This window comes from Somniosus microcephalus, chromosome 23 (assembly GCF_052327205.1).
Source record: "Somniosus microcephalus isolate GS21.2 chromosome 23, FLI_Smic_1.0, whole genome shotgun sequence".
NCBI classification, from domain to species: Eukaryota; Metazoa; Chordata; class Chondrichthyes; order Squaliformes; family Somniosidae; genus Somniosus; species Somniosus microcephalus.
The window spans coordinates 7,375,805-7,446,801 of NC_141009.1; the positions used below are offsets into that span (position 1 = coordinate 7,375,805).

Consider the following 70,997-nt stretch of genomic DNA (forward strand, 5'->3'; position numbering starts at 1 on the left):
GCAGTCCGTGTGGTGAAGGTGCTCCCACAGCGCTGTTTGGGAGGGAGTGCCAGGATTTTGACCCAGCGACGATGAAGGAACGGCGATATATTTCCAAGTCTGGATGGTGTGTGACTTGGAGGGGAACTTGGAGGTGGTGGTGTTCCCATGCGCCTGCTGCCCTTGTCCTTCTGGGTGGACGAGGTCGCGGGTTTGAGAGGTGCTGCCGAAGAAGCCTTGGCGAGTTGCTGCAGTGCATCTTGTAGATGGTCCGCACTGCAGCCATGGTGCGCCGGTGGTGGAGGGAGTGAATGTTTAAGGTGGTGGATGGGGTGCCAATCAAGTGGGCTGCTTCTTCCTGGATGGTGTCAAGCTTCTTGAGTCGTGCTGGAGCTGCACTCATCCCGGCAAGTGGAGAGTATTCCATCACAATCCTGACTTGTGCCTTGTAGATGGTGGAAAGGCTTTGGGGAGTCGGGAGGTGAGACACTCGCCACAGAATACCCAGCCTCTGACCTGCTCTTGTTGCCACATTGGCCCAGAAATTCGGGTCGGGGGCTTCCCGCGGGTGCAAGCCCCTGACCTGCACTTACCTTGCGCGCCGGCCGTGGAGCTGTGGGCCCCCATGGAATTCCGATCCTGGGTCTGCTCCAGCTGCCGGTGCACAGTGCTTGTGTGTCCCAGGGGCGCAGTTAGTTCGATGCATCCCCTGGGATCACGTGGGCCATGGGGAGCCAATCGTAGCAGGGAATGCTCCATTCATAAGCTTGACAGGAAGTGCTGTCAAAACTTATAAATACTACGGGCCCAAAACATCACTAAATTTTCAAATAAATTTAAAAAAAACATCACATTTTTAAAATAAACTATAAATTACATGAAATAACTATTTTAAACAATAATGTATATTTTTAAAAAAAATTATTTTATTTTCTAACGGGGCTAAAAATAAACATACCTTTCTTTAAAGTATTTAAAAATAATAAACCTGTGGAAAAAATGTTTTAATTTTAATTAATTCACCACTTACCTTGTAAAAAGCAGGCCTTGCGACTGCTTTTTAAATGTGTAACTTATGGAGACTTACCCTCCCGGGAAAACCTGGAAAAAAAACGCAAGTTCGATGCGCACGCGCAGCCTCTCCCACGCACGCGTTCAACCTCTGAACCCCTGCTTTCAGGGGAACGGAAGTGCCGGTTTCCCGCGCGTACTCACCCGTGGAGACCCGAATTTCTGCCCCATTATTTATGTGGCTGGTCAGTTAAGTTTCTGGTCAATGGTGACCAGGATATTGATTACTTGCCACTTATCAGCCCAAGCCTGAATGTTGCCCAGGTCTTGATGTTTACGGGCATGGACTGCTTCATTATCTGAGGAGCAATGAAGGGTTTGGGGCTGGGGTTAGGATTGGTGTTGGGTTTTGGGGTAGGTGCTGGGGGTTGGGGCTGGATCCTGGTCTGTGGTTAGGGTTTAGGCTGGGGATTGGGGTTGGGGTCGGTGTTGAGTTCTGGGCTGGGGATTGGTGTTGACTTCTGGGCTGGGGGTTGGGGTTGAGTTCTGGGCTGGGGATTGGGGTCGGTGTTGAGTTCTGGGCTGGGGATTGGTGTTGAGTTCTGGGCTGGGGCTGGGGATTGGGGTCGGTGTTGAGTTCTGGGCTGGGGATTGGTGTTGAGTTCTGGGCTGGGGGTTGGGGTTGAGTTCTGGGCTGGGGATTGGGGTCGGTGTTGAGTTCTGGGCTGGGGATTGGTGTTGAGTTCTGGGCTGGGGCTGGGGATTGGGGTCGGTGTTGAGTTCTGGGCTGGGGATTGGTGTTGAGTTCTGGGCTGGGGCTGGGGATTGGGGTCGGTGTTGAGTTCTGGGCTGGGGCTGTGCCCGGTACCAGCTGCAGTTTCGCTCTCTTCCCGCAGCGGGCGTGTCTGCCCCGGGACATTGACTCAAGTGAGAGCCGCGGCTCCCTGCGAGAAGTCTGAGAGTCTGGGACCTCCTCACATCACAAGATGCCTTCGAGACAACAGGCTCAGGGTAAGAATCTTTAACTTGCGACCAGTGTCCGGGGAGGGGAAGCGGTCCCTCGACGAGCTCCTGGACTGAATCATCTTTCTCCCATTCACACTTACAGGAGGGAAGATGTTCGGGTTATTGAGAGCGGAGCAGGAGGAGCGGCTACACAGTGTGAACCAGGTGAGGGACAGGGTGAACCAGGTGAGGGACAGGGTGAATAGGGACAGTGTGAACCAGGTGAGGGACAGGGTGAATAGGGACAGTGTGAACCAGGTGAGGGACAGGGTGAATAGGGACAGTGTGAACCAGGTGAGGGACAGTGTGAACAGGGACAGTGTGAACCAGGTGAGGACAGGGTGAACAGGGACAGGGTGAACAGGGACAGGGACAGTGTGAACAGGGACAGTGTGAACCAGGTGAGGGACAGGGTGAACAGGGACAGGGTGAACAGGGACAGGGTGAACAGGGGCAGTGTGAACAGGGACAGTGTGAACCAGGTGAGGACAGGGTGAACAGGGACAGTGTGACCCAGGTGAGGACAGTGTGAACAGGGACAGTGTGAACCAGGTGAGGGACAGGGTGAACGGGGACAGTGTGAACCAGGTGAGGGACAGTGTGAACAGGGGGACAGTGTGAACAGGGACAGTGTGAACAGGGACAGTGTGAACCAGGTGAGGGACAGGGTGAACAGGGGGACAGTGTGAACAGGGACAGTGTGAACCAGGTGAGGACAGGGTGAACAGGGATAGTGTGGACGGGGTGAACAGGGACAGTGTGAACAGGGACAGTGTGAGCCAGGTGAGGACAGGGTGAACAGGGACAGTGTGAACCAGGTGAGGACAGGGTGAACAGGGACAGTGTGAGCCAGGTGAGGACAGGGTGAACAGGGATAGTGTGGACAGGGTGAACAGGGACAGTGTGAACAGGGACAGTGTGAGCCAGGTGAGGACAGGGTGAACAGGGACAGTGTGAGCCAGGTGAGGACAGGGTGAACAGGGATAGTGTGGACAGGGTGAACAGGGACAGTGTGAACAGGGACAGTGTGAACCAGGTGAGGACAGGGTGAACAGGGACAGTGTGAGCCAGGTGAGGACAGGGTGAACAGGGATAGTGTGGACAGGGTGAACAGGGACAGTGTGAACAGGGACAGTGTGAGCCAGGTGAGGACAGGGTGAACAGGGACAGTGTGAGCCAGGTGAGGACAGGGTGAACAGGGACAGGGTGGACAGGGTGAACAGGGACAGGGTGAACAGGGACAGTGTGAGCCAGGTGAGGACAGGGTGAACAGGGACAGGGTGGACAGGGACAGGTTGAACAGGGACAGGTTGAACAGGGACAGGGTGGACAGGGACAGTGTGGACAGGGACAGTGTGGACAGGGACAGGGACAGGGTGAACAGGGACAGGGTGAACAGGGACAGGGTGGACAGGGTGGACAGGGACAGGGTGGACAGGGACAGGGTGAACAGGGACAGGGTGGACAGGGACAGGGTGGACAGGGACAGGGTGGACAGGGTGGACAGGGACAGGGTGGACAGGGTGGACAGGGACAGGGTGGACAGGGACAGGGTGGACAGGGACTGTGTGAGGGATCCCGGGCTCCTCTCCCCTTTGCCTTATGTTGGTCTCTCGGACCTTGTCTCTGCTCGTTATCTTTGTCTGTCTTTTCCAGTCTGTGAGACTCTCCCTCTTTTACTCTCTCCCCTCTGTCACTGTCTCTCTCTTCCTGTGTGTCTTTCTCTCTCTCTCTCTCTCTCTCTCTCTCCTTTTAAGTTTACACTTTCTCTTTCTCTCTCTCTCTTTCTTTGCTTTGTCTTTTACGCTCTCCCTCGCTTTGTCTATTTTTCTTATACTCTTCTCTTTGGGGGAACCAGTGGATGTGGTGTATTTGGATTTTCAGAAGGCATTCGATAAGGTGCCACACAAGAGGTTATTAAACAAAATTAGGGCTCGGGATTGGGGGTAATATATTAGCATGGATTGAGGCTTGGTTAACGGACAGAAAACAGAGAGTAGGAATAAATGGGTCATTTTCGGGTTGGCAGGCTGTAACTGGTGGGGTACCGCAAGGATCAGTGCTTGGGCCTCAGCTATTCACAATCTATATCAATGATTTGGATGAGGGGACCAAATGTAATATGTCCAAGTTTGCTGATGATACAAAGCTAGGTGGGAATGTAAGTTGTGAGGAGGATGCAAGGAGGCTTCAAGGGGATGTAGACAGGCTAATTGAGTGGGCAAGAACATGGCAAATGGAATATAATGTGGAGAAATGTGAAGTTATCCACTTTGGTAGGAAAAATAGAAAAGCAGAGTATTTTTCAAATGGCGAGTGATTGGGAAATGTTGGTGTTCAGAGGGACCTGGGTGTCCTTGTACACGAATCACTGAAAGTTAACATGCAGGTACAGCAAGCAATTAGGAAAGCAAATGGTATGTTGGCCTTTATTAAAAGAGGATTTGAGTAAGAGTAAAGACGTCTTACTGCAATTATATAGGGCCCTGGTGAGACCACACCTGGAGTATTGTGTACAGTTTTGGTCTCCTTCCCTAAGGAAGGATATACTTACCATAGAGGGAGTGCAACGAAGGTTCACCAGACTGGTTCCTGGGATGGGGGGATTGTCCTATGAGGAAAGATTGAGTAGACTAGGTCTATATTCTCCAGAGTTTAGAAACATTGAAACATACAAAATTCTTACAGGGCTTGACAGGGTAGATGCAGGGAGGATGTTTCCCCTGGCTGGAGAGTCTAGAACACGGGGCCACAGTCTCAGAATAAGGGGTCGGCCATTTAGGACTGAGATGAGGAGGAATTTCTTCACTCAGAGGGTGGTGAATCATTAGAATTCTCTACCCCAGAGGACTGTGGAGGCTCAGTCGTTGAGTATATTCAAGGCAGAGATCGATAGATTTTTGGATATTAAGGGAATCAAGGGATATGGGGATAGTGCAGGAAACTGGAGTTGAGGTCGAAGATCAGCCATGATATTATTGAATGGCGGAGCAGGCTCGAGGGGCCGCATGGCCGACTCCTGCTCCTATTTCTTATGTTCTTTCTTTCTCTCCCTGTCTCTCTCTCTTTCTCTTGCTTTTACTTTCTCTCTTTTTCTCTCTTTCTCTTTCTCTACACTTACTTTCTCTCTCTCTTTCTCATTTTTACTTCTCTCTTTCTTACTGTCTCTTTCTTGCTCTCTCTCAATTTCAATTCAATTCAATTCAAATCGCTTGATTGGCATGACAAGTTACATCTTATGTTGCCATTTCTCTCTCTCTCTCTCTCTCTCTCTCTCTGTCCTCCCCCTCTCTCTCTCTCTCTCTCTCTCTCTCTCTCTCTCTGTCCTCCCCCTCTCTCGCTCTCTCTCTGTCCTCTCTCTCGCTCTCTCTCTCTCTCTCTCTCTCTCTCTCTGTCCTCCCCTCCCCTCTATCTCTCTTTAAATATGTTTAAAACGACACTGCTGATTCCCGAGCTCGGTCAGTCAGTGTGAAACACTCCGTCAGATCTTGGTGACCTGGTGAAGTTATGCCACACCCAGCGTTTGTTCTGAACTTGAATTTGCCTTCATTTCGTTCTGTCTAATTGTTTTATCGAAATTAAACTCCAGTGACTATCTGACCCAGAACAGTAAGTCCCACTTTCACCAGCCGCTGTTGGCCAATAAGGAGTTTTGGGCTGGATTCTCGAGGCCAGGGCTGTCTGAGTTTACTGTGTGGATTGAACCCATCACAGCACAAGCCTCAGGTAGCTGTGCAGCTCCCAGTCCTGTCACTGTCTCTCTGCCCCTGGAGCTGGCTTCATTTCCCTGCAGTAGCACCTGTGCCTCTGGGCCAGACATAGATACAACTACTGGGGGAGGGAGGAAGGGGTGGAGGTGAGGGTAAAGGGGGAGGCGGAAAGAAAGAAAGTCTTGCATTTATACAGCGCTTTTCACGACCACTGGATGTCTCAAAGCGCTTTACATAAATGAAGTACTATTTGAAGTGAAGTCTCTGTTGTAATGTGGGAGATGTGGCAGCCAATTTGCACACAGCAAGCTCCCACAAACAGCAACGTGATAATGACCAGGTCATCTGTTTTAGTGACTTTGGTTGAATGATAAATATTGGCCAGGACACTGGGGAGAACTCCCGGGCTCTTCTTTGAAATAGTGCCATGGGATCTTTTACGTCCACCTGAGGGGGCAGACGGGGCCTCGGTTTAATGTCTCATCTGAAAGACGGCACCTCCGACAGTGCGGTCTTCCTCAGTACTGCCCCTCCGACAGTGCGGCGCTCCCTCAGTACCGCCCCTCCGACAGTGCGGCACTCCCTCAGTACTGCCCCTCCGACAGTGCGGCGCTCCCTCAGTACTGCCCGTCCGACAGTGCGGCACTCCCTCAGTACTGCCCCTCCGACAGTGCAGCGCTCCCTCAGTACTGCCCCTCCGACAGTGCAGCGCTCCCTCAGTGCTGCCCCTCCGACAGTGCGGCGCTCCCTCAGTACTGCCCGTCCGACAGTGCGGCACTCCCTCAGTACTGCCCCTCCGACAGTGCGGCACTCCCTCAGTACTGCCCCTCCGACAGTGCGGCACTCCCTCAGTACTGCCCCCCTCCGACAGTGCGGCACTCCCTCAGTACTGCCCGTCCGACAGTGCGGCACTCCCTCAGTACTGCCCCTCCGACAGTGCGGCACTCCCTCAGTGCTGCACTGGGAGTGTCAGCCTAGATTTTTGTGCTCCAGTCTCTGGAGTGGGGACTTGAACCCACAACTTCCATGACTCAGAGGTGAGGGTGCTGCCCACTGAGCCACGGCTGACGCTGTGGAGGGGTGGTGGGGAGGGGGCGTTTCTTACATTACAACAGTGCCTGCTCTCCAAAAGTACCTCATTGTCTGTCGGGAGCTTTGGGACGTACCAAGGTTGTGAAAGGCGCTATATAAATGCAAGTTCTTTGTCCTTTGTTCCTAGCATGTGATTGCTCAATGGATTTATCATTGTACACATCGCTGGAGCTGGCCTGGAGGGTTGTAGTACCAGCTGGGTTAAGTGTGTGCTGTGCAGCACAGGCACTTAGCAATGCAAATATGCTGTGCGAGGGCCAGAAACTGGTGACTGTATCCGAGCTTTGATCTATCCTCAGTGCTGCGATGTTGGGCTCCAGTAAAAAATGTTCCTTTATCCAAAAATGTTTCACAAAACCCTGTTGTGTAGGTGCAGTAGTTTAACCTCTTCACATACCAAAACTGGGCCCGTCTTCTACGCATGTGGCAGCTACGGCCGTTTCGTAGAAACCTACAGCACAGGAGGAGGCCGTTCGGCCCGTCGTGCCTGTGCCGGCTCTTTGAACGAGTAGTCGTGCTTCGCCCCACTCCCCTGCCTTTTGTCCGTAACCCTGTCAGTTCCTCATCCTCCGGTACCCGCCCCACTCCCTCTTACAATTAGTGATGGAATCAGCTTCCACCACCTGTTCAGGTCGCGCGTTCCCGATCCCCGACAACTCTCTGAGTGGAAAAAGTTTTCCTCACCTCCAGTGTTCCATGTCATTTTTTTTTGGGTGCGCGGTGGTCCCTTCAACGGGCTGCGTGGCCCATTCAAATTTTCGCTCATGCGCGGTTTCTCGTGGGACGCCCAGACCGCTGCGTGGCTTACTGGGGAATGTTGCTCGACTCCCCTCCAGATCTTTTGCCAATGATTTTGAATCTCTGACCTCTGGTTATTGACCCACTCGCCCGAGGGAATCGTTCTTCTCTCTTTATTCTATCAAAACCTCTCATCATCTGGAAAACCTCCATTAGGTCACCTCTTAACCTTCTCTGTTCCAAGGAGAACAGTCCGAACTTTTCCAACACCTCCACCTAACTGAAGTCCCTCATCCCGGGTAACATAGAAACATAGAAGATAGGAGCAGGAGTAGGCCATTCGGCCCCTTGAGCCTGCTCTGCCATTCAATGAGATCATGGCTGATCATCCAAACTCAGTACCCTGTCCCTGCTTTCTCCCCATATCCCTTGATCCCTTTAGCCTTAAGAAATATATCCAACTCCTTCTTGAATATATTTAATGAGTTGGCCTCCACTGCCTTCTGTGGTAGAGAATTCCACAGGTTCACCACTCTCTGGGTGAAGAAATTCCTCCTCATCTCAGTCCTGAATGGCTTACCCCTTATCCTTAGACTGTGACCCCTGGTTCTGGACTCCCCCGCCATCGGGGACATCCTTCCTGCATCTAGTCTGTCTAGTCCTGTTAGAATTTTATACGTTTCAATGAGATCCCCTCTCATTCTTCTAAACTCTAGCGAGTATAAGCCTAATCGACCCAATCTCTCTTCATACGTCATTCCTGCCATCCCAGGTATCAGTCTGGTGAATCTTCGCTGCACTCCCTCCATGGCAAGAACATCCTTCCTCAGATAAGGCGACCAAAACTGCACACAATACTCAAGGTGTGGTCTCACCAAGGCCCTGTACAACTGCAGCAAGACATCCTTGCTCCTGTACTCGAACCCTCTCGCTATGAAGGCCAACATACCATTTGCCTTCTTAACCGCCTGCTGCACCTGCATGCTTACCTTCAGCGACTGGTGCACAAGGACACCCAGGTCTCGTTGCACTTCCCCTTTTCCCAATCTATTGCTGTTCAGATAATCTGTCTTCCTGTTTTTGCCACCAAAGTGGATAACCTCACATTTATCCACATTATACTGCATCTGCCATGCATCTGCCCAATCACCCAACCTGTCCAACAACCTGGTAAACCTTCTCTGTACCCTTTCTAAAGACCATTTGCACGGAAACAATTTATAGATAAGGACCTAGAAGTTAGACCACACAGAACCCGTATTCCGGGCGCTACTTGATCTACTGAGGCCCCAATATGGTGGGCAGGAAGCGCGCCCACGTTTCCGGTCGGAAGTGCGGCGTCCGCCATATTGGGGAAGGACAAACAAGAGGCGTCCTTTACTCACACCTAAAGCAGGCGTTGGGCATAAACAAATAAGGGGCCGTTATAATGCCCTGCTTGAGGCTCCCCTCTCTAAGACGGGGTCACCCTGAGGCAGCCAGCACCATCGTAAGCCACCCTCACAGGAAAATCGAGCCTGGGGACCACCTGCAACAGAGAGAGTAAGTGACTTACCTTCCGAAACACGGGCACGCCCAAATCTCTGGCAGTTTTAGAAGGGCAGGAGTGTGACGACGTGTAATGTGCGATACATTCTGCTGCGACGGTGGACAGTTGTGACCTTTTAAGTCTAATCGTTGTGCAAACAGAGCCTCGGGTCAGTCAGAGTTCAATTGTTTGGTGAGGAGTTGTGCGGCTTGTTAAATTGCTCGTAAGTTTCGAGCTGGAGGTCAGAAGCACCCAGCATTAAGTGGCTGACTTTCTCCTTTTTGTAAGATTGTTTTGTGTGTGTGGCGCAGTGCGACAGATATTGCTGCAAGATGTGTTTTGCCACACGTGCCCCGTGTTTCTCTCAAAAAAGATATCTGTAAGAAAAGGGAAAGAGCCAATCCTTTCCACAGGACAGAGACACTTTCCCACCAACAGGAAATACTTTCCAGAGGATTCCTGCAGTCTCATTCTAAAAATAAAATGTATTAAAAGGAAGCCAATTGTCCTCTAATTGACCCGAGGATCAGCCTAAGAGCAATTAGCCTCTAACTGACCCAGGAAGGCATCTTGTGGCCTGAAAGGATTGTACGATGGTACACACAGCTACAATTCAGCAGCAGAATAATGCATTGCATGTTACATGGCCTAATGTTTGCGTCCTTATAAAACACTGCAACCGTGAGCAATGCCACAGGATATCGTCTAGTTCAATGTAATTTCAGCATTTTTGAGCATGATATAGAAACATAGAAGATAGGAGCAGGAGTAGGCCATTCGGCCCCTCGAGCCTGCTCCGCCATTCAATGAGATCATGGCTGATCATCCAAATTCAGTACCCTGTCCCTGCTTTCTCCCCATATCCCTTGATCCCTTTAGCCTTAAGAAATATATCCAACTCCTTCTTGAATATATTTAATGAGTTGGCCTCCACTGCCTTCTGTGGTAGAGAATTCCACAGGTTCACCACTCTCTGGGTGAAGAAATTCCTCCTCATCTCAGTCCTAAATGGCTTACCCCTTATCCTTAGACTGTGACCCCTGGTTCTGGACTCTCCGACCATCGGGAACATCCTTCCTGCATCTAGTCTGTCTAGTCTTGTTAAAATTTTATAAGTTTCAATGAGATCCCCTCTCATTCTTCTAAACTCCAGTGAGTATAAGCCCAATCGACCCAATCTCTCCTCATACGTCATTCCTGCCATTCCAGGTATCAGCCTGGTGAATCTTCGCTGCACTCCCTCCATGGCAAGAACATCCTTCCTCAGATAAGGCGACCAAAACTGCACACAATATTCAAGATGTGGCCTCACCAAGGCCCTGTATAACTGTAGCAAGACATCCTTGCTCCTGTACTCGAACCCTCTCACTACGAAGGCCAACATACCATTTGCCTTCTTAACCGCCTGCTGCACCTGCATGCTTACCTTCAGCGACTGGTGCACAAGGACACCCAAGTCTTGTTGCAATTCCCCTTCTCCCAATCTATTGCCGTTCAGATAATAATCTGCCTTCCTGTTTCTGCCACCAAAGTGGATAACCTCGTATTTATCCATATTATATTGCATCTGCCATGCTTCTGCCCAATCACCCAACCTGTCCAAATCATAGTGAAGTTTCTCGGCATCCTCCTCATCATATATGATGTAAAAAGACTACTGAACACTTGGTTTGAGTATAAAACAAGGCTTTAATCAACTGTTTCACAACCATGAAATTCTAGTTACATCACTAGTTCCTGGTTACATAAACATCCTGAGCAAGCTGGGCCCACGCCTGAATATTTGTACTCCTTGGACGGCGCCACCAGCTGGCCACCCAGTGTTACTTCATGAGTCATTTCTTCATGAATGATAAGATTCATCATCATGACAATATATAATTGCAATACTCTGGTTTTTGCTAGAGTAAATAATGAGAGACTGTTTCCAGTGGCAGGTGAGTGGGTGACCAGAGGACACAGATTTAAGGTGATTGGCAAAAGAACCAGTGGGCCGATGAGGAGAAATGTTTTTTTTAGCAGCGCGTTGTTGTGATCTGGAACGCGCTGCCTGAAAGGGTGGCGGAAGCAGATTCAACTTTCAAAAGGAAATTGGGTATAGACTTGAAAAGGAAAAATTTGCAGGGCTGTGGGGAAAGAGCGGGGGGGGGGGGCAGTGGGACTAATGGGAGAGCTCGACCAAAGAGCCGGCACAGGCACGATGGGCCGAATGGCTTCATTCTGTGCTGTACGATTCTATGAAGCAACAGAAAAGCCTCAAACATCCGTCTTGCTAATGGCCAGCTCAGTGTCTTTAACGAGCAGGGTAGATAAAGGGGAACCAGTGGATGTAGTATATTTGGATTTCCAAAAGGCATTCGATGAGGTACCATATAAAAGGTTGCTATGCAAGATAAGGGCTCATGGGGTTGGGGGTAATATATTAGCATGGATAGAGGATTGGTTAACGGACTGAAAACAGAGAGTAGGGATAGATGGGTCATTTTTAGGTTGGCAGGCTCTAACTAGTGGGGTGCCGCAACGATCAGTGCTTGGGCCTCAACTATTTACAATCTATATTAATGACCTCGATTAAGGGACCGAGTGCAAAGTATCCAGGTTTGCTGATGATACAAAGCTAGGTGGGACAGTGAGGAGGACACAAAGGGCCAGATTTTCAGTGTGCCGTGAGGCGGGCTTTTAGGTGTGCGGGGGGCAAAAATCCCGAATTCGGGGGTCCCGACACCATCCCGCCCAAAACCCACCTCCACGTAAGTTTCAAAGGAGGCGGGCACCCACCCCACACTGGGACCCGCCGACCCGAGGCGGGAAGGGATTAGTGCCAATTAACTGCCTGTTAGAGCAGGCGGGCCGTCGGGTTGAAAGACTTGGAGGGGTCGCGATGTCGGTGTTCAGGTGAGTGATGGGTGCATGAGTGCAAAGGTAAGTGTGTTTAAAGTGTGTAAAGAAGTTTAAATTACCTGTGCTTACCTTAACAGCCTTTCTTCCTCGAGGCGTCGGGAGTCCATCACTCAGCCGGCACTGAAAGCTGAATGGCTGCGATCTGTCAAAAGTGACAGCCTTCAGCTTTCATTGCCGGCGAGATTTCTAACTGAGTCTGTGTAGAAGGACTCAGGTTAGAAGTCAGATTGTCAGTGTTTGACAGCTTCAAACAGCTGTGAAACACGGATATTTCATCTGTCAACACCTCTTGACAGATGAAATTTCAGTCTGTGACGTCACCTGTTGCCGGGTGGCCCTCAATTGGCCTGCTGAGCCCGCTGGGCGGACTCAACAAGGTCAATCAAGGGAAAATCGCGTGGATTGGACGGATCTCGATGGAGGCGGGACTAAAACCTGAAAGTTGTAGTCCCGCCTCCTTCCCGACTTCTGAATGAAAATCCAGCCCAAAGAGTCTGCAAAGGGATATCGACAGGTTAAGTGAGTGGGCAGTGCGGTGGCAGATGGAGTTTAATGTGGGGAAATGTGAGGTTACTCACTTTGGTAGGAAGAATAGAATATTTTTTAAATGGTGAGAAACTTTCAAATGTTGATGTTGAGAGAGATTTGGGTGTCCTCGTGCAAGAAACACAGAGCTAGCATGCAGGTAGAGCAAGCAATAGGAAGGCAAACGGCATGTTGGCCTTTATTGTAAGGGGGTTGGAGTATAAGAGTAAGGAAGTCTTGCTACAATTGTACAGGGCCTTGGTGAGACCACACCTGGAGTACTGGGCACAGATTTGGTCTCCTTCTCTAAGGAAGGATTTACTGCAGCGAAGGTTCAGTGGCTGGGATTGCGGCAACTTGGAGGCGGGATCTACATTTAAACTTTAACCCCTTGCCCAACCCTTTCCTGCCTGTCACGGGGTCGGGCGCGGAGGAGATGCCGGGGTTAAATTGAGGCCCACACGTTTGAACAGTGGAATCCCCCAGCATCAATGTGGGGGGTTTAATAGGTGATTTTAGGGCCAACATGACACTGACGTCACGGAAACCTGTATCCAGTAGCGGTTACTCTGAGTGTCGGATTCGAGCTGGAGTCGGCTGAAATCCACTCCAGCCCAGGGTAGCTTGAGCCTGGAGCCGAGGTGCGTGCCCCCGCCCCCCCGTGTCCTGTCAACACATACCAGGCCCAGCTTGTTCGCCCTGCTGTGAGCGTTCAACCCAACAGAGGCAGCTGTGCTAATCAGCCTCTGCTGAGCCTGGATTATGTCACCGAGCTTCCTGCAGATCTGGCTCTAGTGCAGAGTAAGTGGCCTTTGATCCCCAATTAACCATAAGGACAGGATGTGTCGGCTCCAGGGACTTGAGCTCAGAATCCAGGCCGACGCTCCCAGCGCAGTACTGAGGGTGCCCCACACTGTCGGAGGGGCAGTACTGAGGGAGCGCCACGCTGTCGGAGGGGCAGTACCGAGGGAGCGCCGCACTGTCGGAGGGGCAGTACTGAGGGAGCGCCGCACTGTCGGAGGGGCAGTACTGAGGGAGCGCCGCACTGTCGGAGAGGCAGTACTGAGGGAGCGCCGCACTGTCGGAGGGGCAGTGCTGAGGGAGCGCCGCACTGTAGGAGGGGCAGTACTGAGGGAGTGCCGCACTGTCGGAGGGGCAGTACTGAGGGAGCGCCACACTTTCGGAGGGGCAGTGCTGAGGGAGTGTCACACTGTCGGAGGGGCAGTGCTGAGGGAGCACCGTACTGTTGGAGGGGCAGTACTGAGGGAGTGCCGCACTGTCGGAGGGGCAGTACTGAGGGAGCGCCACACTTTCGGAGGGGCAGTGCTGAGGGAGTGTCACACTGTCGGAGGGGCAGTGCTGAGGGAGCACCGTACTGTTGGAGGGGCAGTACTGAGGGAGCGCCGCACTGTCGGAAGGGCAGTACTGAGGGAATGCCGCACTGTCGGAACGGCAATACTGAGGGAGCGCTGCACTGTCGAAGGGGCAGTACTGAGGGAGCGCTGCACTGTCGGATTGGCAGTGCTGAGGGAGCGCCGCACTGTCGGAGGGGCAGTACTGAGGGAGCATCGCACTGTCGGAGGAGCAGTACTGAGGGAGTGCTGCACTGTCGGAGGGGCAGTACTGAGGGAGCGCTGCACTGTAGAAGGGGCAGTACTGAGGGAGCGCTGCACTGTCGGAGGGGCAGTACTGAGGAAGCGCCGCACTGTCGGAGGGGCAGTGCCGAGTGATGCGCTATCAATTACTCATAAAAGACTGAGAGTTAAGAGAGTAACTAAAGGCTTTTATTAACAAAAGAATGAAGGTCTGCCTCGAGTGGTCGACCGGTCCAGAAATACAAAGGGCTGGGGAGCAGTCACCTTTATACTAGGACTTGTGGGAGGAGTCAGCCGAGGCATGTCCAGGCATGTACACAGTGGAATACAAACAGTGGTTTACCACATTAACTCCTTGTTTAAAATTGAGTCCGGCGGGGTGAAGTGTATTAAAAGTTAGTGTATTGGAGTCTCTCCGGAGGTCTTGTCTGCCGCTGTGATCGGCGTGGCGACGGCAGGGGTAGTGGAGCTTCCGGCGTCGAGTCCTGCGTGGGCTGTGGCACAGGCGTGCCGTCCTCGTAGATGTCGAGCGGGTCGCGGGGCCCAGGCCTGCCATCTGCTGGGGCTGGATATCGGATCGTGGCGGGGGGGTGGTAGTGAGTAGTGGGTTACTGCGGCCCCCGAGGGTGCAAGGTCTCTTATGGAGACTCTGTCCTCCCGCCCGTCCGGGTATGCAATGTAAGCATACTGGGGGTTGGCGTGGAGGAGGTCGACCCTCTCGACCAGGGGGTCCGTTTTATGGGTCCTCACGTGCCTTCTCAGTAGGACCGGCCCTGGGGACATCAGCCATGGCGGGTAGCGATGTCCCCGATGTGGACTTCCTTGGGAAGACAAACATTTTCTCATGAGGGGTGGCGTTAGTGGCAGTGCAGAGCAGTGACCGAATAGAGTGGAGCGCATCGGGGAGCACATCCTGCCAGCGGGAGGTTGGAAGGCCCCTAGACTTTAAGGCTAGCAGGGCGGCCTTCCAAACTGTCGCATTTTCTCTTTCCACCTGTCCGTTCCCCCGGGGGTTGTAACTGGTGGTCCTGCTTGTGGCAATACCCCTAGTTAGCAGGTACTGACGGAGTTCGTCGCTCATAAACGATGAGCCCCGGTCGCTATGGATATAGCTGGGGAAACCGAACAGGGTGAAGAGGTCGTTCAGACATTTAATGACCGTGGCACTGGTCATGTCCGGGCAGGGGATGGCGAACGGGAAACGGGAGTACTCATCAATAATATTGAGGAAGTACACATTGCGGTCGGAGGAGGGGAGAGGCCCTTTAAAATCAACGCTCAGGCGCTCGAAGGGGCGAGTGGCTTTTATCAGGTGGGCCCTGTCTGGTCTATAAAAGTGCGGTTTGCACTCAGCGCAGACTTGGCAGTTCCTGGTCATGGTCCTGACCTCCTCAATAGAGTAAGGCAGGTTGCGGGCCTTGATGAAGTGGAAGAACCTGGTGACCCCCGGGTGGCAGAGGTCATTGTGGAGGGCCCGCAGTCTATCGATCTGCGCGCTGGCGCAGGTGCCACGCGATAGCGCATCCGGGGGTTCATTGAGCTTCCCGGGCCGGTACAAGATCTCGTAATTGTAGGTGGAAAGTTCGATTCTCCACCTCAAGATCTTGTCATTTTTGATTTTGCCCCTCTGCTTGTTGTTAAACATGAAAGCAACTGAACGTTGGTCAGTGAGCAGGGTAAATCGTTTTCCGGCCAGGTAGTGCCTCCAATGACGCACAGCCTCCACAATCGCCTGGGCCTCCTTCTCAACAGCAGAGTGTCTGGTCTCCGGGCCTTGGAGGGTTCGTGAAAAGAAGGCCACGGGTCTCCCCGCCTGATTGAGGGTAGCGGCCAGGGCAAAGTCGGACGCGTCGCTTTCCACCTGGAAGGGGATGGATTCGTCCACTGCGTGCATGGTGGCTTTGGCAATGTCTTCCTTGATACGGTGGAAGGCTAGGCGGGCCTCTGCCGTCAAGGGAAAAGAGGTGGACTTGATCAGCGGATGGGCCTTGTCCGCATAGTAGGGGACCCACTGGGCATAATAGGAGAAAAACCCTAGGCACCTCTTCAGGGCCTTGAGGCAGTGGGGCAGTGGGAGTTCCATAAGGGGACGCATCCGGTCGGGGTCGGGGCCGATAACTCCGTGTTCCACAACACAGCCAAGGATGGCGAGGCGGTTTGTGCGGAATATGCACTTCTCCTTGTTATATGTCAGGTTCAGGAGTTGGGCGGTGCGGAGGAATTTTTTGAGGTTTGCGTCATGGTCCTGCAAGTCACGGCCGCAGATGGTCACATTGTCCAGATATGGGAAAGTGGCCTGCAACGCATTTTGATCTACCATCCGGTCCATCTCCCTTTGGAAGACGGAGACCCCATTGGTGACGCCAAAGGGAACCCTAAGGAAGTGATAGAGGCGGCCGTTTGCCTCAAAGGCAGTATACTGGCGGTCCTCAGGGCGGATAGGGAGCTGGTGGTACGCTGATTTCAGGTCAATGGTCGAGAAGACGCAGTACTGCGCGATCTGGTTGACCATATCAGCTATGCGGGGGAGTGGGTAGGCGTCCAGCAGGGTGTAGCGATTTATTGTCTGGCTGTAGTCGATGACCAGGCGCTGCTTCTCGTCGGTCTTAACGACCACAACCTGGGCTCGCCAGGGGCTGGTGCTGCCCTCAATAATCCCTTCCCTCAGGAGCCGCTCCACTTCGGTTTTAATGAAAACCCTGTCCCCGGCACTGTATCGCCTGCTCTTTGTGGCGATGGGCTTACAGTCGGGGGTGAGGTTAGCAAACAGTGGGGGGGGGGTGACTCTGAGTGTGGAGAGGTTGCACCTGGTGCGCGGCGGGCAATTTGGGAGCTGCTGGCTGCGGACTGTGAGTGGGGGTAGGGGTCCACCGTACGCCATCGTAACACTTTTAAGGTGGCACTGAAAATCTAACCCCAGCAGGACGGCAGCGCAGAGGTCGGGCAGGACCAGAAGTTTAAAATGATCGTACACGGTCCCGTCTACTACGAGTGTCACTACGCAGTAGCCGCCGATGTCCGCCGACTGGGACTCGGAGGCCATAGAAATCCGCTGGTGCGCAGGCAGGACTGGGGGAGAGCAACGCCGCACCGTGTCGGGGCGGATGAAGCTCTCTGTGCTCCCAGAGTCAAAAAGGCAGATTGTATCGTGGCCATTTACCTTAATGTCCATTGTGGAACTGGCCAGCTGGTGCGGTCTCGCTTGGTCCAGTGTAACGGATGCCAGCGTAGGGGTCGGTGTGTTGCTGCGGGTATCAGATGAGGCGGTGTTGGGGGCCTGCTGCGTTCCGGCTGTCATCCAAGATGGCGGCGTCCATGATCCCCATGTGGCTGGAGGCGTCCAAAATGGCTGCTGTACCGGTGGTTCGCACATGGCCGGGGAGGCCCAAGATGGCGGCCCGCATGGCCCACACGCGGCGCTGCTGGGGTTCGGGGTGGCTTTGGCCCTGCAGACGTTAGCGTAGTGTCCCTTCTTCCCGCAGCCCGAGCAGATCGCGTTTTTCGCCGGGCAGCTCGCTCTGGGGTGTTTTGCCTGGCCACAGAAGTAGCATTTCTGGCCTTGGGGCACTGCTGTCTGGCCTTGGGACACTGCTGCGGTAGTTGGGCCGTTGCTGGGGTGTGGCTGGGGTGGCACGGCGCTATGAGGCGGTCCTACCGTGTCCCAGGCTGTCATTCCCCGCGGCGTCCACGGTGCAGAGGAGTAGGCATCCATGCCCCGGTAGGCTGCATCCAATGATAGTGCAAGTTCAGAGGCCTTGTTGAGGTCGAGGTCACTCTGCTCCAACAGTCGCTGTCGGGTGTAATTGGATCTGTGGCCCGCTACAAAAGCGTCCTGGATAAGTTCCTCTGTGTACACGGCGGCCTTTACATCCTTACAACCACAGGCCCGGCCAAGCACAGACAGTGCTTGAAGGTATTCCACGGTCGATTCCCCAGGTTGTTGTTTACGACTCCCCAGAAGGTGCCTGGCGTACACTTCATTCAGTGGGCGTGTGTACTGGTCCTTGAGGAGCTTGATAGCGTCCGCGTACGAGGTCGCGTCTTGGATGACCGAGTACACTCGGTGGTTCACTTTGGAGGTCAGGACATCCAGTTTGTCCTCGTCCGATTTGATTGCTGCGGAGGCGGTCAGGAATTTTTCGAAACACTTAAGCCAGTGAGTAAACTTGGTGGATGAGTCCGCCTCCCGATGATCTAAGTCCAGGCATGCTGGTGTGAGGATCTTCTCCATTATAAAAATTTTGTTAATAAAATTGATGCGCTATCAATTACTCATAAAAGACTGAGAGTTAAGAGAGTAACTAAAGGCTTTTATTAACAAAAGAATGAAGGTCTGCCTCGAGTGGTCGACCGGTCCAGAAATACAAAGGGCTAGGGAGCAGTCACCTTTATACTAGGACTTGTGGGAGGAGTCAGCCGAGGCATGTCCACGCATGTACACAGTGGAATACAAACAGTGGTTTACCACACCGAGGTAGTGCCGCACTGTCGGAGGGGCCATGCTGAGGGAGCACTGCGCTGTCGGAGGGGCAGAACTGAGGGAGCACTGCACTGTCGGTGGGGAAGTACTGAGGGAGCGCCGCACTGTCGGAGGGGCAGTACTGAGGAAGCGCCACACTGTCGGAGGGGCAGTACTGAGGGAGCGCCGTGCTTTCGGAGGGGCAGTACTGAGGGAGCGCCGCACTGTCGGTGGGGAAGTACTGAGGGAGCGCCGCACTGTCGGAGGGGCAGTACTGAGGGGTGCCGCACTGTCAGAGGGGCAGTACTGAGGGAGCGCCGCACTGTCGGAGGGGCAGTACTGAGGGAGTGCCGCACTGTCGGTGGGGAAGTACTGAGGGAGTGCCGCACTGTCGGAGGGGCAGTACTGAGGGAGCGCCGCACTGTCGGAGGGGCAGTACTGAGGGAGCGCTGTGCTGTCGGAGGGGCAGTACTGAGGGAGCGCCGCACTGTCGGAGGGGCAGTACTGAGAGAGCGCTGCACTGTCGGAGGAGATCTGCATTTCTATAGCGCCCTTTCACCACCTCAGGATGTCCCAAAGCACTTTACAGCCAATGAAGTACTTTTTGAAGTGCAGTCACTGTTGTAATGTGGGAAACGTGACAGCCAATTTGCACACAGCAAGATCCCACAAACAGCAATGTGATCATGACCGGATCATCTGCTTTGTTAAAGTGATGTTAGTTGAGTGATAAACAATGGCCCCAGCCTACTGGGTAACTCTCTGCTCCTCTTCTAGCTGTTTTGCATCAGCTGCAAATCCCCGTGTCTCTCAGGCCTTGAGCATAGGGACAGGAGGAGGCCATACAGCCCCTTTAGCCTGTTACCATAGGGACAGGAGGAGGCCGGAGGAATCGCCAGGATCCGTGATCCCCATTTACTTGTAGATCTTCTGACACTAAAGCTCAAATTAAAGCCGCCACAGACTCTTGCATTTTCATGAGAATTTGCTTTGTAGTTTTTTATTTTAAAGTGTAGTCAAAACACAATCACGCCCAGCCTCCTTACCTCAGTGTTGTAAAAGTGCAGACGGGACACTAGGCCAGAACAAGTGGAGTTTGATTCTGTGGCAGGACGTGTCTGCTGCACCACTCCAGTGAATGCAGCTTGGACCGAGGTGAACAAAACCTCTCTCCACTTCTCGCCTCCCCTTCTCCATATTATCTCAGTCCATGCCTGCATGCAGCAAGACCTGGATGACAGTCAGGCTTGGGCTGATAAGTGCCAGGTAACATTCGCGCCACACAAGTGCCAGGCAATGACCAACTCCAACAAGCGAGAGTCTAACCACCGTCCCTTGACATTCAGCGGCATTACCATCGCCGAATCTCCCACCATCAACATCCTGAGGGGTCACCATTGACCAGAAACTTAACTGGACCAGCCACATAAATACTGTGGCAACGAGAGCAAGTCAGAGGCTGGGTATTCTGCAGCGAGTGTCTCACCTCCTGACTCCCCAAAGCCTTTCCGCCATCTACAAGGCATCGTCGCTGGGTCAAAATCATGGAACTTCCTCCCTAACAGCACTGTGGGAGTACCTTCACCACACGGACTGCAGCGGTTCAAGAAGGCAGCTCACCACCACCACCTTTCAAGGGCAATAAGGGATGGGCAATAAATGCTGGCCTTGTCAACGACACCCACATCCCATAAACGAATTAAAAAAAAAGTCAGGAGTGTGATGGAATATTCACCACTTGCCTGGATGAGTGCAGCTCCAACAACACTCAAGAAGCTCGACATCATCCAGGACAAAGCAGCCCGCTTGATCGGCACCCCATCCACCACCTTAAACATTCACTCCCTCCACCACCGGCGTACCGTGGCTGCAGTGTGTACCATCTACAAGATGCACTGCAGCAACTCGTCAAGGCTTCTTTGACAACACCTCCCAAACCCACCACCTCTTCCACCTAGAGAAACAAGTGCAGCAGGCGCATGGGAACACCACCACCTCCAAGTTCCCCTCTAGATCACACACCATCCTGACTTGGAAATATATCGCCGATCCTTCATCATCACTGGGTCAAAATCCTGGAACTCCCTCCCTAACGGCACTGTGGGAGCACCTTCACCGCACGAACTGCAGCGGTTCAAGAAGGCAGCTCACCACCACCTTCTCGAGGACAATTAGGGATGGGCAATAAATGTTGGCCTTGCCAGCGACGCCCACATCCAATAAACGAATAAAAAGAAACTGTGTGTGTGTGTTGTGCCAGATGCTGCGCTGGGTCCCACTGCCAGCGGCACGCGGGGCTCGGACTGACGCCACACAAGGATCTTTGACCCCCAGTGCTCGGAGTGAGATGCTGAGCGGGCTGTGTTAGCCCAGCGCTGAAAGATGCGACAATGACTGTGATTTGAGTGGAGCGTGTGAAAGGCCGGGTGTTGCATTACCTGAAGTATCGCCTTGCGAGTCCTGAATCATACACTTTATCGTGGAATCTTACAGCACAGAAGGAGGCCTTTCGGCCCATCGTGCCTGTGCCGGCTCTTTGAAAGAGCTCTCCGATTAGTCCCACTTCCCCTGCTCTTTCCCCATAGCCCAGCACATTTTTTCCTTTTTACGTGAGTATCTCATTCTCTTTTGAAAGTTACTATTGAATCTGCTTCCACCGCCCTTTCAGGCAGTGAATTCCAGATCACAACAACTCGCTGCGTAAAGAAAAAAATCTGCTCATCTCATCTCATCTCTGGGTCTTTTGCCAATTAACTTAAATGCGTCTCCTCTGGTTACCAACCCTCCTGCCACTGGAAACAGTTTCTCCTTATTTACTTTGTCAAAACCCCTCATGATTTTCAACGCCTCTATCAAATCTCCCCTTAAACTTCTCTGCTGTAAGGAGAACAACCCCAGTGTCCTTACCGCAGCCTTTTTGCTGAATCTGATTCCTTTAAAGTTCTGGATCTCTGTCCTTCTGTCCTTCTTCATTGAAAGAAATTGGTGCAGATCCCTGTCTTGTGTTGTGTGGTGATCAGCATTAATCTGCGGTGGAGATTTTAGTTAAAGTGCTAGATAATTTGGTCTGAGGGTCGGTGTTAACCTGATTGGACCCACTTGGATTCCTCTTGTTGCTTTTTTAAAAATGAAATGCTCCTGTGCTGCTCACCTGAGTGAGATCGGTTTGTTGGATGAGGGGACGGTGGATGGTGCCCATATATGAGATCACTGTTACACAGGCCTCACTATGGAAACTCCTCCAAGGCTTGTTTGCAATGTCTCAGCCATGGCTCAGTTGGTAGCACCCTTGCCTCTGAGTCAGAAGGTTGTTGGTTCAAGTCCCACTTCAAGAGACTTTAGCCCATAATCACTCCAGCTGGGAGCGCTGCACTGTTGGAGGGGCAGTACTGAGGGAGCGCCGCACTGTTGGAGGGGCAGTACTGAGGGAGTGCAGCACTGTCGGACAGGCAGTACTGAGGGAGCGCTGCACTGTTGGAGGGGCAGTACTGAGGGAGTGCAGCACTGTCGGAGGGGCAGTACTGAGGGAGCGCTGCACTGTTGGCGGGGCAGTACTGAGGGAGCGCCGCACTGTCGGAGGGGCAGTACTGAGGGAGTGCAGCACTGTTGGAGGGGCAGTACTGAGGGAGTGCAGCACTGTTGGAGGGGCAGTACTGAGGGAGTGCTGCACTGTCGGAGGGGCAGTACTGAGGGAGTGCCGCACTGTCGGAGGGGCAGTACTGAGGGAGTGCAGCACTCTCGGACAGGCAGCACTGAAGGAGCGCTGCACTGTCGGAGGGGCAGTACTGAGGGAGCACCGCACTGTTGGAGGGGCAGTACTGAGGGAGTGCAGCACTGTTGGAGGGGTAGTACTGAGGGAGTGCTGCACTGTCGGAGGGGCAGTACTGAGGGAGTGCCGCACTGTCGGAGGGGCAGTACTGAGGGAGTGCAGCACTCTCGGACAGGCAGCACTGAAGGAGCGCTGCACTGTCGGAGGGGCAGTACTGAGGGAGCGCCGCACTGTTGAGGTGCCGTCTTTCAGATGAGACATTAAACCGAGGCCCTGTCTGCTCTCTCAGGTGGATGTAAAAGATCCCACGGCTACTATTTGAAGAAGAGCAGGGGAGTTCTCCCCACTGTCCCGACCAATATTTATCCTGCAACCAACATCACCAAAAACAGATTATCTGGTCATTTATCACATTGCTGTTTGTGGGAGCTTGCTGTGTGCAAATTGGCTGCTGTGTTTCCTACATTACAACAGTGACTACACTTCAAAAAGTACCTCATTGGCTGTAAAGTGCTTTGGGACGTCCTGAGGTTGTGAAAGGCGCTATAGAAATACAAGTCTTTTTATCTTCAGTTTTAGAATGAAATAGACGGATTATAAGAACAGACTTTGTGCAGGAATCATGTGTTTGACCGCTCGTGTACGGTGGAAATCGCCTGTTTAGTGTTTTTTAATTTTACACTTAGTAACTCTCTCTTCCAGGAATTTCTGGAAGATCAGAAATATAAAGATGAAGAAAACCTGGCAGAAAATCTGGAATCTTTCAAAAGTAAGTTACAGAATATCCCCGTCGCCCCCGGTTATCTCCGTCAGTGCCAGTTACCTGGTCAGCCCTGGTTACTCTCACCATGTAAGGTGCTTCTGTTGCTGCTGAGTATCCCTCTCAGTGCTGGGTACCTCAGTGGGTAATGGGTGCCCCTGTGAGTGCCGGGTACCCCTGTGGGTGCCAGCGATTCCTGTGGGTGCCGGGTACCCCTGTGGGTGCCGGGTACCCCTGTGGGTGCCAGCGATCCCTGTGGGTGCCGGGTACCTCAATGGGTGCCAGCGATCCCTGTGGGTGCCGGGTACCTCGATGGGTGCCAGCGATTCCTGTGGGTGCCGGGTACTCGATGGGTGGCAGTAATTCCTGTGGGTGCGGGTACTCGATGGGTGGCAGTGATTCCTGTGGGTGCGGGTGTCCCTGTGGGTGCTGGGTACCTCGCTGGGTGGCAGTGATTCCTGTGGGTGCCGGGTGCCCCTGTGGGTGCCGGACATCTCAATGGGTGGCAGTGATTCCTGTGGGTGCCGGATATCTCAATGGGTGGCAGTGATTCCTGTGGGTGCCGGGTACTCGATGGGTGGCAGTGATTCCTGTGGGTGCCGGATATCTCAATGGGTGGCAGTGATTCCTGTGGGTGCTGGATGTCCCTCGGTGCTGAGTTGATGCCTGACTGAGTTGGATTCTGATCTGTGCGGGGTTTGCACATTGCTTGTTACACTAACAGGCCTGCTGACAATCTGCCGGTAAAATCCTTTCACAGCTACACAAAGGGCAGGCCACATTAACGCCTTTGTGCTTTTCTGTCTCCCATTTACTTTACACAACCTCAAGCTTCAGGAACTGTGGTTAAAATTCAATTACCCATCGCTGGAGATGGCAAACTCTTTACATTCTCTTTAATGGATCTTGCGGAGATGGAGTGTGGACTTGATTGTCAGACTCGTACTAACAGATCTCAGCAGAATGGAACTGCCCTCTACATTATTTACAGCTTACAGTCAAATAAATCCCAGTGAAATGGCCACTTTATCTCCCTGTGGACTGGTAAGGAAGGTGGCACCTTAATCATAGAATCTCACAGCACAGGAGGAGGCCATTCGGCCCATCATGCCTGTGCTAGCTCTTTGAAAGAGCTCTCCAATTAGTCCCACTCCCCCCCTGCTCCTTCCCCACACCCCTGCAAATTTTTCCTTTTCAAGTATTTCTCCAATTCCCTTTTGAAAGTTACTATTGAATCTGCTTCCACCGCCCTTTCAGGCAGCGCATTCCAGATCACAACAACTCGCTGCGTAAAAAACAATATTCTCCTCATCTCCCCTCTGGTTCTTTTGCCAATTATCTTAAAATCCATGTCCTCTGGTCACCGACCCTCCTGCCACTGGAAACGGTTTCTCCTTATTTACCCTTCATGATGTGTGAACATCTGTGGGGCAATTGCCCCTGATGTCCCCCTTCACCATCTGGACAGTGTGATTGTTGGGTGGGAAATCGTTGGGTGAATTGTCCCATCCCATCCCCCAAGATGTACAATTTAAAAACAAATGATTCTTTTGGTCTGGGTGACCGTGGCGAGGCCGGCATTGATTGCCTGTCCCTCGTTGCCCCTTTGAGAAGATGGTGGTGGGCCTTCCACTTGAACCGCTGCAGTCCCGAGCGCGCTACTCGGAACTCCGGCACGGCATGAGAGCCCCAGGTGGGCAGAGGAAACGCTTCAAGGACACCCTGAAAGCCTCCTTGAAAAAGTGTAACATCCCCACCGACACTTGGGAATCCCTGGCCCAAGACCGCACAAAGTGGAGGAGAAGCATCCGGGAAGGCAGCGAACACCTCGAGTCTCTTCGCCGGGAGCAAGCAGAAGCCAAGCACAAGCAGCGCAAGGAGCGCACATCAACCCAAGCACCCCACCCACCCGCCCCTTCAACCACCGTCTGCCCCACCTGTGACTGAGACTGTAGGTCCCGCATTGGACTCATCAGTCACCTGAGAACTCATTTTTAGTGTGGAAGCAAGTCATCCTCAGTTCCAGGGGACTGCCTAAGAAGAGGAAGAAGGTGGGCCTTCCACTTGAACCGCTGCAGTCCCGTGCGGCGACGGTACTCGGGTAGGGAATTCCAGGCTTCTGACCGATTGATGATGAAGGAACGGCAGCGTATAACTCTCCGTTCCTGTGACTCTGGCCTCTTGCGCATCCCCGGTTTCCATTGGCCCACCAGTGGTGGCTGTACCTTCGGCTGCCTGGGTCCTAAGCTCTGCAAGTCCCTCCCTTAACCTCGCCGCCTCTCCTCCTCTCCGCCCTTCCTTTCAGAGGCTCCTTAAAACCTGCCTCTTTGACCAAGCTTTTGGTCACCTGTCCTAATATCATCTCCTTATGTGGCTCGGGTCAATTTTCTGTCTGATAATCGCTGCTGTGAAGCACCTTGGGACATTTTACTACGTTAAAGGCGCTGTGTAAACACACGATGTTGTTATGTTGCAATGCCATGAAAACAGGCGGGGCAAAAGACTTGGCCGATTACTGGCTGTGATGAGGCAGCAATAATTTCAGCCGCGCGCGCGTCTGGTCAGCGCAGAGAGCTGGCCTCGTGCCACTTTACAGGGCGGTGACTTGGGTTGTGTACCCCAAGGCTCTGGGGTAGAAATCGCCATGCGCTGCGCCCCGTTTTCTTCAGGCGTAAAGTGGGCGCGAACGCACCAGTTGAGTGCGGGGACGTGCTACCTGCGCGACCATTGGTCCCACCGCTAAATTCGTGGCAGCTGGGGGGGGGAGGACTTTTAGGCGCTTTAGGCGGACGTTGGGGCTCCATGTACACAGATCACTAGAATGTAGTAGCCAGGTACAATTAGTAAACAAAGGCTAATGGACTGTTAACCCTTATAGCCAGAGGGCTAGAATATAAAGGGGAGGAAGACTTTCTTTCTTTTACAAAGCCCTGGTTTTAAAAAAAAGAAAGACTTGATTTTCTCTAGCGCCTTTCACGACCTCAGGACGTCCCAAAGCACTTTACAGCCAATGAAGTACTTTTTGAAGTGTAGTCACTGTTGTAATGTGGGAAACAGGGCAGCCAATTTGCACACAGCAAGTTCCCACAAACAGCAATCTGATAATGACCAGATCATCTGTTTTAGTTATAACAACAGAAAATGCCGGAAAAACTCAACAGGCCAGGCAACATCCGTGGAGAGAAAATAGAGTCAACGTTTCGGGTCAAACCCTTTATATAGACTATATAAAGAGGCACAGGGAATGAAATAGATTAAGAGGCCAGGCTGGGAGAGAACAAAAGAGAAGTGAAGAGACATTAAGAGGTATTCAAAACGAGACGAGATGGTGATAGGAATGGTGGAGACAAAAGAAGGCTCTAGATTAGGTGTGAAATGCGCTGGCAGAATGGGAGACAGCTGCCATGTGGGAGAGAGAGGGGAAAAAAAGGAAAGTGGGAGGGGGGGGAAAGGCCAAAACAAAGGTGTGGATGAAAAATATAAGTAAAAATGTGATGGGGGCCGAGGTTACGATCTGAAATTGTTGAACTCGATGTTGAGTCCGGAAGACTGTAAAGTGCCTAATCGGAAGATGAGGTGCTGTTCCTCGAGTTTACACTGAGCTTCCGTGGAACAATGCAAGAGCCCGAGGACGGTGAGGTCCGAGTGGGAATGGGGCGGTGAATTAAAGTGACAGGTGACCGGAAGCTCGGGGTCCCCCTTACGGACTGAACGGAGGTGTTCCGCAAAGCGGTCGCCCAATCTGCGTTTGGTCTCCCCAATGTAGAGGAGACCACATTGTGAGCAGCGAATACAGTACACTAGATTGTGAGAAGTACAAGTAAATCGCTGTTTCACCTGGAAGGGGTGTTTGGGGCCCTGGACCGTGGGAAGGGGGGAGGTATAAGGGCAGGTCTGTTTTAGTTATTTTATTTGAGGGATAAATATTGGCCCCAGGACACCGGGGTTAACTCCTCCTGCTCTTCTTCGGAACAGTGCCGTGGGATCTTTACACTAATTGACGTGAGACAATGTCCAGTAAATGCTGCTGTGGAATAGTGAAACAGAATGAACATCAACCATTCCAGCCCCAGTGGTGAAAGGGAATATCTGAGCCCTTTGATTCAGCAGCCTGAATGTTTGCATGATAAAAAAGCTTAGACCTGCAATTCACTGACACAATGAGCTCCCTCTCTTACAAGCAAAGTCTGTGGCTATTTTGTTTTTCTCCTCCCTCCCTCCCTCCCGCTTGCTCTCTCTCTCTCTCTCTCACACACACACACACACACACACACACAGACAGACACAGACAAACACACACACAGAAACAGATACACACACGTGCACACAGACAGACAGACAGACACACACACACAGACAGAGAGACACACACAGACAGAGACACACACAGACAGAGACATAGACACAGAAACAGATACACACACGTGCACACAGATAGACACACACACAGACACACACAGACAGAGACACACACAGACACTGACACACACACACACAGACATACACACACACACACACTCAGAGAGGCCTTGTCCCTAACCCATAAGCAGGTGATTTCATGGTCAGCAGGTCAGCGAGCGAGACGTCTAACAGAGGGAGAGGGTGTGGGGGGGTGTTTTGTCCAAAGGGGAAGTGTTCTGAGAGAGTTTGGAAAGGAAATGTTTGTGCTCTCAGTACGGTGCTGGCTTGTTAACGGTGACTGTCGAGGGTCTGGCGGAGGTGGGGCTGTTTGTAATTTGATTGTGAAATTAGGCTGCGATTCCGGTCCAGACTGCCCCGACTCTCGGTGTAAGACATGTCCTTCACTCTTCTTTACCATAGTCTTCCCACATGTCCTTGACGCCACAGTTTCCTGCATTAAGGTTTGCCGATATGGAACACCCTGGTTCGCACAGACACACACACAGAGTGGGGGGTGTGATCCATTCCCTAGCCCTTGCCCAGTGTCCCTCAGCCCACTGTTACAATGTGCGGACGAGGTGCCAATCTCGGCATGCTCCACAATATGGGCGTCGCTGGCAAGGCCGGCATTTAATGCCCGGCCCCACCTGCCCTTCAGAAGGTGGTGCCGACGAGGCTCCTCCGTGAACCGCTGCAGTCTGTGTGGTGAATGCTTCATCACAAAGACCACCTATTTCCACCTCCGTAACATCGCCCATCTCCGCCCCTTGCCTCAGCTCATCCGCTGCTGAAACCCTCATCCATGCCTCCGTTACCTCTAGACTGGACTATTCCAACGCACTCCTGGCCGACCTCCCATCTTGAGGTCATTCAAAACTCGGCTGCCCGTGTCCTAACTCGCACCAAGTCCCGTTCACCCATCTCCCTTGTGCACGCTGACCTACACTGGCTCCCGGTCCGGCAACACCACGATTTTAAAATTCTCATTCTTGTTGTCAAATCCCTCCATGGCCCCTGCCCCCTCCCTATCTCTGTAACCTCCTCCAGCCCCACAACTCTCTGAGATCTCTGCGCTCCTCTAATTCTGGCCTCTTGTGCATCCCTGATTTTAATCGCTCCACCATTGGTGGCCGTGCCTTCAGCTGCCTAAACCTCTCCGCCTCTCTCTCCTCCTTTAAGATGCTCCTTAAAACCTATTTCTTTGAACCAAGCCTTTGATCACCTGCCCCAATATCTCCTTATGTGGCTCGGTGTCAAATTTTGTTTGATAATCGCTCCTGTGAAACACCTTGGGACGTTTTACTACGTTAAAGGCGCGGTATAAATACAAGCTGTTGTTGATGATTATTTCAATGATTCAAGACTCATTCCGTTCCGAGTTCAGTCCTTTTACAGAACGCTGTAAACCCACAATCAGTTCATTGGTGATTATGTTGTTGTTGTCCTTGGTGTTTGAGTACGTCGAGATTTGTCTTATCTTATTTATCTCTTCTTCCAGAGAAGTACGTGGAATTTGATCTCAACGACCAAGGTGACATTGGTGAGTCCCGGGATATAACATGCACAGAGCGACCCGATAAGCTCGTTATCGGAGATTGACGTAACATTGAGTGTAATGTGACTATTCCTCCTGCCGGTGCTGCTCCTGTCGTTCACTGTTTCAATTACAGTTTCAACCTGAAACAGTAATCCGAGTTAGTCTTTTCCATTCCACTCGGCATCATCCCTCTATAAACTCTCCCCTCGTTCACCTCCTTTCGAGGATAACAACAACAACATCTTGCATTTATATAGCGCCTTTAACGTAGTAAAACGTTCCAAGGCGCTGCACAGGAGCGTTATCGACAAACAATTTGACACCGAGTCACATAAGGAGATATTAGGACAGGTGACCAAAAGTTCCGTCAAAGAGGTAGGTTTTAAGGAGCGTCGTAAAGGAGGAGAGAGCTGTAGAGAGTTGGAGCGGTTTAGGGAGGGAATTCCAGAGCTTAGGGCCCAGGCAACTGAAGGCACGGCCACCAATGGTGGGGTAATGGAAATCAGGGATGCGCCAGAGGCCAGAATTGGAGGAGCGCAGAGTTCTAAGATGGTTGTAGGAGGTTACAGAGATAGGGAGGGGTGTAAGGCTGGAGGAGGTTACAGAGATAGGGAAGGTTGTCGGGCTGGGGGAGGTTACAGGGATAGGGAAGGTTGTAGGGCTGGGGGAGGTTACAGAGATGGGGAGGGGTGTAGGGTTGGAGGAGGTTACAGAGATAGGGAAGGTTGTAGGGCTGGGGGAGGTTACAGGGATAGGGAAGGTTGTCGGGCTGGAGGAGGTTACAGGGATAGGGAAGGTTGTAGGGCTGGAGGAGGTTACAGAGATGGGGAGGGGTGTAGGGCAGGAGGAGGTTACAGAGGTAGGGAGGGGTGTAGGGCTGGAGGAGGTTACAGGGATAGGGAGGGGTGTAGGGCTGGAGGAGGTTACAGAGATAGGGAGGGGTGTGTGGCTGGAGGAGGTTACAGGGATAGGGAGGGTTGTGGGGCTGGAGGGGGTTACAGGGATAGGGAGGGGTGTAGGGACTGGAGGAGGTTACAGGGATAGGGAGGGGTGTAGGGCTGGAGGAGGTTACAGAGATGGGGAAGGGTGTAGGGCTGGAGGAGGTTACAGGGATAGGGAGAGGTGTGGGGCTGGAGGAGGTTACAGAGATGGGGAAGGGTGTAGGGCTGGAGGAGGTTACAGAGATAGGGAGGGGTGTAGGGCTGGAGGAGGTTACAGAGATAGGGAAGGTTGTCGGGCTGGAGGAGGTTACAGGGATAGGGAAGGTTGTCGGGCTGGAGGAGGTTACAGAGATAGGGAAGGTTGTCGGGCTGGAGGAGGTTACAGGGATAGGGAATGTTGTCGGGCTGGAGGAGGTTACAGGGATAGGGAAGGTTGTCGGGCTGGAGGAGGTTACAGGGATAGGGAAAGTTGTCGGGCTGGAGGAGGTTACAGAGATGGGGAGGGGTGTAGAGCTGGAGGAGGTTACAGAGATGGGGAGGGGTGTAGGGCTGGAGGAGGTTACAGAGATGGGGAGGGGTGTAGGGCTGGAGGAGGTTACAGAGATGGGGAGGGGTGTAGGGCTGGAGGAGGTTATAGAGATAGGGAGGGGTGTAGGGCTGGAGGAGGTTACAGGGATAGGGAGGGGTGTGGGGCTGGAGGGGGTTACTGGGATAGGGAGGGGTGTGGGGCTGGAGGAGGTTACAGGGATAGGGAGGGTTGTGGGGCTGGAGGGGGTTACAGGGATAGGGAGGGGTGTGGGGCTGGAGGGGGTTACAGGGATAGGGAGAGGTGTGGGGCTGGAGGAGGTTACAGGGATAGGGAAGGTTGTCGGGCTGGAGGAGGTTACAGGGATAGGGAAGGTTGTCGGGCTGGAGGAGGTTACAGAGATAGGGAAGGTTGTAGGGCTGGAGGAGGTTACAGGGATAGGGAAGGTTGTCGGGCTGGAGGAGGTTACAGGGATAGGGAAAGTTGTCGGGCTGGAGGAGGTTACAGAGATGGGGAGGGGTGTAGAGCTGGAGGAGGTTACAGAGATGGGGAGGGGTGTAGGGCTGGAGGAGGTTACAGAGATGGGGAGGGGTGTAGGGCTGGAGGAGGTTACAGAGATGGGGAGGGGTGTAGGGCTGGAGGAGGTTATAGAGATAGGGAGGGGTGTAGGGCTGGAGGAGGTTACAGGGATAGGGAGGGGTGTGGGGCTGGAGGGGGTTACTGGGATAGGGAGGGGTGTGGGGCTGGAGGAGGTTACAGGGATAGGGAGGGTTGTGGGGCTGGAGGGGGTTACAGGGATAGGGAGGGGTGTGGGGCTGGAGGGGGTTACAGGGATAGGGAGAGGTGTGGGGCTGGAGGAGGTTACAGGGATAGGGAAGGTTGTCGGGCTGGAGGAGGTTACAGGGATAGGGAAGGTTGTCGGGCTGGAGGAGGTTACAGAGATAGGGAAGGTTGTAGGGCTGGAGGAGGTTACAGGGATAGGGAAGGTTGTCGGGCTGGAGGAGGTTACAGAGGTAGGGAAGGTTGTAGGGCTGGAGGAGGTTACAGGGATAGGGAGAGGTGTGGGGCTGGAGGAGGTTACAGAGATGGGGAAGGGTGTAGGGCTGGAGGAGGTTACAGAGATAGGGAGGGGTGTAGGGCTGGAGGAGGTTACAGAGATAGGGAAGGTTGTCGGGCTGGAGGAGGTTACAGGGATAGGGAAGGTTGTCGGGCTGGAGGAGGTTACAGAGATAGGGAAGGTTGTAGGGCTGGAGGAGGTTACAGGGATAGGGAAGGTTGTTGGGCTGGAGGAGGTTACAGAGGTAGGGAGGGGTGTAGGGCTGGAGGAGGTTACAGAGATGGGGAGGGGTGTAGGGCTGGAGGAGGTTACAGAGATAGGGAGGGGTGTAGGGGCTGGAGGTGGTTCCAGAGATGGGGAAGGGTGTAGGGACTGGAGGAAGTTCCAGAGATGGGGAGGGACGAGGCCAAGTCTCAGTTTCTCATAATTCCCACTGACGGTAGGACCCTCCTCGAGGCCTTTCTCTGCATTGCTTCCGAGGTTTGGATGTAGGGTAGTGGAAATCTGGAACACTCTCGCCTAAAAAGCTGTTGAGGCTGGGGGTCAGTTGAAAATGTCAAAACTGAGATCGATAGATGTTTTATTGGGTATTCAGGGATATGGAGCAAAGGCGGGTAAATGGAGTTGAGATACAGATCAGCCATGATCTAATTGAATGGCGGAACAGGCTCGAGGGGCTGAATGGTCTCCTCCTGTTCCTGTGTTCCTTCCTATATCTTCCTTGTGCTGGCAGTGACCACACCTGGAGTACTGTGCACAGTTTTGGTCTCCATACCTAAGGAAGGATATACTCACCTTAGAGACTGTGCAACGAAGGTTGATTAGAGTGATCCCTGTGATGCGAGGGCTGTCCTATGAAGAGAGTTTGAGTAGATTGGGCCTATACTCTCTGGAGTTTAGAAGAATGAGAGGTGATCTCACTGAAACATCTAAAATTCTTAGAGGGCTTGACGGTAGATGCTGGAAGGATGTTTCCCCTGGCTGGGGAGTCTAGAACCAGGGGTCACAGTCTCAGAATAAGGGGTCGGCCATTTAGGACTGAGATGAGGAGGAATTTCTTCACTCAGAGGATGGTGAATCTTAGGAATTCTCTGCCCCAGAGGGCTGTGGAGGCTCAGTCGTTGAGTATATTCAAGGCTGAGAGCGATAGATTTTTGGACTCTAGGGGAATCGAGGGATATGGGGATCGGGCGGGAAAGTGGAGTTGAGGTTGAAGATCAGCCATGATCTTACTGAATGGCGGAGCAGACTCGAAGGGCCGACTCCTGCTCCAAGCTCCTAGTTCCTATGTTCTTGTGTTCTTAACTGAACACCGTACTGAAGGAGCAGTACCCTGACCAGAGCCCTGTACAGCTCTGATTCCTAGTGTATTAACAATTCATCACTGGTAGCCTTTAACCTCACCCTCTGTCGCCCACTGCAGCCTGTTCATGTAACGTTCCCTGCTTGTTATTTTAATTATAGAATCATAGAATGTCGCAGCAGGGACAGGGGCCATACGGCCCATCGTGCCGTGGTAGAGCTCTCCAATTATTCTCACTCCCCCAGCTCTTTCCCCACAGCCCTGCAAATGTGTCTGTTCAAATATTTATCCAATTCCCTTTTGAAAGTTACTATTGAATCTGCTTCCACCGCCCTTTCAGGCAGCGGATTCCAGATCGCAACAACTTGCTGCGTAAAAACAATTCTCCACATCTCCCCTCTGGTTCTTTTGCCAATTACCTTCAATCTGTGTGCTCTGGTCACCGACCCTCCTGCCACTGGAAACATTTTCTCCTTATTTACTCTATCAAAACCCCTCATAATTTTGAACGCCTCTATTAAATCTCCCCTTAACCTTCTCTGCTCTGTAAACAGGTTTGCAATTGTGTTTAGGGAGCAGGCAGAAAAACATCGCACAGACTCGTTACCGAAAAAAATGACCCCCCCCAAAGCTTGTTATACGGGCAGGGCCAAAATAATCAAATGCAGTTTCCCAATTATTTTTTAAAATTCACTCTGGGGATGTGGGCGTCGCTGGCACGGCCGGCATTTATTGGCCGTCCCTAGTTGCCCTCGAGAAGGTGGTGGTGAGCCACCTCCTTCTTGAACTGCTGCAGTCCGTGTGGTGAAGGTGCTCCCATAGTGCTGTGAGGGAGGGAGTTCCAGGATTTTGACCCAGCGACGATGAATAAATAATTTTCGGCTCTTACTCACCGGCTCTTGCTCATCTGGTTCCAATATGTTGGCAAAAGGTTTGTGCTTAGTCACAACAGTGACTCGGAGACAACTGTGGAAAGGAACGCACGCGTTGGAAGTGTCTGAGTTTGGACAGCTGCGGTTCGTTCACCGCCCCTCTGTAATGAGCAAGGTAATTCGGCCCATCTTAGCTCCCCCGTCCAGAGAGAGCCCCGCTCCCCATCTCAACATCCAACTCTGTCTTAAATGACTGCAGGGTTTTGACTCAGAGTCCATTGCATGTGTTGATTACCTGGTGGGGGGGGGGGGGGGGGGCGATTTGCACTCCCTTTGCCTGGTGGTAATGGCCTCAAAGTGGGATCGGTCGCCTTACTGCCCCATTATTTCAAGGTTATGATGAAGGGGTTCGATAGGGTAGACGTAGATAAGATGTTTCCACTTGTGGGGGAGACCAGAACTAGGGGCCATAAATATAAGATAATCACTAATAAATCCAATAGGAAATTCAGGAGAAACTTCCTTTACCCAGAGAGTGGTGAGAATGTGGAACCCACTACCTCAAGGAATGGTTGAGGCGAATAGTATAGATGCGTTTAAGGGGAAGATCAATAAACACACGAGCGAAATATAGAAACATAGAAGATAGGAGCAGGAGTAGGCCATTCGGCCCCTCGAGCCTGTTCCGCCATTTAATGAGATCATGGCTGATCATCCAAATTCAATACCCTGATAGAAACATAGAGGAATGGAATAGAGGGAGAAAGGAATAGAGGGATTTGTTGTTAAGGAGAGATGAAATAGGGTGGGGGAGGAGGCTGGTGTGGAGCATAAACACCGGCATTGGCCAGTTGGGTTGAATGGCCTGTTTCTGTGCCGTAGACTCTGTGTAACCCCCGGCGATGTGGCTGGCGCCATTTTGAAAGAGGTCTGCCATTGGGTGTCCAAAGCTCCAGCCTGTTATGGGCGACGCGCCCCTTTTAATATGGAAATCGGGGTCCTATGACGTGAACTCCGAGCAGTTCCATGGGTGACGGAACCGAAGAGGCTCGGACAATGGTAAGCATCGAATTGGCCTGTTCCTCTGGGGCCCGCGTAAATAATCTGGGCCGCTGTCACCCTGTGACTGACCCCCTCCCCCCACCACGTGACCGACCCCCTCCCCCACCCCGTGACCCTCCCCCACTCCGTGACCGACCCCCTCCCCCCACTCCGTGACTGACACCCTCCCCCCACCCCGTGACCAACCCCCCTCTCCCCCACTCTGTGAATGCGACACCCCACCCTAAGAGTTAAAATAGACCCCAAAGAGAGATCAGTACTAGGAATGGTCTCCAGGTCGGGAGTGGAGGTCAAATCTCTAGCATCAGTTGGATTGGGGGCGGGAGTGGGGGTGACCATGGGTGTCAATGGAAGGGTGCACTCCTGACCACCCCCCGTCTGGACTTCTCTTTGTGAGGTTTGCCAGTGACGTGCGCTATGAAGATTTAATGATTGTTTTCCTCTGCCCCCCACCCCCCCCCCCCCGCCACCATTCAGACTTGATGAGCCTGAAGCAGATGCTGGAGAGACTGGGGGTTCCAAAGACCCACCTGGAGGTGAAGAAGATGATTGCTGAGGTAACCGGCGGCAGCAGTAAGACCATCTCTTACCGTGACTTCGTCACCATGATGCTGGGCAAGCGCTCCGCCGTGCTCAGATTGTGAGTATTGGCCCCCCTCAAACTCTCGGCTCTCTCCGCCAGTGCCAGTTTGGCTCTCTCCGCCAGTGCCAGTTTGGCTCTCCCTGTGCCAGTGCTGTTAAGTCTGTGTGTTATAGTGAGAATTACTACACAGACCACAAGAGTAAATTCAACAGGTCTTTACTGGTTGGAGGTCAGACTATACTGAATACAATATTATTACACTGTGCTTATATACCGGTGTGGTCACCACCGGTATTACGTATACAGCAGCCAAAGAAAGTAGTACCTTTCTTAAGGTGGACCAGGCTTAAGTTCTCTTAAGGTAGAACAGGTTACATACACCACAATCCTCCCTTTTTAGCTTAACAGTCATATCCCCAAATAAACATAACATATATACATATATAACTTCAGGTATAACAGTTCAAAGGTTCAGTCTCTCAGGAGGCTTTCTGATTCGGCTTGGATAACGCCTTTCAGTGGTCTCTGATTCTTGTTGTTGAGGTGCCTCCTCTAGTTGGTTGCCAATGTATTGGGTGTCATCATCATCAAATACATTCTCGGCCGAGGTAGATGCTTCAGGTTCATGAACGTCTTCCACAGCTGTCTCTGTCACAACCATGGGTTCGACCCTTGCTCTCGACTCTACCAGTTGATCCGCATGACGCCTTATCACATTAGGACCAATATCTACGGTGTACATCAGAGGTCCTTGTCTGGCCCGGATTGTTCCGGACTGCCATTTGTCGTTTCCATAGCCCCTTGCCATCACTGGTTGTCCTACATCGAAAGTTCGAGTGGTCTTGCTGTTAATATGCCGAAACTGTTTGTTTTCCACTTCCCTCCTCACATTTGGTTTTAACAAGTCCAACTTGGACCGCAACCTCCTGTTATAAAACATCATAGCAGGACTTTGGTTAGTCACGGCATGATCGGCGTTTCTATATGACATCAGGAACTTATCGACCTTGTGTTGCAGCGGAATCTGATCATCATTCATGGCCTTAATAGCCGTTTTGAATGTCTGGACAAATCTTTCAGCCAACCCGTTTGTCGCCGGATGATATGGGGCAGAGGTATAGGCCTAGAAATTCAGTTGCCTTAGCGCCGCTTTTGAGGCGCTAGAGGGACTAGCGCCAGAGTTATGGCCAGTTTAAAAATTCCCTGGGGCCCTAAATCGGCGTTGCACCGGTAGCGCTGCGCCGGCACCGATGACGTCATCGGTGTGCGCAGCGTCCCGGTTGCCATGTCGACGGGCCCTAGCGCCGAAATTCAGTTGCGGCCGCCTCGCCCGTGGCAGCCGCAACTAAGACTCTGGCAACAGAGTCTTGCATGAGTTTGCGCCGGCGCATTAAAGGCCCCACGGCGGCCGGCCGCTTTCCCGCCGGCCGCCTGCCCGCAGCTCCCTCCCCGGACTTCTCCCCCCCACCCCCCGGAACAGATGCAAGCCCGGCACTTGTCCGAGGTGCCGGGCTCATTTTTAGACAGATTTGCGCGGGCCGCGGCCGGGTGCAGGCAGCTCCTCCTTAACGGAAGGAGGAGGCCTGCACTTCCCGAGCCTGCCGCACCGCATCGGGTGCCGCAGCGCCGGAATTGCGGCGCGAAACGGCAGTTAGCGCCGATTTACCGCCGCAAAGACCCTTCAGTAGCGCCGGCAGCCGTTTGGGCGCGGCCCTGCTGAATTTTTGGCGCGCGCAGGGGGACTTAGCGCCGGCACTAACTTCCGGCGCTAAAGCCCTGGCTAAGCCAAAACCCAATTTCTAGGCCATAATGTTTAACTCCATTCTTCTTTAAGAATTGTTGGAATTCTTCCGATACAAACTGTGGTCCATTGTCCGAACAGATCTGTTCTGGCAATCCGTTCCTTGCGAATATTGTTCTTAACACCGCAATTGTCTTTTCTGAAGTAGTGGTATTCATCTTGATGACTTCTGGCCATTTGGAATGTGCGTCCACCGCGATTAGGAACATGGAGTCCATGAATGGACCAGCAAAGTCAATGTGTACGCGTTGCCATGGGGCTGAAGGCCATTCCCATGGGTGTAGCGGTGCTATCGGAGGTGCATTTTGCACTTTTTGACACCCAGCGCAGCTTTTCGTTAACTCCTCAATCTGTTGGTCAATACCCGGCCACCATACGTAAGCCCTAGCAAGACTTTTCATTTTAACTCCCCCCAGATGACCTTCATGTAGTTCTTTTAAAACTCTTTCCCTTAACTTGGGAGGAATAATCACTCTTGTCCCGTACATCAAAGTACCATGGCAGACGGACAGCTGGTCTCGCCTTGCCGAGAATGCCAGTAACAGAGGATCACCCCGTGTTGGCCATCCTTTCACTGTCACCTCGTAGACTCTGGACAGTGTCGGGTCGTTCCTGGTTTCTCTTTCAATACTTGCGTTGGTGACAGGTAAACACTCGATAATGGTTGAATGAAATAACTCAACAGGGTTAACTTTCGTCGTGTCTTCATCTTCAGGTAGTGGCAGGCGCGACAGGCCATCAGCATTGCCATGCTGTTTCGTACCTTTGAATTCTATCTGATATTGATGTGCCCCTAAGAAAAGAGACCATCTCTGGAGACGCTGTGCTGTCATCACCGAAACACCCTTCTTAGGGTTAAAAATGGACACCAACGGTTGATGGTCCGTCAGAAGTGTGAATTTTTGGCCCTGTAAGTAATGATTAAACTTCTTCACTCCCCATACAAGGCTAAGGGCCTCCCTATCGATCTGCGCATAGTTGCGCTCAGCGGAGGTCAATGATCTGGATGCAAACGCGACTGGCCTTTCCGTGCCATTTGGCAATTTATGTGAGAGTACTGCCCCAATACCATATGGAGAAGCATCACAAGCCAACCGAATAGGCAGTGTCGGGTTGAAGTGAGCCAACACTTCCTCTGAGGTGATCAATTCTTTGCTTTTGCGAAATGCCTTCTTACAGTTTTCGCCCCAGTCCCATGGTACCCCTTTCTGTAAAAGAGCGTTCAACGGATGCAGCACCGTGGATAGATTTGGCAGAAATTTATGGTAATAGTTAATTAATCCTAGAAACGACCTCAACTGAGAGACATTCTCCGGAGCGGGAGCCTTTACAACTGCCGCTATCTTGTCAGGAGACTTATGAAGCCCCTCCCGGTCAATGACATGACCACAGTACGAGATCCGCTTCTGGAAAAACTCACATTTCTGCTGATTTACTCTAAGTCCATACTCTTTCAGTCTGTTGAGCACCAGTTCCAAGTTAGCGAGATGCTGTTCATCACCATCACCTGTGATCAGAATGTCGTCCAGGTAACATTGTGTGCCTGGAATTCCCTGTAATACCTGCTCCATGGCCCTCTGCCAAATTGCTGGAGCCGATGCCACACCAAAAACCAGCCTATTGTACCGGTACAACCCTCGATGCGTGTTGATCGTGAGGTATTGGCGTGACTCTTCTTCAACCTCCATCTGCAAGTACGCCTGCGCCAGGTCTATCTTAGTGAAGTGTTTCCCGCCAGACAGTGAAGCGAAAATATCCTCAATCCGTGGAAGCGGATACTGCACCGTGTGAAGCACCAGATTAACGGTGATCTTGAAATCTCCACAGATGCGAACCTTCCCTGGATCTCCTGGCTTATTGTTCGCAGGACGTTTCATAACGGGAACAATGGGCGTAGCCCACTCACTCCAATCTACTTTAGACAGCACCCCTGAACGTTCTAGTGCTTCCAGCTCCGCTTCAACCGCAGGTCGTATTGCATAGGGTACCGGTCTGGCTTTAAAAAATTTTGGTTGTGCATGTTCATCAATCTTGATGTTTGCCGTAATTCCTCTCAGTGTTCCCAGTCCCGGCTGGAACACCTCTTTAGCCTCATCCAATATTCTGGACAATCGTTTAGGTTTGACAGCTGTTTCCCCGGAATCTACCGTTAGTGCTTTCAAGGAGTGCCAGTCCATATTCATTTTCCTAATCCACTCCCATCCTAGTAGTGGTGGACCTCCTTCAGGTAGCACATATAAGTCCATTACTTGGCTTCCTTCGCCCTTGTGGACCACTTCTACCTCTATTTTTCCGATGGGGTACACTCTTTGCCCCGTGTACGTTTTCAATATAATCTCCGTATCCTGTAAGGGAATATGTTGGAATAACCTTCTGTAATCTTTCTTATTCATGACCGTCAATGCCGATCCAGTGTCCAATTCCATTTTTACTTGGACTCCTGCTATCTTAAGAGTGACCCAAATTGTCTGGAGGTCTGTATCCTTACCAACGTTGTGGATTCTTAAGCTATCCAGTTCATTACTGCTAGCGTCTGAATCTGACTTCTGTTCGGTCAAACTGTTCTTTGTCACCTTGTGTACCTTTGCATATTTTCCTTGCGGTGACTTTTTATTGCTGGTCTTCTTTCCTGACCGGCATACTTTAGCTATGTGGCCAAGCCTGCCACACGTTCTGCATTCTTGGTTTTTAAACAAACACTGGTTCTGATCGTGCGTTGTCTTTCCACAACGATAACATTTGACAGAACTCAAACCCAATTTGTTTGTACCGAGTTCCGGTGGCCGTAGCTGCATTACTGCCGTGCCTCTCGCTGCGGCCTCGTGTGCTGCTGCCATAGTGACCGCCTTCTCGAGAGACAGCTCATTCTCCTCGAGCAGTCGCCTTTGCGTATCCTGTTTAAATAAACCACACACAAATCTATCTCGAAGTGCCTCTGTCAGTCCCGTTCCAAACTGACAATATTTTGCTAGCTTACGTAATTCCATCAAATATTCAGCATTGCTTTCATTTTGCAGCTGTCTTCTATCGTAAAATTTAAATCGTTCCGCTAGCATCAGCGGCGTGGGGCTAAGATGATTTTTTTAGGACAGTAACAATCTGTTCGAACGTCTTATCCGCCGGTTCATCTGGTGATAACAGGTGTTTCAATTGCCCGTATGTCTTCGCACCCATTAAGTTTAGTAATGTTAGTGCTTTATCTGTCTCAGGAATTTTATTCGCCTTACAATAGTTTTGTACGCGTTCTACATACATAGCCCAGTCTTCTATATCACTGTCGAAGGCATTAATGTTCCCATGTTTAGGCATCGTAGTAATTTATCGTATTTTTAATGTTATCTAAGATGGCAGCTTCCCGCTCTTGCCGTCGTCCTCCGCCCACAAAATGGCGTTTTTCCCGTGCTTGGCGGTCTTCACCCGTCCCCCGACGCTGTCTCCGCTTCACCGCGGCTCTCACGCCTTCAGTTTCCCCAGACGCTGCGCCTTTAGCCCGAATGCGGCCCTTATCTCCGGTCGCAATCGATGTCCCGCGCTGCGCCTCTCGCTCGAAAGCGGCCCGGCCCGTATCTCTGGTCGCGATCGACCTCACCGCCCTTATTCCTCCGTCTTCCCAGCCCCGTCTGTACAGCCAACGCGGTTGACTTTCTGTCGCGTCGCTGCCCGGCTTACCTACCACGAGGTAGTAGAAGAAGCTGACAGTCGCTGATGGAGGCTTCGATGTCAGGATGTCTTCTGCACTCCGTTTGCTCGATGCCTGCCGCTCGACGTGTCTTCCCGTAGGTGGTGAGGGTGGAAACCTCTCTTCGACGTCCTGTCTGTGGACGAAGTCACCGTGGAAATTACTGCAGCAGGGTAAGAATCGGACTCGTCGCCACTGCTAAGTCTGTGTGTTATAGTGAGAATTACTACACAGACCACAAGAGTAAATTCAACAGGTCTTTACTGGTTGGAGGTCGGACTATACTGAATACAATATTATTACACTGTGCTTATATACCGGTGTGGTCACCACCGGTATTACGTATACAGCAGCCAAAGAAAGTAGTACCTTTCTTAAGGTGGACCAGGCTTAAGTTCTCTTAAGGTGGAACAGGTTACATACACCACAAGTGCCGGTTTGGCTCTCCCTGTGCCAGTGCCAGTTTGGCTCTCCCTGTGCCAGTGCCAGTTTGGCTCTCTCCGCCAGTGCCAGTTTGACTCTCCCTGTGCCAGTGCCAGTTTGGCGCCCTCTGCTCAGTTTGGCTCAGTGACGAGCACTCTCTTCCGAGTGGCGGTTATGACGGGATCGATAACCCTTACGCTTCTGTCCTGCAGAGATTCTATTTTATTTTTAGTTTGAGATTTAATCTAATCTTCCTATTCATCCAATGGAGCCCTGGCCTTCAATTAATTCTTTCCCCCCCTTACTGTAATATATTCAACTTGTCCCCATTCCACCCCTTGTTAAACTATTTCCCATTGCTGCTCTACCCGTCTAGGTACCAAGTTTTCATTCCACTTCCTGTGCGTATCATCCCTTTTTATTTGGCTAGAGTTTACTTTCTTTTTTTCTAAGTACCCTTGACCTTTTTCTATTCTTACCCTGAACATAATTAGGTTTGGGTCACTGTTGCCCAACTCTTCTGACAGTTTTACACTTTGCTCTACCTCCGGATCCAGATCAGATACTTTCTTTTTTCCGATCCTTGTTGGAGGAGCAACGTAAGTTGACTTGCGGAATGCGGTCTGGCCACATTGGAAACATTCTCCCCTTTGCTCCATCCATTCAGATTTAGTTTTGCTTTCTCTCTTACCGGCCCCTCCCAAAATGTTTGACCTGTGAGTCACAGCACTTCATCTAATAATGCAATTAGGCTGGGGGCCGAGTGACAGCCAGCGCGATTCCACGCTTGCCTCATGTAAACACAGACTTGCTTCCCCGAGTTCGGCAATTTTTGTATAAATGGTCCTGGAGGTGATACAGAAAGAAAGAAACTGCATTTCTCTAGCGCCTTTCACAACCTCCGGATGCCCCAACGCGCTTTACAGCCGATGAGGTCGGTTTTTGAAGTGTGGTCACTGTTGTAATGTAGGAAATGCGGCAGCCAATTTGCGCACAGCAAGCTCCCACAAACAGCAATGTGACAATGACCGGACAATCTGTTTTTTTATAGTGATGTTGTTTGAGGGATAAATATTGGTCCCAGGACACCAGGGATAACTCCCCTGCTCTTCTTCCAAATAGTGCCGTGGGGATCATTTACATCCACCTGAGAGAGAGCAGACGGGGCCTCGGTTTCATGTCTCATCTGAAAGACGGCACCTCTGACAGTGCAGCACTCCCTCAGCACTGCACTGGAGTGTCAGCCTGCGTTATGGGGCTAAAGTCTTTGGATTTGGGACTTAAACCCATGACCTTCTGATTCCGAGGCGAGAGTGCTGCCCGCTGACCCCCGGTCCTACTAGCAGGCAGACTCCTCGTTGGAGAACGGTGATGCATTTGACCGCCGCATTGATCTGTATGTTGGGACCTTTTTAAACTTTTTCACGCTGCAGATTTGAGCAGCCTTGCCCTGTGGGACCCGCACAGTCTCCTGTGTTTAAAGAGGGAGGGTTGCTGCTTTTGAGAAGGGAACATTGCGCTTGGTTCTTGAAAGATCGAGCGTCACCTGCACGTGTAGGCGCGTTTGTGGCATTTTGTTTTGATAAGCAGAAGTTTGTGTACAGTTTTGATAATCTGGCAGGAGTGACGTTGCCCTTTTAAGTGTGACCTAGTTACCAGACTGTTTATGGCGGGGATTGTCTGTGTTTACACAGAGCAAGATTAAGTGTAGACAGCGGCTGAAAATTAGTTGATTCAACCCAGCTTCAGAGATGGGTTTGGTTAAATTCCAGAGGCAGGTGTTTGATTATTTGGAATTTTTGGATGAGAGGTTAAACCGAGGCCCCATCTGCTCTCTCAGGCAGATGTAAAAGATCCCGCGGCCACTATTGGAAGAAGAGCAGGGGAGTTCTCCCCGGTGTCCTGGGCCAATATTTATCCCTCAATCAACATCACTAAAACAGATCATCACATTGCTGTTTGTGGGAGCTTGGCTGCTGTGCAAATTGGCTGCCGCGTTTCCTACATTACAACAGTGACTACACTTCAAAAGTACTATTGTTTTAAGAACATAAGAAATAGGAGCAGGAGTCGGCCATTCGGCCCCTCGAGCCTGCTCCGCCATTCAATAAGATCACGGCTGATCTTCGACCTCAACTCTACTTTGCCACCCGATCCCCATAGCCCTTGATTCGCCTGGATTCCCAAAATCTATCGATCTCAGCCTTGAATATACTCAACGACTGAGCCTCCACAGTCCTCTGGGGTTGAGAATTCCAAAGATTCACAACCCTCTGAGTGAAGAAATTCCTCCTCATCTCAGTCTTAAATGGCCGACCCCTTATCCTGAGACCCCTGGTTCTAGACTCTCCAGCCAGGGGAAACAACCTCTCAGCATCTACCCTGTCAATCCCCTTCAGAATATTTCAATGAGATCACCTCACGTCAACCCAGTATTTAGAGACTATATTGTCGACCCCACTCATGGAGGACTGTCTGGAGTAGGGTTTGAACCCTTGACCTTCTGACTCAGAAGGTGGGAATGCTACCAACTGAGCCTCAGGCCCCCTCAAGCCCAGCCGTATAAACCATGGTGGGCGCCAAGCTCCTGTCTGGCAAGTGGATGCTGAATGAGTGACCCCTTGTGAGGTGCGTTTAATCGGACCACACCTGTGCTTTGTGCAATTGCCCTCCGTCCTTGAAGTTAAGAGAAATCATTGGGGAAGGTTTAGAAATTCTGAGTTGTGCAAACTGTTGGCAATTCTCTGCTTTTTCCGATATTTGTACAATTCAAACTAATCAGTGGTGTGTTCCAGTGAAGAGGGGAGCGAGGTGGCAATCCAGAGACGCTGATGATTCAGGGGTTCCTGTAGCACCAACACTGAGTGAGCTGAAGTGATGGGTATACACTGAGACAGGCAGCAGCCAACGGAACTGGTTTGGAGTTCGCCATCGGCTTTTGCATAAGGCGGCTTAAAGCACATTGAGAAATCTCTTGCAGCAGAGAACTGACGTGCGTTTTAACAAGAGCCCTGGGTGATCTGACGGTGCTTCAACATTACAGAACATTGCGTTAAGGGAGTGAGGCTGACTCCCTGCTGTCATTTAACACATCGCAGTGCCTCGATTTTAAAATTCTCATCCTTGTTTTCAAATCCCTCTAAGGCCCTCACCCCCCTCCCTATCTCTCTCTAATCTCCTCCAGCCCCGCACCCCCCCCCCCACCCCGAGATCTCCGCGCTCCTCCAATTCTAGCCTCTTGAGCCTCCCCGATGTTTCATCGCTCCACCATTGGCAGCCGTGCCTTCAGCTGCCTGGGCCCTAAGTTCTGGATTTCCCTCCCTAAACCTCTCCACCTCGCTCTCCTCTTTTAAGAGGCTCCCTAGCACTTACCTCTTTGGCCAAGCTTTTGGTCACCTGTCCTAAGTGGCTCGGTGTCAAATGTTGTTTGATAATCGCTCCTGTGAAGCGCCGCGGGACGTTTAACTACGTTAAAGGCGCGGTGTAAATGCAAGTTGCTGCTGTTGTTTGTTTGTGGGATCTTGCTGTCACATTTCCTACATTCCAACAGTGACTACACTTCAAAAGTATTGGCTGTAAAGCGCTTTGGGACGTCCTGGGGTGGTGGAAGGTGCTGGAGAAGTGCGAGTTCTCGCTTTTATATCTATTTATAAAAATGATGTCACTGAGCGCGACTGGATCCCAATTAAATGAGCTCATTCTCAAGATCTATATACTTCTGAACTAATTAAAAAAATAGCTAAACCTCTCCTTCCATTCCTGTGATTTATTTCATTGCACATTAAGCTAACATTTGAAGCTATTGTGATGGAGTACCTGACCTGTGGAGGGATCACAAGTTCAGACTCTGGTTCCATCTCCCAGATCGTTGTGTTCCTTTTTAATTAGTCGGTAAGAATCGATCAGCAGAGATTGCAACCCCACGGGAAGGCACGAATCAAATGTTTGATTTTGTATTGGCTTCATAGTCTAAATTTTTTACATAGAGTTTACTGCACAGAAACAGGCCATTCGTCCCAACTGGTCCGTGCCGGTGTTTATGCTCCACACCAGCCTCCTCCCACCCCTCTTCATCTCACTCTATCAACCTATCCTTTCTCCCTCACGTGTTTATCCAGCTTCCCCTTAAATGTATCGATACTATTCGCCTCAACCACTCCCTGTGGTGGCGAGTTCCACATTCTCGCCACTCTCTGGGTGAAGAAGTTTCTCCTGAATTCACTATTGGATTTATTGCTGACTATCTTATATTGACGGCCCCTAGATTTGGTCTCACCCTACGAGCAATGTTCCCGCTAAGCCGCGTGGCCGCGCAGTGGTCTGGAGGTCCCGCGCAGGCCGCTCACCGGCTTTTATACGGGAGAAACCGCGCCTGCGCGAAAATTTGAATGGGCTGCGCAGCCACTTAAAGGGACCGCGCACCAAAAAAAAATAAGAGGGAAGATTGCCTACAAGTGGAAACATCTTCTTTATGTCTACCCTATCATCCCCATCGTAATTTTAAAATTATGTTTCCAGAGATATATTTCTTAAGGCTAAAGAGATCAAGGGATATGGGGAGAAAGCAGGGACAGGGTACTGAATTTGGATGATCAGCCATGATCTCATTGAATGGTGGAGCAGGCTCGAGGGGCCGAATGGCCTACTCCTGCTCCTATCTTCTATGTTTCTAAAAACCTCTACTCGGTCACCTCTCAGTCTTCTCTTTTCCAGAGAGAAGAGCCCCAGCCTGTTCAGTCTTTCTAGTTAGGCATCACCTTTCAGTTCTGGTATCACCATTATAAATCTTTTCTCGCCCCTTCTCCAGTGCCTCTGTATCCTATTTTTGTAATATGGAGACCAGAGCTGTGCACAGTAACTCCGAGTGTGTGCTTAGACTAGAAAAAAACTTTAATCCCATCAGTCTGTTACTGTGCTCTTTAAGTGGGCAGCAGGCAAGTGGAAGGCATTTTAAAATTCCGGCTAGGTTTGCGGATGGTCCTTGGGATTTGGAGTATAAAGAGCAGTGAGTGAAAGTAGTGAAGAGAGGCTGGTCGCAGCAGCTTGCTGAACAGAGGGTGCACTATCTACCCCTCTCTCCCTTTCATTCTCGTTTGCCCACCTTAAACCTACACACGCTGCATTTAAATAGGAATGAAATTCCGACAGAACAGAGGAGGGATGAATGCCTTATTGTAGACTGATGCAGCACACTGCTTGTCAATTCATTTATTGTGAGGGGGCTGCATTGAGTGAGAGTGAGTGCTGGCCTTGGGGGCCATTCACAGGGCTAAGCCTGTGGTTGGATTTCAGCTCCAACTATAATGGGTGTCTCATCTGTTGCAGGGGCTTGAAAGCTTAATCAATCCACAGCACTCCAGACACAGCAGCTGAATCCTGTTTTAAACAGGTGATTGAAAGTCTGGAGATAGTTAGAGAGATCCCAGGACAGTGTGGTGGGATTCAGTGCACAGTGCGATCCCAGGCTCAGTGGGATTCTTTTCTCTAGAATGTCAGCCGGGGCTCAGTGGGCAGCCCTCTCTCTCGCCTCTGAGTCAGAAGGTTGTGGGTTCGAGTCCCACTCCAGAGACTTGAGCACAAAAAGCTAGGCTGACACTCCAGTGCAGTGCTGAGGAAGCGCAGCACTGTCGGAGGGGCAGTGCTGAGGGAGTGCCGCACTGTCGGAGGGGCAGTACTGAGGGAGTGCTGCACTGTCGGAGGGACAGTACTGAGTGAGTGCCACACTTGCGCAGGGGCAGTACTGAGGGAGCGCTGCACTGTCGGAGGGGCAGTACTGAGGGAGCGCTGCACTGTCAGAGGGGCAGTACTGAGGGAGCGCTGCACTGTCGGAGGGGCAGTACTGAGGGAGCGCCGTACTGTCGGAGGGGCAGTACTGAGGGAGCGCCGCACTGTTGCAGGGTCAGTACTGAGGGAGTGCTGCACTGTCGGAGGGGCAGTACTGAGGGAGCGCTGCACTGTCGGAGGAGCTGTCTTTCGGATGAGATGTTAAACTGAGGCCCCGTCTGCCCTCTCAGGTGGACATAAAAGATCCCATGGCACTATTTCCAGGAAGAGCAGGGGAGTTCTCCCCGGTGTCCTGGTCAATATTTATCTCTCAACCAACATAACAGAAACATATTATCTGGTCATTATCATCTTGTTGTTTGTGGGATCTTGCTGTTCACGGATTGGCTGCTGCGTTTCCTACATTACAACTGTGACTCCACTTCAAAAATACTTTATTGGCTGTAAAGCGCTTTAGGATGTCCAGTGGTCATGAAAGGTGCTATAGAAATGTACAGTGTGGTGGGATTCGGTGCACAGTGCGATCCCAGGACAGTGGGGTGGGATTCAGTGCACAGTGCGATCCCAGGACAGTGGGGTGGGAGTCAGTGCACAGTGCGATCCCAGGACAGTGGGTGGGATTCAGTGCACAGTGCGATCCCAGGACAGTGGGAGTCAGTGCACAGTGCGATCATAGGACAGTGGAGTGGGAGTCAGTGCACAGTGTGATCCCAGGACAGTGGGGTGGGGGTCAGTGCACAGTGCGATCCCAGGACAGTGGGGTGGGGGTCAGTGCACAGTGCGATCCCAGGACAGTGGGGTGGGGGTCAGTGCACAGTGCGATCCCAGGACAGTGGGGTGGGAGTCAGTGCACAGTGCGATCCCAGGACAGTGGGGTGGGAGTCAGTGCACAGTGCGATCCCAGGACAGTGGGGTGGGGGTCAGTGCACAGTGCGATCCCAGGACAGTGGGGTGGGAGTCAGTGCACAGTGCGATCCCAGGACAGTGGGGTGGGGGTCAGTGCACAGTGCGATCCCAGGACAGTGGGGTGGGAGTCAGTGCACAGTGCGATCCCAGGACAGTGGGGTGGGGGTCAGTGCATAGTGCGATCCCAGGACAGTGGGGTGGGGGTCAGTGCACAGTGCGATCCCAGGACAGTGGGGTGGGGGTCAGTGCACAGTGCGATCCCAGGACAGTGGGGTGGGAGTCAGTGCACAGTGCGATCCCAGGACAGTGGGGTGGGAGTCAGTGCACAGTGCGATCCCAGGACAGTGGGGTGGGGGTCAGTGCACAGTGCGATCCCAGGACAGTGGGGTGGGAGTCAGTGCACAGTGCGATCCCAGGACAGTGGGGTGGGGGTCAGTGCATAGTGCGATCCCAGGACAGTGGGGTGGGGGTCAGTGCACAGTGCGATCCCAGGACAGTGGGGTGGGGGTCAGTGCACAGTGCGATCCCAGGACAGTGGGGTGGGAGTCAGTGCACAGTGCGATCCCAGGACAGTGGGGTGGGAGTCAGTGCACAGTGCGATCCCAGGACAGTGGGGTGGGAGTCAGTGCACAGTGTGATCCCAGGACAGTGGGGTGGGAGTCAGTGCACAGTGTGATCCCAGGACAGTGGGGTGGGAGTCAGTGCACAGTGCGATCCCAGGACAGTGGGGTGGGAGTCAGTGCACAGTGCGATCCTAGGACAGTGGGGTGGGGGTCAGTGCACAGTGCGATCCCAGGACAGTGGGGTGGGAGTCAGTGCACAGTGCGATCCCAGGACAGTGGGGTGGGAGTCAGTGCACAGTGCGATCCCAGGACAGTGGGTGGGATTCAGTGCACAGTGCGATCCCAGGACAGTGGGGTGGGATTCAGTGCACAGTGCGATCCCAGGACAGTGGGGTGGGGGTCAGTGCACAGTGTGATCCCAGGACAGTGGGGTGGGGGTCAGTGCACAGTGCGATCCCAGGACAGTGGGGTGGGGGTCAGTGCACAGTGTGATCCCAGGACAGTGGGGTGGGATTCAGTGCATAGTGCGATCCCAGGACAGTGGGGTGGGAGTCAGTGCACAGTGCGATCCCAGGACAGTGGGGTGGGATTCAGTGCATAGTGCGATCCCAGGACAGTGGGGTGGGGGTCAGTGCACAGTGCGATCCCAGGACAGTGGGAGTCAGTGCACAGTGCGATCCCAGGACAGTGGGGTGGGGGTCAGTGCACAGTGCGATCCCAGGACAGTGGGGTGGGGGTCAGTGCACAGTGCGATCCCAGGACAGTGGGGTGGGGGTCAGTGCACAGTGTGATCCCAGGACAGTGGGGTGGGGGTCAGTGCACAGTGCGATCCCAGGACAGTGGGGTGGGAGTCAGTGCACAGTGCGATCCCAGGACAGTGGGTGGGGGTCAGTGCACAGTGCGATCCCAGGACAGTGGGGTGGGAGTCAGTGCACAGTGCGATCCCAGGACAGTGGGGTGGGAGTCAGTGCACAGTGCGATCCCAGGACAGTGGGGTGGGAGTCAGTGCATAGTGCGATCCCAGGACAGTGGGGTGGGAGTCAGTGCACAGTGCGATCCCAGGTGCCGTCTTTCAGATGAGACGTTAAACCGAGGCCCCGTCTGTTCTTTCAGGTGGACGTAAAAGATCCCACGGCCACTATTTTGAAGAAGAGCAGGGGAGTTCTCCCCGGTGTCCTGGGTCCAAGACAAGCTGGCGAAAATTTTATCTAAACCTATGACCACGAATAAAAGCTTTAAAATTCAAGCTAAAACGCATCTTTCTTTTTGCAGAATCATGATGTTTGAAGGAAAGAGTGATGGAAATGGTTCTAAACCCGTGGGACCTCCTGCCAAGAGAGACATCTCCAGCCTCCCGTGACCCGGGGCCGCTGGAGGGGGAGCTGGGAGTGTGTGTGGTACCTCTCGATGGTTTGTAAATAGCCCGGTCTCTGATGCTTCATCCCGCCCTTGTTGGGGGCGGGGGGGAATTGTGATTGCAGCAAACTGAATCCATTGCAGCCCCGGGCAATGCCCGGTGTGCTCACTATTTCTCGAATCTGTGCCACACCCTGAGAGTTCTCTGGTAAGGAGGCAGAGGTGCTCTTGCTCACCAGTCCAGTGTCGTCCAATGGAACTTGCTGAGTGGCGCCAGGTGCGGGTACCGTGACCCCATTTTAGCCTCGGGCACAAATTTCAGTAGAAAATACCTTTCGGCCTTGTCAGCCATGGCTCAGTGGGCAGCACACTCGCCTCTGAGCCAGAAGGTCGTGGGTTCAAGTCCCCACTCCAGAGACTTGAACCCATAATCCAAGCTGACACTCCCAGTTGCCAGTGCTGAGGGAGCGCTGCACTGTCGGAGGGGCAGGCTTTAGGATGAGACCTTAAACCGAGGCCCCGTCTGCCCTCTCAGGTGGACGTATAAGATCCCACGGCCACTGTTTCGAAGAAGAGCAGGGGAGTTATCCCGGTGTCCTGGTCCAATATTTATCCCTCAACCAACATGACTTAAAATAACAGTTTAGCTGGTCATTTATCTAATTGCTGTTTGTGGGATCTTGCTGTGCGCAAATTGGCTGCCGCGTTTCCTACATTACAACAGTGACTCCACTTCAAAAAAGTACTTCATTGGCTGTAAAACGCTTTGGGACGTCCTGAGGTTGTGAAAGGCGCTGGAGAAATGCAAGTTCTTTCTTATTTCTAATTGCAACCTCCCCCTCCTCCCACCCCGAGATCTCTGTGTTCCTCTAATTCTGGCCTCTTGAGCATCCCCGATTTTAATCGCTCTACCATTGGCGGCCGTGCCTTCAGTTGCCTGGGCCCCAAGCTCTGGAATTCCCTCCCTAAACCTCTCCGCCTCTCTCTCCTCCTTTTAAGATGCTCCTTAAAACCTCCCTCTTTGACCAAGCTTTTGGTCACCTGCCCTAATAGCTCCTTATGTGGCTCGGTGTCAAATTTTGTTTGATAATCGCTCCTGTGAAGCGCCTTGGGGTGTTTTATTATGCATGTGGCCATTTTCAAACTCCGGTTGGGAATTTCCGATTGAATTCAGCGGCCCCGCCATATTCTGTACCTCGATACGTTGCTGCTGGTTTGTGCGCGGCTAATGATGCCTGGCAGAAACAGGCCATTCGGCCCAACTGGGCAATGCCGGTGTTTATGCTCCACACCAGCCTCCTCCCACCCCTCTTCCTCTCACCCCATCAGCATATCCTTCTATTCCTTTCTCCCTCATCTGCTTATCCAGCTTCCCCTTAAATGTATCTGTACGAGTTGCCTCGACCACTCCCTGTGGTAGCGAGTTCCACATTCTCAGCACTCTCTGGGTAAAGAAGTTTCTCCTGAATTCCCTATTGGATTTATTAGTGACTGTCTTATATCGATGGCCCCTAGTTCTGGTCTCCCCCACAAGTGGAAACATCTTCTTTATGTCTACCCTATCAAACTCTTTCATAATCTTAAAGACCTCGATCAGGTCGCCCCTCAGCCTTCCCCTTTCTAGAGAAAAGAGCCCCAGCCTGTTCGATCTTTCCTGATCGTTCTTGACGTAAGAAAACTACGAGGCACTTGGTCTGAGTATTAAACAAGGCTTTAATCAACTGTTTTTCAACATGGAGATCTAGTTGTGTCCTTCACTAGTTCCTGTTAAAGAATGTCTTGAGCAAGCTGGGCCCATGCCCGAGTATTTATACTCTCCCTGGACAGCGCCACCAGCAGGCCGCCCAGTATCATTTCATAAATCATTTCCACATGAATGGCCAGATTCATGTCAGCTCTACCCTCTCAGTTCTGGTATCACCCTTGTAATTTTTGTTTGCTCCTTCTCCAGAGCCTCGATATCCTTTTTATAAGATTTGGTTCGGTTCAGCATGCTGTCAATCCCACTCCGTTTATCCCGCGCTGCCTTTCACACCTCTGATGTAAAATTTATTCCTATCTCTCCAACTCCATTGATTTTTGCGAAGGAAAATATTTCTTAACTACAGTATATATATGGTAGGCAACGGAAACCCTCGTGTAATGATTTCAAAGTTCCGTGCACCCGCGAATGGTTGGAAGGATGATTCATTTCACGGTTAAAAATAAAATAATCAGACTTTTGTACGTCTTCAGATGCGGAATAAACCACTTGTAAATGGCAGTGCGTCTCCCTCTGTTCATTTCAGGGGTGTACATTTCAAACAGTTGGTGCTAACGCTTTTCCTGTCTGGTTGACAGATGCAGGGTGAGCTGGCGTGTGTCTGTAATTGATGCTGAACTCGGCTTCAATATCAAAGTGTCAGCCATGGCTCAGTGGGCAGCACCCTCACCTCTCAGTCAGGAGGTTGTGGGTTCAAGACCCGCTCCAAAGACTTGAGCACAAAAATCCAGGCTGACACTCCCAGTGCAGTACTGAGGGAGTGCCGCACTGTCGGAGGGGCAGTACTGAGGGAGCGCCGCACTGGCGGAGGGGCAGTACTGAGGGAGCGCCGCATTGTCGGAGGGGCAGTACTGAGGGAGCGTCGCACAGTCGGAGGGGCAGTACTGAGGGGCAGTACTTAGGGAGCCCCGTACTGTCGGAGGGGCAGTGCTGAGGGAGCCCCGCACTGTCGGAGGGGCAGTGCTGAGGGAGCCCCGCACTGTCGGAGGGGCAGTGCTGAGGGAGCGCCGCACTGTCGGAGGGGCAGTACTGAGGGAGCGCCGCACTGTCGGAGGGGCAGTACTGAGGGAGCGCCGCACTGTCGGAGGGGCAGTACTGAGGGAGCACTGCACCATCGGAGGGGCAGTACTGAGGGATCGCCACACTGTCGGAGGGGCAGTACTGAGGGAGCGCCGCACTGTCGGAGGGGCAGTACTGAGGGAGCGCCGCACTGTCGGAGGTGCCGGCTTTCGATGAGTCATTAAACCGAGGCCCCGTCTGCTCTCTCAGGTGGACGTAAAAGCTCCCATAGCACTATTTCAAAGAAGAGCAGGGGAGTTCTCCCCAGCGTCCTGGGTCAATAGTTATCCCTCAATCAACATCACTAAAAACAGATTATTACGTTGCTGTGGGAGCTTGCTGTGCCCAAAATGGCTTCCGCATTTCCCACATTACAACAGTGACTACACTTCAAAAAGTACTTCATTGGCTGTAAAGCGCTTTGGGACGGCCTGAGATGGTAAAAGGCACTATAGAAATGCAAGTTCGTTCTTTCTTTCTTTCTTTCAAACCTTTCCCTGTTGCCGCCTGCCAGATATAAAGCTAGAGCAGGTGTACAATTAATCCATCCAAAATAGCGAGCGCAGGAACTTGTGTGTTGGCACAGTAAGTTTGCACTGTGTTGCTTCCCAGCCTGAAGGGTATTGGAAGCCATTCCAGGACAGGCTGTTTCACCTTGTCCAGAGAAGTAGAACAAGAGGACAAGTGCTTGAAGGGGGGTTAAATTCAAAATGAATCTGTGGAAATAGTGGCCTCGATCTTAACCCCCACCCCCCCCACTCCCCACGATGGTTGCTGTTTTTACGGTGGGCTTCGCGGCGGCTGCATATCCTGCCGTGGAGAGGCGGGCACTTCATTAACATATCAAATTCGGGCTCCGACAGTAAATTTAATCCTAAATCAATGGGAATCAGGGGGGGAAACTCTCCGCTGGCTGGAGTCACACTTAGCACAAAGGAAGATGGTTGTGGTGATTGAAGGTCAATCATCACAGCCCCAGGACATCGCTGCAGGAGTTCCTCAGGGCAGTGTCCAAGGCCCAGCCATCTTCAGCTGCTTCATCAAGGGTCGGAAGGAGGAGGGTCGGGGGTTGGGGAGGAGGGTCGAGGGATGGAGGGAGGAGGGTCGAGGGATGGAGGGAGGAGGGTCGAGGGTTGGGGGATGGAGGGTCGGGGGATAGAGGGAGGAGGGTCGGGGGATAGAGGGAGGAGGGTTGGGTCGGGGGATGGAGGGAGGAGGGTCGGGGGATGAAGGGAGGGGGGTGGGTCGGGGGATGGAGGGAGGAGGGTCGGGGGATGGAGGGAGGGGGGTGGGTCGGGGGATGGAGGGAGGAGGGTCAGGGGTCGGGGAAAGGAGGGAGGAGGGATGGAGGGAGGAGGGTCGAGGGTTGGGGGATGGAGGGTCGGGGGATAGAGGGAGGAGGGTCGGGGGATGGAGGGAGGGGGGTGGGTCGGGGGATGGAGGGAGGAGGGTCGGGGAAAGGAGGGAGGAGGGATGGAGGGTTGGAAGCCTAGGGCAAGACCCAAGGCTTCCCTGAGACATGGCCGACACTCCTGCTCCTCCTGGCCCCCAGACTACACATCGACTTGGGGAATAAAGGTGCAGAAGCCGCCTTGACTGAGGAGAGTCTGCGGAATCGCTGACTCTACGTTTTCCAAAGTGCTTACAATGGGAATGTGCGTGACTGCTGATTTCTGTCTTTGGTCGAGTGCTGTGGTTGGACTCCTACCCTAATTCATCTTTTCACACAATAACAAGTGTCGGGTATTGTTAGCAATGTTTATTCTGGCAGTGACTCGCTCTGTGTGAACCAAACAAGCTGCTGTGTTTGCCCCACCATTTGGCGAGAGGTTCATTCCCTCCGTGTGTTGCAGTGTTTCGATTACAGAATAAATAATCCAGTTATAGTGACTGGGTCTGACGCGGAGGCAGAAACTCCTCCGAGAAACCCCTGTGGCATCAGCACGGCCGACAGGGAAGTCAGATTTTGGTGCTGGGCGATTCCAAGCCTGAATTTTGGTCGGTGAAGGAACGCAGGGAGTGGTGGCGGGGAGAGGATCGCCAGGTGTGTGGTGGAGTTCATCGTTCACCGCTGGGAGCCAAAACTGGTGGGAGCGGATTGGCCGCTCCTCACACCTCGCCCACCTAACCCCGCCCACCAGACCCGCCCATCAAACCCGCCCACCAGACCCGCCCACCAGACCCGCCCACCAGACCCGCCCATCAAACCCGCCCACCAGACCCGCCCACCAAACCCAAACCTGCCCACCAGACCCCGCCCACCAGACCCGCCCACCAAGACCCGCCCACCAGACCCCGCCCACCAAACCCCACCCACCAGACCCTGCCCACCAAACCCCGTCCATCAAACCCGCCCACCAGACCCGCCCACCAAACCCAAACCCCGCCCACCACACCCCGCCCACCAAAATCGCCCACCAGACCCTGCCCACCAAACCCCGCCCACCAGACCCCGCCCACCAGAACCCACCCACCAAACCCCGCCCACCAGACCCCGCCCACCAGACCCCGCCCACCAGACCCACCCATCAAACCCCGCCCAGCAGACCCGCCCACCAGATCTGCCCATCAGACCCCGCCCACCAGACCCCGCCCACCAGACCCGCCCACCAGACCCGCCCATCAAACCCCGCCCAGCAGACCCGCCCACCAGATCTGCCCATCAGACCCCGCCCACCAGACCCCGCCCACCAGACCCGCCCACCAGATCTGCCCATCAGACCCCGCCCATCAGACCCCGCCCACCAGACCCCGCCCACCAGACCCGCCCACCAGACCCGCCCATCAAACCCCATCCAGCAGACCCGCCCACCAGAACCGCCCACCAAACCCCGCCCACCAGACCCGCCCACGAAACCCCGCCCACCAAACCCCGCCCACCAGATCCGCCCACCAAACCCCGCCCACTAAACCCGCCCATCAGACCCCGCCCACCAAACCCCGCTCATCAGACTCCGCCCATCACCCCCCGTGCCGCCACGCACCTTGGCTGTCGTAAACACCCCGCCCAAGTTATCCTTCCATTGAATTCAATCGCCGATCCGCTACCGCCAGTTTTCCAGCCGGCTGTAACAGTTACCGTCTTTCCTGATCTACGGTTTCTTCCATGGGCCAGTGGGCAGCACTCTCACCTCTCAGTTCCAGGTTGTGGGGTTCAAGTCCCACTCCAGAGACTTGAGTACAGAAATCCAGACACACCAGTGCAGTGCTGAGGGAGCGCTGCACTGTCGGAGGTGCTGTCTTTCGGATGGGACGTTAAACCGAGGCCCCATCTGCCCCCTCAGGTGGATGTAAAATATCCAGCCTCCCCTTAAATGCATCTATACTATTCGCGCCGGGCTGAATGGCCTCCTTTTGTGCCGTAAATTTCTGTGTTTTATGATTCCAAATACAAGGTCTTTCATTCCTTTCAAGTGGTAAAGTTTCAAGTGCAGGTGCTGTGTTCTGGTTCTGGTGCTCAGCAAGAATGTATCAGCATGAGTTCCTTGAGGAGCACAATGTCTTGAGCAAAAGCCAAATTGGATTCCTGCCAAACTATAGAACATCAGATCATATCTTCACCCTACAGACCCTAATTGACAAACACGTTCATCAAAACATGCTTTATAGATTTCCAGAAGGCTTTCGATTCCATCTGGCACGACGGTTTATTCCTGAAACTTATCGAAAGCGGGGTAGGGGGAAAAACATATGATGTAATTAAATCAATTTATACAAACAACAAATGTGCAGTTAAAATCGGAGACAAACAAACAAAATACTTCCCACAGGGGCGGGGGGTGACGCAGGGCTCGCCCATCTCACCGACACTCTTTAATATCTACATAAATGAATTGGCAAAACTACTTGAACAATCTACAGCACCCGGCCTCACCCTATATGAATCCAAGGTTAAATTCCTCCTCTATGCAGACGACCTGGTTCTGCTGTCACCAACTAAGGAGGGTCTACAGCAGAACCTGGATCTGCTGGAGTCGTTCTGCCAGACCTGGGCCCTGACAATAAATCCCCAAAAAACCAAAGTCCTTGTGTTCCAGCAAAGATCCAGACACCAGGGACCCAAAATAAATTTCACACTAGGAACAACCAAAATTGAACAAACCACTAACTACACATACTTGGGCTTAAAAATCAGTTCTACGGGAAATTTTCATCTGGCTGTGAATGAACTGAAAGAGAAAGCAAGAAGGGCTTTCTATGCCATTAAAAAATCAATCCAAATAGAAATCCCAATTAGCATTTGGCTCAAAATTTTTAAATCAGTAATTGAACCAATTGCACTCTATGGCAGTGAGGTGTGGGGACTGCTAACACAACAAGAATTTGCAAAATGGGACAAACACCCAATTGAGATCCTACATGCAGAATTCTGTAAAAGTATCCTCCGGACTCAAAGGAAAACCGTAAACAATGCATGCAGGGCAGAACTATCCAAAAAAGAGCCACCAAATTTTGGAAACACCTAAAAATGAGCAACCCCCAATGCTATCATTACGAAGCCCTGAAATGCCAAGAGAGGACCATAAAGAAGAATACCCTCAGTCAACTAGTCCTGGGACTCAGTGAAGTAACTACTAACACTACTAACAATAACCAGGACAGTGACAGCGTAACACAAAGAATTCGACCCAACACAATCATCGCTAAGCAAAAGGAAAAATATCTGTCATATTGGGCAGAAACAACAAAAACCCAAAGCAAACTCAATTGCCACTTGGCCCTAAACAGACAATACAACATGGCTGATTACCTGACCATGGTAAAGGATAGCAAACTGAGAAAAACCTTGACAATGTACAGACTTAGTGAACATAGCCTGGCGATCGAAAAAGGTAGACACAGGCAGACCTGGCTACCAAGAGAGGACAGGATATGCTCTCACTGCAGTCAGGGAGTGGTGGAGACAGAGATGCACTCCCTCACAGCTTGTAGAAAATATCAGGGCATAAGGGAGAATTTCTACCCAAAATTCACAAAAATATGCCCGGAATTCAGAAATTTGAATGACGACCAAAAACTCCCATACCTACTAGGGGAAGAGAGAAATTGTGTAACCTTAGCGGCACACTATGTTACAGCTTGCCATAAACAGAGGGACAACCACTAAATATAAGAAAAGAGTATATACAAATTATATGAATGTATATTTATACACTCAGGGATATATCTGTTTATACACTGTATGGATAGATCTGTATTTTTGTATACAACCATGAATGTTTTTCGATGCTTTGGCAACATAAGATGTACCTTGTCATGCCAATAAAGCGATTTGAATTGAATTGAATTGAATTGAGTTAACAACTTGTTATTTCAGATTTCCAGCATCCGCAGTATTTTGCTATTATATCAGCATCAGTTCCCCAGCTCACCCTGCCTGCAGGGCCCAGTCCCCACCACCACTCACACAGTGGCGCTGCAGGTGTGGGCTGTTGCCCCGCCCCTGCCCGAGGCCCCACCCCTCGAGCTGTCACTCCAGCCGCCATCAGGCCCCGCCCCCAAGCTGTCACTCCAGCTGCCACCAGGCCCCGCCCCCGAGCTGTCACTCCAGCCGCACGGAGGCCCCGCCCCGCGAGCTGTCACTCCAGCCGCCCGAGGCCCCGCCCCCCGAGCTGTCATTCCAGCCGCCCCGAGGCCCCGCCCAGCGAGCTGTCACTCCAGCCGCCCCGAGGCCCCGCCCCCCGAGCTGTCACTCCAGCCGCCCCGAAGCCCCGCCCCTCGAACTGTCACTCCAGCCGCCCCGAGGCGCCGCCCCGAGGCCCCGCCCCGCGAGCTGTCACTCCAGCCGCCCCGAGGCCCCGCCCCGCGAGCTGTCACTCCAGCCGCCCCGAGGCCCCGCCCCCCCGAGCTGTCACTCCAGCCGCCCCGAGGCCCCGCCCCCGAGCTGCCCCGCTCCCACGTGGCTTCGGCGCCGTTTGTGACGCAGGAACTGGGCGCCGGAAGTGTGGCGGTTTGCGGGCAGCGGAGCGATGGCGGACGATCAGAGCGGCGTCCCCGAGCGGGAGCAGAAGGTGAGGCTGAGGCCCGGCGAGAGGAATTACACAGGATATAAGGCACAGGAACAGGCCATTCGGCCTGACTAGTCAATGCCGGTGTTTATGCTCCACTCGAGCCTCCTCCCGCCTTACTTCACCCAACCTGATCAGCGTAACCCTCGATTCCCTTCTTTCTCCCTCATGTGCTTATCTAACTGCCCCTTTAATGTATCTGTACTATTCGCTTCAACCACTCCCTGTGGTAGTTCCACATTCTCACCACTCTCTGGGTAAAGAAGTTTCTTCTGAATTCCCTATTGGATTTCTTGGTGACTCTCTTATATTGATCGCCTCTAGTTTTGCTCTTCCCCACAAGTGGAACTCGCCGCTGGTGGAAGCAGAAACACTCAATGTTTTCAAGGGGAGACTGGATAAGCACTTGAGGGAAATAAAGTTGCAGGGTTACGGGGATAGAGCGGGGGAATGGGACTGACTGGATTGCTCTGCAGAGAGCCGGCACGGACTGGATGGGCTGAATGGCCTCCTGTGCCGTTATGAGACTGACTCTCTATCCACTCTATCAAAACCTTTCATAATTTTAAAGACCTCTATTAGGTCACCCCTCAGTCTGTTCATCATTTCCTGATATGTATACCCTCACATTTCTGGTATCATCCTTGTAAATCTTCTCTGCACCCTCTCCATTGCCTCTGTCTATTTTATAATAGAGAAATATAGAAGATAGGAGCAGGAGTCGGCCATTCGGCCCCTCGAGCCTGCTCCGCCATTCAATGAGATCATGGCTGATCATCCAAACTCAATACCCTGTCCCTGCCTTCTCCCCATATCCCTTGATCCCTTTAGCCTTAAGAAATATATCTAATTCCTTATTGAATATATTTAATGAATTGGCCTCAACTGCCTTCTGTGGTAGAGAATTCCACAGGCTCACCACTCTCTGGGTGAAGAAATTCCTCATCATCTCTGTCCTAAATGGCTTACCCCTTATCCTTAGACTGTGACCCCTGGTTCTGGACTCCCCCGCCATCGGGAACATCCTTCCTGCATCTAGTCTGTCTAGTCCTGTTAGAATTTTATAAGTTTCAATGAGATCCCCTTTCATTCTTCTAAACTCTAGTGAATACAGGCCTAGTCGACCCAATCTCTCCTCATATGACAGTCGCATTTATCCACATTATACGGCATCTGCCATACATCTGCCCAATCACCCAACCTGTCCAAATCATCCTGGAGTTTCTCGGCATCCTCCTCACAGCACACACGCCCACCCAGCTTTGTGTCGTCTGCAAACTTGGAGATATTACATCTAGTTCCCTCGTCTAGATCATTAATATATACTGTGAATAGCTGGGGTCCTAGCACCGATCCCTGCGGTACCCCACTAGTCACTGCCTGCCACTCGGAAAAAGACCCGTTTATTCCAACTCTTTGATTCCTGTCTGCCAGCCAGTTCTCTATCCAAGTCAGTACCTTGCCCCCAATCCCATGTGCTTTAACTTTACACGCTAATCTCTTATGCGGGATCTTATCGAAAGCCTTCTGAAAGTCCAAATACACCACATCCACTGGTTCTCCCTTATTTATTTTACCAGTTACATCCTCAAAAAATTCCAGTAGATTAGTCAAGCACGATTTACCTTTTGTAAATCCATGTTGATCCATATGGCGACCTGAACTGTACGCAATACTCCAAGTGCGGTCTAACCAAGGTTCGATACAAGTTTAGCCTAACTTCCCTACTTTTCAGTTCTATCCCTCTAGAAATAAACCCTAGTGCTTGGTTTGCTTTTTTTAATGGCCTTGCTAACCTGTGTCGCAACGTTTAGTGATTTGTGTATTTGTACTCGGAGATCCTTTTGTTCCTGTACCCCACCTAGACTCGCACCCTCCAAGTGATGTGACCTCCCTATTCTTCCTACCAAAATGTAATACCTCACATTTATCTGTGTTGAACTTCATTTACCAATGCCCATTCTGCAAGTTTATTAATATCCTCCTGTAACTTGTTGCAGTCCTCTTCAGTATTGACTATCACCCCCAATTTGGTGTCATCTGCAAATTTAGAAATTGTATTTTTGATTCCTATGTGTAAATGGTTAATGTAAATTGTGACCAGCAGTGGTCTCAGCACTGATACTTGTGGAACACCACTACCCACCTTCTGCCACTGTGAATAGCTACCTTTTACTCCTACTGTCTGCTTTCTGTCCTGAAGCGAGGGAAGGAAGGGAGAGGGAAGGAAGGGAGGGAGGGAGAGGCAGGACGGGAAGGAAGGGTGAGTGAGTGGGAGAGGAGGAGGGAAGGGAGAGGGAGGAGTGGGAGGATAAGGAGGCAGGCTGGAGGAGGGGATGGAAACGGGTAGGAGGTGACGGGACCAGGGGAAGGGGATGAGTGTGGGCAGGGTAATGGGAGGTGGAACACTGAGCCGGAGTTGGAGGAAGGTGTGGTGGGAGAATGTAGTTTGGAGCAGGCCAGGACTGGAAGAGGGGAGGATGTGAGCTGGGAGTTCTGGCTGGGGGAAGAGGCAGAGGTCGGAGTGAGGTATTTTGTAAACACGGATTTTGAAACCGGTGCACTGGAGCTCAAAGTATTGTGTGTCCACAACTTGATCCAAGTGAGCAAGTTACGGTAGTTTGCAATAGTAAATAGTTCTTGAGTAATTTGTGAATTGATTTTATAATCTCTCACACTTTCTGTCCTTCAGTTCAAAGCAGCTGGTGCCTTTTACAGAACATCCAACTTTCTCACCTGATGTCCACATTTTAAAATATTTGTATACTTGTATCGTTACTACGTTCACATGTTTGAATAGAACAAGTGCAGTGTCGGCTTCTGAGAGCCTAGAGCAGCCCTGAATTGCCATTCATAGGATCATAGAAATTCACGGCACAGAAGGAGACCATTCAGCCCATCGTGTCTGTGCCCGCCGAAAAAGAGCTCTCCGGCCTAATCCCACTGTCCAGCACTTGGTCCGGAGCCCTGCAGGTTACGGCACTTCAAATACGTATCCAAGTACTTTTCAAATGTGATGAGGGTTTCTGCCTCTCCCACCCTTTCAGGCAGTGAGTTCCAGACCCCCACCACCCTCTGGGTGAAAAAATGTTCTCCTCCACTCCCCTCTAATCCTTCTACCAATTACTTTCAATCTATGCCCCCTGGTTATTGACCTCTCTGCTAAAGGAAATAGGTCCTTCCTATCCACTCTATCTAGGCCCCTCATAATTTTATACACCTCAATTAACATCTCCCCTCAGGCTCCTCTGTTCCAAATAAAACAACCCCAGCCTCTCCAATCTTTCCTCATAGCTAACATTCTCTAGTCCGGGCAACATCCTGGTTTCCATTGTGCCCTTGCACTTCCTCCGTGCAATGTTTTTCTCCACTTGGACGATCTGCTGAAGACCCTCTGGTCCATCCAGCCTGCCCCACACAGTTTGCGACACCTTGTGCATCACGATAATACACTCCCATCCCAATCCGGAACGATGTGATCTCCCGGGAGAGGCGAAAAACCAGATTAAAAAAAAAAATTCCCAGGCCAATTTGGGGGAAAACAATCTGGAGAAATTCCTCTTAGGCGATCAGGACTAGTCCAGGAGATCACTCTGGCCCCGATAATGCTATGCAGTACCGCCCATAATCGGTCAATCTTTGTGAGATTAAATTTATCCGTCAATAGAAAATAAAAGACTTGCATTTATATAGCGCCTTTCACAACCTCAGGATGTCCCAAAGCGCTTTACAGCCAATGAAGTACTTTTTGAAGTTTTTTTTATGGGATGTGGGCGTTGTTGGCAATGCCAGCATTTATTGCCCGTCCCTTCTTGTCCTTGAGAAGGTGGTGGTGAGCAGCCTTCTTGAACCGCTGCAGTCCGTGTGGTGAAGGTACTCCCACAGTGCTGTTAGGGAGGGAGTTCCAGGATTTTGACCCAGTGACGATGAAGGAACGGCGATATACTTTTAAGTCAGGATGGTGTGTGACTCGGAGGGGAACTTGGAGGTGGTGGTGTTCCCATGCACCTGCTGCCCTTGTCCTTCTAGGTGGAAGAGGTCGCGGGTTTGGGAGGTGCTGCCGAAGAAGCCTTGGCGAGTTACTGCAGTGCATCTTGTAGATGGTACACACTGCAGCCACGGTGCGCCAGTGGTGGAGGGAGTGAATGTTTAAGGTGGTGGATGGGGTGTCAATCAAACAGGCTGCTTTGTCCTGGATGGTGTCGAACTTCTTGAGTCAGGGAATCCAGAACATGAGCACATTGATTCGGAATTTGCTTGAAAGTGAATTTCCCCCCAAAAAACTACTTGGGTAAAGTTGTGGGAATGTGGATTTCTTTGTTTCAACAGGACATGAATGGAGAATCAATTGAGGTGCGTGAAAGGGGGATAGTTTCTTCTTGGAAATGAAGGTATTAAGGGATGCGGAGACAGGGCAGCAAATTGACATTAAAAAGATAGACCCACCTGGATGGGCTGAGTGGATGCCTCCTGTTTATCCAAAGTACTTTTTGAAGTGTAGTCACTGTTGTAATGTAGGAAATGCGGCAGCCAATTTGTGCACAGCAACAACAGTGCCACGGGATCTTTTACGTCCGACTGACAGGGCAGACGTAACCTCGTCCAAAAGACTTTAACCTTCTTTGCTCTAAGGAGAACAATCCCAGTTTCTCCAGTCTCTCCACGTCTCTGGTACCATTCTAGTAAATCTTCTCTGCACGCTCTCCATGGTTTTGACAGCCTTCCTAAAGTCTGGTGCCCAGAATTATACACAGTACAGAACATAAGAACATAAGAAATAGGAGCAGGAGCAGGCCAATCGGCCCCTCGAGCCTGCTCCGCCATTCAATAAGATCATGGCTGATCTGATCCTAACCGCCAATCCACTATCACAGAACCATCTCCTGAATCTAACAGAATTAGACACACGAAATAGGAGCAGGGTCAGGCTACACGGCCCCTGGGCCCGCTCCGCTACCCACAGGGCCATGACCGATCTGAACCTAGACTCGTCCAAATTCCTGCCCGCTCCCCGTAACCCTTAATTCCCTTTACTTCTAGGAAACTGTCTATTTCTGTTTTAAATTTATGTAATGATGTAGCTTCTACAGCTTTTTGGGGCAGCATATTCCATGGACCTACTACCCTCTAGTGAAGTAGTTCCTCCTCATCTCAGTTTTGAAAGAGCAGCCCCTTATTCTAAGACTATGCCCCCTAGTTCTAGTTTCACCCATCATCGGGAGCATCCTCCCCGCATCCACCCGATCCAACCCCTTCACAATCTTATATGTTTCAATAAGATCGCCTCTCATTCTTCTGAACGCCAATGAGTAGAGTCCCAATCTACTCAACCTCTCCTCATATGTCCATCACCTCATCCCCGGGATTAACCGAGTGAACCTTCTTTGTACTGACTCGAGAGCAAGTATGTCTTTTCTTAAGTATGGACACCAAAACTGTACGCAGTATTCCAGGTGCGGTCTCACCAATACCTTGTACAACTGAAGCAATACCTCCCTATTTTTATATTCTATCCCCCGAGCAATGAAAGCCAACATTCCATTGGCCTTCTTAATCACTTGCTGCACCTGCATACTAACCTTTTGAGTTTCGTGCACCAGGACCCCCAGACCCCTTTTAATTAAGGCGTGTAAAACCCCAGCCGCTTATTTGCGTGGGATTTATTTTCAGCAGTGTAGTGTTTTGGGGCCTGGGTGTGAATATTTGCTGACTGCTAATTTTAACATGGTTTTGGTTTCATTTTCTTTGCGTTCCTGCCTTGGGTGTGTCTTGAGCTGAAGCGCAACTTGTGCTAAAATATGCACTCATTTTAACCCATTCCTTGCAGATTGCGCCTTCAAACGCGAGCCCATGTCATTGAGTCCCGGCCTTGGGCCCAGCCTGGGCCAGTCCTCTTGTGTACCAGTAATATTGCAGGCTCAGGTTTTGATTCCTGAGCTGAACAGACCCGGCTTTAATCCCTGGTTAAACCGAGGCCCCGTCTGCTCTCAGGTGGATGTAAAAGATGCGATGGCACTATTTGAAGAAGAGCAGGGGGGAGTTCTCCCCGGCGTCCTGGGCTGATATTTATCCCTCAATCAACATCACTTAAAAAAACCAGATTACCTGGTCATTATCACATTGCTGTTTGCGGGAGCTTGCTGTGCGCAAATTGGCTGCCACGTTTCCTACATTACAACAGTGACTGCAGTTTGGAGCATCGTGGGGTTGTGAAAGGCGCTATATAAATGCAAGTCTTTCTTTTCTCCAATCTAAACGTCTGTGAAGCTCTCCTCGCTGACCTCCACTGACCTCCACAAACTCCAGCTCCAGAACTCTGCTGCCTGGGGCCTCGTCCCTGCCTCGTTCTGATTAGCTATTGCCCCCGATCATCTTTGGTGCACTGTCCCCAACACCCCGATATCAAAATCTGCAGCTGAACGCTGCCCCCACTCCCCCTTTCTGCAACCTCCAAAGTCCCAGCTTAGCACCCTCTTAACTTTGGTTCGTGGTCTACTGTGCATCTCTCCTGGCTCCGCCATCAGTGACTGATGCACCCCCTGAACTTCTCTTCCTAACCCCCTCGTCAAGTCTCTTGTGTCAGCCGTGGCTCAGTGGGCAGCACCCTCGCCTCTGAGTCAGAAGGTTGTGGGTTCAAGTCCCACTCCAGAGACTTGAGAAACAAAAATCCAGGCTGACACTCCCAGTGCAGTGCTGAGGGAGCGCTGCACTGTCGGAGGTGCTGTCTTTCGGATGAGACGTTAAACCGAGGCCTCGTCTGCCCCCTCAGGTGGATGTAAAAGATCCCGTGGCCACTATTTCGAAGAAGAGCAGGGGAGTTCTCCCCGGTGTCCTGGGGCCAATATTTATCCCTCAATCAACATCACTAAAACAGATTACCTGGTCATTATCACATTGCTGTCTGTGGGAGCTTGCTGTGTGCAAATTGGCTGTCGTATTTCCCACATTACAACAGTGACTACACTTCAAAAGTACTTCATTGGCTGTAAAGCACTTTGGGGCGTCCTGAGGTTGTGAAAGGTGCTTTTGAAATGCAGGTCTTTTTTTTTTTTTCTTTCCAATTCCCTCTCAAAGTCTTTGACCATTGTCGTTCATGATCTCCCTGAATCTTCTTCCAGATCGAGATCGGTGTCCGTTTTATCCTTTTCCGCTTTATAACGATGTTTCAGTAAAGGTTCTGGGAAGTGCAAGCTCTACCGCAGGTCCGTTATTGTACAGAGAGCCTAGAATCGTACAGCACAGGAGAAGGCCATTCGGCCCATCGTGCCTGTGCCGGCTCTTTGAAAGCGCTCTCCAATCAGTGCACGCTCTTTCCCCACAGCCCTGCAAATTTTCTCCCCTTCAAGCATTTATCCAATTTCTTTCTTGCGTGGATTGTTTTGTTGTATTGACGACACCGTTCAGTGTTGATGGTTTCCTGTGGCTTTATTCCAGAACTGCAGTTTAATAATCGTTGCCGTCCCTAACTTTTTGAAACCTGCTCTGTGTAACTTCCCTCTGCAGAATTTCCAGTTCCGACAGATGAAGAAGATCCGTATCTTCGACTCCCCGGATGAGTTGCCGAAGGATAGGGTCAATCTCCTGGCTGTGTCCAATATTTACGGACTGACCTTTATGGGAGGCAAGACTGGCCTGAAGATTCTTAATACTAAGTACATCATCATGGCTGACAACGAAGAGGGGAGTATAAATAAAATCAGTGAGTATACTTAGCGTGCCGTGTAGGGATTAAGATGCTAACATAAAGAGCTTCTCAGAATCACAGAAACCCCACAGTGCAGATAGAGGCCATTTCGGCCCATCGAGCCTGCACCGACACATATCCCACCCGATCCCCGTAACCCCTACACCAACACATATCCCACCCTATCCCCGTAACCCCACGTATTTAATCCCCCTAACACTAAGGGTCAATTTTATCATAGCCAATCAACCTAACCCGCACATCTTTGGACTGTGGGAGGAAACCGGAGCACCCGGAGGAAACCCACGCAAACACGGGGAGAATGTGCAAACTCCACACACAGTCGCCCGAGGCCGGATTCGAACCCGGGTCCCTGGCGCTGTGAGGCAACAGTGCTAACCACTATGCCACCGTGCAGCTTGACTTCTTCCTTTTGGCCAAGGCCAGCGCGCGTTCCTTCAAGCACTCTTCTCTCTGAGCTGGGCACCGCACCTTCGAAAGGACATTTTGGCCTTGGAAGGAGTGCAGCACAGACTCACCAGAATGTTACCAGGACTCCAAGTGTTAGATTGAGGAGAGATTACATAAAGTAGGCTTGTATTCCTCATATATGGTTAAGGGGTGATTTGATTGATTTTTGGATTTTGAAAGGCATTAAGAACATAAGAAATAGGAGCAGGAATAGACCACTGGGCCCCTCGAGCCTGCTCCGCCATTCAATATGATCATGGCTGATCTTGGGCTCAAAGCCACTTCCCAGCCCGCTCCCCATAACCCTTCACTCCCTTATCTTGCAAAAATCTGTCTATCTCCACCTTAAATGTATTTAATGACCCAGCCTCCACGGCTCTCTGGGGCAGAGAATTCCACAGCTTTACGACCCTCTGAGAAGAAATTCCTCCTCATCTCAGTTCTAAAAGGGCGACCCTTTATTCTGAAACTATGCTCCTGAGTTCTAGATTTCCCCATGAGGGGAAACATCCTCTCTGCATCTACCTTGTCGAGCCCCCTCAGTATCTTATATGTTTCAATAAGATCACATTTCATTCTTCTAAATTCCAATGAGTATAGGCCCAGCCTGCTCAACCTTCATAAGTCAACCCCCTCATCTCAGGAATCAACCGAGTGAATTGTCTCAACTGCCTCCAATGCAAGTATACCCTTTCTTAAATAAGGAGACCAAAACTGTACGCAGTACTCAAGATGTGGTCTCACCAACACCCTGTACAGTTGTAGCAGGACTTCCCTGCTTTTATACTCCAACCCCCTTGCAATAAAGGCCAACATTCCATTTGCCTTTTTGATTACTTGCATGCTAACTTTTTGTGTTTATGCACAAGGACCCCCCAGGTCCCTCTGAACTGTTGTATTTTGTAATCTTTCTCCATTTAAATAATAATTTGCTTTTTTATTTTTCTGCCAAAGTGGATAACCTCGCACTTTCCCACATTATACTCCATCTGCCAAATGTTTGCCCACTCACTTAGCCTGTCTATATCCCTTTGCAGATTCTTTGAGTCCTCTGCACAACTTGCTTTCCCCCCACCTTTGCATCATCCACAAACTTGGCTACATTACACTCGGTCCCTTCATCCAAGTCATTAATGTAGATTGTAAATAGTTGAGGCCCCAGCACCGATCCCTGTGGCACCACACTAGTTACTGTTTGCCAACCGGAAAATGACCCATTTATCCCGACTCTCTGCTTTCTGTTAGTTAGCCAATCCTCTATCCATGCTAATATATTACCCCCAACCCCGTGAGCTCTTATCTTATTCAGTAACCTTTTATGTGGCACCTTATCGAATGCCTTCTGGAAATCCAAATACACCACATCCACTGGTTCCCCTTTATCCACCCTGCTCGTTCCATCCTCCAGTAAATTTGCTAAACATGATTTCCCTTTCATAAAACCATGCTGACTCTGCCTGACTGCATTATGATTTTCCAAATGCCCTGCTACTGCTTCCTTAATGAAGGACTCCAGCATTTTCCCAATGACAGATGTTAGGCCAGCTGGTCTATAGTTTCCTGCTTTCTGTCTCCCTCCTTTCTTAAATAGGGATGTTACATCTGCGGTTTTCCTATCCGCTGGGACCTCTCCAGAGTCCAGGGAATTTTGGTAGATTACAGCCAATGCATCCACTATCTCTGCAGCCACTTCTTTTAAGACCCTGGGATGCAGACCATCGGGTCCAGGGGACTTGTTGTCTTTTAGTCCCATTATTTTACCAAGTACTTTTTCCTTAGTGATCGTGATTGTCTTTAGATCCCCCCTCCCTGTGGCCCCTTAATTATCCATTATTGGGATGTTGTTAGTGTCTTCTACCGTGAAGACAGATACAAAATATTTGTTCAGAGTCTCTGCCATTTCCCCGTTCCCCATTATTAATTCCCCAGTCTCATCCTCTAAGGGACCAACGTTTACTTTAGAAACATAGGAGCAGGAGTAGGCCATTCGGCCCTTCGAGCCTGCTCCGCCATTCAATGAGATCATGGCTGATCATCCAAATTCAGTACCCTGTCCCTGCTTTCTCCCCATATCCCTTTAGCCTTAAGAAATATATCCAACTCTTTCTTGAATATATTTAATGAATTGGCCTCTACTGCCTTCTGTGGTAGAGAATTCCACAGGTTCACCACTCTCTGGGTGAAGAAATTCCTCCTCATCTCTGTCCTAAATGGCTTACCCCTTATCCTTAGACTGTGACCCCTGGTTCTGGACTCCCCGACCATCAGGAACATCCTTCCTGCATCTAGTCTGTCCAGTTCTGTCAGAATTTTATAAGTTTCAATGAGATCACCTCTCATTCTTCTAAACTCCAGCGAGTATAAGCCCAATCGACCCAATCTCTCCTCATACGTCATTCCTGCCATCCCAGGTATCAGCCTGGTGAATCTTCGCTGCACTCCCTCCATGGCAAGAACATCCTTCCTCAGATAAGGCGACCAAAACTGCACACAATACTCAAGATGTGGTCTCACCAAGGCACTGTACAACTGCAGCAAGACATCCTTGTTCCTGTACTCAAACCCTCTCGCTACGAAGGCCAACATACCATTTGCCGCCTTAACCGTCTGCTGCACCTGCATGCTTACCTTCAGCGACTGGTGCACAAGGACACCCAGGTCTCATTGCACTTCCCCTTTTCCCAATCTATTGCCATTCAGATAATAATCTGCCTTCCTGTTTTTGACACCAAAGTGGATAACCTCGCATTTATCCACGTTATATTGCATCAGCAATGCTTCTGCCCAATCACCCAACCTGTCCAAATCATACTGGAGTTTTTCGGCATCCTCCTCACAGCACACACGCCCACCCAGCTTTGTGTTGTCTGCAAACTTGGAGATATTACATCTAGTTCCCTCATCTAGATCATTAATATATATTGTGAATAGCTGGGGTCCAAGGACCGATCCCTGCAGTACCCCACTAGTCACTGCCTGCCACATGGAAAAAGACCCGTTTATTCCAAGTCTTTGCTTTCTGTCTGCCAACCAGTTCTCTATCCAAGTCAATACCTTGCCCCTAATCCCATGTGCCTTAACTTTAGACGCTAATCTCTTATGCGGGACCTTATCGAAAGCCTTTTGAAAGTCCAAATACACCACATCCACTGGCTCTCCCTTATCTATTCTACCAGTAACATCCTCAAAAAATCCCAGTAGATTAGTCAAGCACGATTTACCTTTTGTGAATCCATGTTGACTTTGTCCGATCCTGTCACTGTTTTCCAAGTGCTCTGCTATTACATCTTTTATAATGGACTCTAGCATTTTCCCCACTACCGATGTCAGGCTTACCGGTCTATAATTCCCCGTTTTCTCTCTACCACCTTTTTTTGAATAGTGGGGTAACATTAGCTACCCTCCAATCCATGGGTACTGTTCCAGATTCCATCGAATGTTGGAAGATAATCAGCAATGCATCTACTATTTCTAGGGCCACTTCCTTAAGTACCCTAGGATGCAGATTATCAGGCCCTGGGGATTTATCGGCCTTCAATCCCATCAATTTCCCTAACACCATTTCCCTACAAATACTAGCTACTCTCTTCCTTTTTATATTCTTGTAGAAGCTCTTACATCTGTTTTAATATTTCTTGCCAGTTTACTCTCTCAATTCATCTTTCTCTTTATTATTTTTTTAGTCATCCTTTGCTGGTTTTTAAAAATTTCCCAATCCTCTGGCCTCCCACCAATCTTGGCAACATTGTATGCCTTCGTTTTCAATTTGATACCATCCTTTACTTCCTTAGTTAGCCATGGATGGTGCTCCCTTCTCTTAAAATCTTTCTTTCTCACTGGAATATAGTTTTGTTGAGAGTTATGGAATATCTCCTTAAATGTCCGCCACTGCATTTCAACTGTCTTACCCTTTAATTTATTTTTCCAGTCCACTTTAGCCAGTTCTGCCCTCATGCCATTGTAATTGCCTTTGTTTAAGATCAGGACACTGGTTTGAGATACAACTTTCTCACCCTCCAACTGAATTTGAAATTCAACCATGCTATGATCACTCTTTCCTAAAGGATCCTTTACTATGAGATCATTTATTAATTCTGTCTCATTGCACAGTACCAGATCCAAGATAGCCTGCTCCCTGGTTGGTTCC

General features: G+C 51.4%; 2 protein-coding genes across 3 annotated transcripts in view; both read left to right on the forward strand.

Annotated features, from left to right (window-relative positions):
- Window positions 1-1,858: 1,858 nt before the first annotated feature.
- LOC147101614 (allograft inflammatory factor 1-like) lies at window positions 1,859-52,129 on the forward strand. Of its 2 annotated transcripts, none has more exons than XM_085965318.1 (6): window positions 1,859-2,001; window positions 2,099-2,160; window positions 23,015-23,081; window positions 28,972-29,013; window positions 35,249-35,411; window positions 49,624-49,773. In XM_085965318.1, exons 1-6 carry the CDS (start codon window positions 1,977-1,979, stop codon window positions 49,631-49,633), a joined length of 369 nt encoding a protein of 122 aa, XP_085821444.1. In that variant the 5' UTR covers window positions 1,859-1,976; the 3' UTR covers window positions 49,634-49,773. The 2 variants fall into 2 exon arrangements, with proteins under 2 accessions (XP_085821444.1, XP_085821443.1); XM_085965317.1 differs by lacking the exon at window positions 49,624-49,773 and adding an exon at window positions 49,783-52,129 and having other exon boundaries at window positions 1,862-2,001.
- A 6,462-nt stretch (window positions 52,130-58,591) lies between these two features.
- Window positions 58,592-70,997, forward strand: part of nup214 (nucleoporin 214) — a 159,804-nt gene continuing 147,398 nt past the window's right edge. Inside the window, 2 exon segments of the mRNA XM_085965133.1 lie at window positions 58,592-58,698; window positions 66,199-66,394. Coding sequence (XP_085821259.1) covers window positions 58,657-58,698; window positions 66,199-66,394 — 238 coding nt within the window. The 5' untranslated portion in view covers window positions 58,592-58,656.

What these genes read in the sequence shown, in the direction of transcription:
- LOC147101614 (XM_085965317.1), top strand. Translation starts at nt 1,977, where the DNA reads ATGCCTTCGAGACAACAGGCTCAGG. An exon ending in GGCTACACAGTGTGAACCAG is followed by an intron (nt 2,161 to 23,014) that starts GTGAGGGACAGG and finishes TCTCTCTTCCAG; the next exon opens with GAATTTCTGGAAGATCAGAA. An exon ending in CGCTCCGCCGTGCTCAGATT is followed by an intron (nt 35,412 to 49,782) that starts GTGAGTATTGGC and finishes TTCTTTTTGCAG; the next exon opens with AATCATGATGTTTGAAGGAA.